The sequence below is a fragment of the Aegilops tauschii genome, chromosome 4 (assembly GCF_002575655.3).
Source record: "Aegilops tauschii subsp. strangulata cultivar AL8/78 chromosome 4, Aet v6.0, whole genome shotgun sequence".
In the NCBI taxonomy this organism is placed as follows: Eukaryota; Viridiplantae; Streptophyta; class Magnoliopsida; order Poales; family Poaceae; genus Aegilops; species Aegilops tauschii.
Genome location: NC_053038.3, coordinates 426,661,292 through 426,733,078, shown reverse-complemented (window position 1 = coordinate 426,733,078; position 71,787 = coordinate 426,661,292). Strand labels below are relative to the sequence as shown.

The following is a 71,787-nucleotide window of genomic DNA, read 5'->3' as shown; positions in this document are numbered from 1 at the left end:
TTTATGTTTGGGTCAAGTCCAAATAGTACAAAAAAAGAATATAATTTGTAAACCAAACAACCAACATTCTTCAATAAAATCAACAATGTAAAACCCCACTTTTGTTCGAATATAATAAAATTTATAGAAACAATTCCACTTCGATCTACAACTACTCTTTGATTCCGATGATAGTGCGAAGCTGAATGAGACTTCGTTGAAGGACGTGAATGCATGCAAAGGTTTAAGTGAAACTTTTTTCAAAACACAATATAGATGTCGAGCACACAAACACGTACATACACTCTGCCCTATGTACGTACACATATATCATACCCTTATAAGTACCGAGAGACTACACCGACGGGTTTTGAAATTGAAGTCATCACAAGCGCCTCACTATCGACGAGAACGTCATTTTCAACTGAAAATATTGTTCCTTAATGAGACACCAAAGTGTCAGACGTCGGGTTTAATCCCTGTTTGCATTGGGGTACCACTGCCCTATTAATCATCCAATCAGATGTTGGTTGTCATGATTAAGGCGAAACTACCGATTGAAGTAACCTTCCTTATTTATTCAGTAGCCACGCATCCATGCCCTGTAGTAATGGACAATAAAGGATGATTTGTGTTTCTTCTATTCCTCAGCATGCGCTTCCCTACCCCATCGTGCTGCACTGATGGATGTTTTGGCAGACATCTCAATTTTTTCTTCTGTTGCAACGCACGGCCATATGTGCTATCTATCCCTAATAATAAAGCACGGATTGACTCTATGGGTTCACCGTCACAATACGCTTCTTCCCGTGAATTTACGCTTTCAGGTTGAATTTAAAACTTATATGCTGGGTGGTACTAAAAAACCGTTTCGTTCGCTGGTGACAATTGTTTCCGAGCGTAGTCGATGTTGGGCTGAAGCCAGGCGAGTCTGCTCGGTCAGACGGGCCAACTCTGGCCCATAGCTCGTCCGCCCCACACAAGCCATTTGGGCACGAACGGCAAAACTTCACGTAGAGTCGCTACCAAATTACATAATCCCACCTCGCTTTTTTATAGCAAAATCTACCAGTTTTTATATGTCCACGAGTTGCCTCATAGCAGTAGAGAGGGACACAGATCTCAGCCAGAGAGACGCGAGAGAGGGAGATGACCATCACGCCGAGTGGCCAGCGAGGGAGCTCTCCGGAGCAGAGGTGGATGAGCTGGTCATTGACGAGTGGAGGAAGGCAATGGAGGCGTCAGAGTTGGACGCGCTGCGAGCTGGTCAGAGATGAAGGAAATATGCCCTAAAGGCAATAATAAAGTTATTCCTTATTTCCTTATTTCATGATAAATGTTTATTATTCATGCTATAATTGTATTAACCGGAAACATAATACATGTGTGAATACATAGACAAACATAGTGTCACTAGTCTCTCCCTAATAATAAAGCACGGATTGACTTTGTCGGGTTCACCGTCACAATAGGCTTCTTCCCATGAATTTACGTTTTCAGTTTTTTTTCGCCTATATTATTTTCTACATCCGAGGTGATACTATTGCTTCTTACCATCGAAATTCCGTCCGCTCAGATCGAACACAAGCGACCTACAGCATATTGGGCTTCAACGTGTTCGGCCCAACAAACAAATCGAACGAAGAGAACGATTAGAAGACGAATCAGAGGCCCAAAACAAGACAGATCCGAACACGTCCTCCGCTCCTAAGTCGGTCAACACGCACGTTCTTCTCTCATCTCCCACCCCACAGAAAAATCCAACCTCCACGGATCCATCGCCGCCACCATACCAAGATCCGGCGAGAGAGCGATCGTCCCGGACGTGGGCGACCATCTGGAACATGGAGCTGCCATGAAAACGCTCGGTGTCATGGAGGGCGAGGTCAAGGTCCGCTACCTCGGCCACGAGCCCACGATCTCAACTTGAGCTTGTCGAGGCGGATGTTTTGCGAGTTGCTGGCGCGCCGTGTGCAGCCCCAGCGCCAACAATAGCCCGATTATCCCAGCAGCCGAGGTAGCCAACCGGCTTAGCCTTTGCCCTCGCTGCGCCGCCGTCGAAGTGCGCGGCCGCGGTGGAGTAGCTCTACAGGGCGGCTGCACGGAGGCCGGCAGAAGCTTGTGAAGAGCCATGACTGTGATCGATAGCAGCAATCGCGATTTTGAATTCTTCTTTTGTTTCCCTTTGAGTTGATGGGGCCTAGATGTACTTCAGACAAGGCTTCAACAAGGAAGAGCGGAAGACCACTAATACTTTTTAGTATTGGATGATGTAGTGTACTATCTATCTATCCATTCAAGAAAATTGATGGCGATGGAATCCGCGTGTGTGCGTGTGTGGCTGTGCCTCTGGTCGCTCGATGGTTTTTCGGGTTTCGTAAAGTAAGAAACTGTTGGTCCTATTCTGAATTCTAATAATGTTAATCACCAGGGAGAGGGAGATCAGAGGACAGATGGAAGGGATGGCGACAATGTTATATTCGAAAGGGAATAACGCTGGAATACCTTGCTATTGCTACCTGTCAGAGTGCATAATTATGAAGTAAATTACTCGGCACTGCTTAGTTGCCAAACTTGACAGTTGCTAAGACCTTCTGTCGACAAGATACACAAACATACAATTCCATGGTAAGTTAACGTCTTCTGATGGATTTTGTTTGCCTTTCTTGACAAGAAAACTATAACTATTTGCTTATAGTTTATCAAAGGTAATCTGCCAGCGACACGAGAAGTAGGTTCATTGATTTCATGTGGACTAACTTACTGGATGATTTTATTCATTTCTTATAGCTTCACTCAAATAATTCTCCCTATATTTTTGGGTAATTCATTTCATCCAATAGTTGATAGTTGCTTCATTATTAGAAAAATTGATCAAACCAGGAAAAGAGATCTTATGATAGTTTTTTCGTTATTACAAAACAATTATCGGAGAGAAAAATAAATCTTATCTGATAGTTTGATCTTTTCCCCATTATCTGAGAAAAGTTCTCCCTAGATTGCGAATGCAATCGTGGCATGAGATTGTTAAGAGTGAAGACATGCATATGGGTACTTTCCACTGTCACATCACTCTGTAATGAAAAGAATAGCATCATATTTTATTTACCCAACTATTGTTCTCCAAAACTAATCATATTATTTGCTTTCTACAGGTACTATGTAGAGTATTCAAAGAGGTCATCTTCATGAAGCTAGTAGAGGATAGACATTAATTAGGAAAAATGAGAGATGAGGTGAGTTTTTGTTGTTCACCATCCAATTCAAGCATCACACAAATTAAGCATTACTATTCAAAGGATGCAGAGTTAACCCGTTCATCCTTTCTAGAGGAATTAATAAGTTAAAATTTGTGTCCCATTGCAACGCACGGGCTCTTTTGCTAGTCTCTCCCTAATATATATATATATATATATATATATATATATATATATATATATAATAATTATATTATATTATAATAATAATAATAATAATAATAAAGCACGGATTGACTTTGTCGGGTTCACCGTCACAATACGCTTTCTTCTCATGTCGTAATACGCTTTTACAATTCGTGTAGACAAAATCAAAATCCAAGGTGGTACTATTCCCCGAGAGCTCTAACAGTCGAGCTTTGGATGAAACCTCGTGTAGGTAATCGGGCCGACCCAGTCGAGCTTTGGCTGAAACCTCGCGTACGTAATCGGGCCGGCCCATAACCAGGAAACAAGAACGTAAAAATAGCACGAAAAACAAAACCACACATGATGGGTTCGATCTCGCGACCTCACGCTAGGTAGCAGGGACGCCAACCACATGAGCTAGCTGTTGATTATGCTCAAATTGTAGCGCCCCAGTTAAAGTAGTTTAGCGACAGGTCTATTTATTTTTCTTAAATATTTTCAACAATTCTTGGAAACAAGTGTGGACGATTTTCCTTAAAATATTTGAATATGAATACGTTTTTAAAATCGTCAATAAATATCGAAAATTCGAACAAAATTTCGAAACCTGAACAAATAGAGTTCTGGTTTGATGGCCGGAGGGGGTGGGTGTAGGTGCTCTGGTGGTGCCTGTTATATACGGATTGACTTTGTCGGGTTCACCGTCGCGTCCTTTTTGCAGAAAAGTCCCTGTAGTTTTTAGGAATCAACCCACACTCAAATAAATAACGTTTGTGTGTTGTGTCCAGTTTTTTTTTGTTCCGTCTATTCATCTTGGTCTTTCTCGGTATGTTAAACTCCCCTCTCAACGTGGACTCTTAGTTGTAGTCCAACTCTTCATCCCACGTCTCCTCTAATTTCTCTCATAAATATCGGTTTAATACACATCTCCAAGGCACGGATCGCCGGCTGCAATAGCGACCGGCTCCCCATCTACGAGACCGGCCTTGACGACGTCGCCAAGCAGTGCCGCGGCCGCGGCCGCAACCTCTTCTTCAGCACTGACGTCGGCGAGGCGGACTTCGTCTCCGTCTCCGTCAACACCCCCCACCAAGAGTCGCGGCCTCGGCACCGGCAAGGCCGCGCGCCGATCCTGACCTACTAGGTGAGCGCACGCATGATCGTCGACATATCCCACTCCAACAAGATCATGGTCGAGAAGTTCACCGTGCCCGTCACCGTCAAGACCGCCAAAGCCATCGAGAAGATCCTCACCCACAACGGCCATGGCGTCCTGAACCAAATCCTGTCCAATCGGGAGGTTCCTCGCTGAGGGCACCGCCGTGAAGGTCCTCAAGGATGTCTACGTGAAGGTCCTCAAGGACGTCCATGGAGGCAGGCCGCAGGTCATCGGCATCAACGACTGCAAGAGCCGCTTCATCTACCGCGTCGTCTCCTCCATGTTCAACACCGTCGCCGTGAAGAAGGTGGCCATGCTAGGTTCGCCTTCAAGAAGGATACCGGTGACACCCGCGAGACACCGGTCATCGACATGTGCCTAGGTCTGCTTGGCGACAAGGCCGTCGTTAGCATCTACGACCCGCAGGTGAGGCGTGACCTCGCCATGAACAAGTTTGACTGGGACCACGCGCACCCTCGCCACCTGCAGCCGGTGGGCCGTGGGCGAGCCCGCCGGGCAGCCCGTCACCGTCACGTCGGACGCGTACGAGGCCGTCTGCGATGCGCACGCCGTCTGCATCCTGACCGAGTGGGATGAGTTCAGGAGCCTCGACTGCTGGCGCATGTACAACGTGATGCAGAAGCCGGCTTTCGTCTTCGCCGTCGCATGATTCATCATCTATGCAATTGGCAAGCCGCTTGACCAAGCCCAGTGGCTCAAGGTCATGCCAGCCGTCGCCTGAGGCGATGCACACTGATAGCCGCGCGTCGACGAGCGTTCTTCTTACTAATTAATAACAACAAAAAGCATCGATGAATTTTAAGAGAAGTCTTATGTTATAAAAACCGAAAATCTCATAGATAGGAGGACTTATCTGTAGAACTTTTCTGTTTCCCCCGTCAAGCAGACAAGACAGAAGCATCCAAAGGAGTTATTAGTACGGAGGAGAGGGCCTAAGCAAAAGCAGGGGGCAGATCAACGAGGTAGTACTTGCACTAATATGTTTCATGCGAGCTTAGTGCATTCTTATTCTATTAGTTAAATTTTAGATTTGTACAGCTATGTTTCATGAGAGAGGACATACTTTTACTTCCTATTCTCTGCTGGATTAGTTCCAAATTACAAGGATACAAGTGTTCAAAAGTTAACTAAGTGAAACACTGAACATGTTAGTTGATGACCTCCGACTAGCAGTTATGTTCTTCTCTCTTCGGGTTGTGTGACATGGATTACTGAATTTTAAAGAATATATATGTTTTAGCATTTTTTATGATGTTTTGTTCAAGCAAAGAAGAAACGTAACTAGGCTAGAATTTTTGGAAGACAATATCCGTATAATATGTCTTGCTGTAAATTAATTACTGTATTTATGGCTTTTCATTGTGAGAGTTAGATGACCTGAAACTGTTAAATGAGATGCGTTTAATTTCACCCCACAAAAAAAGATGCGTTTAATTTCAGTTATCAATCTCTAAAGTTGGATCCCTTGACCAGTCTGCGATTTTGTATATGTTGTGCCACATATCTTATTAAAGATTTACCGTCTTCAGTTCATTAAATCAGTTTTTCTTCTCTCCCACGGATGCTTCATGTCATAAGTTTTGCGAGTCATTTTAGTATTCTTGCATATCTCTGCAATAATGTAGCTGCAACTGGTCGAACATATACTCCTACTAATTTGTTAGCTGCTCTCAAGTAAGGCACTTCTTGAGTTAATCGTTGACGGTCAATATTAAGCATTCAACATTCTCATTATCATTTCGGCAGCTCTATGCACTTCCTAAATTAGTGGTCGGCGATCAATATTAAGCAATCTACATTCTAATTGAGGCATATAATGTACTATATTTCTTTATCCTGATGCCACCAAGTAATCTGCTATGCAGCTTCTCTATCATGGTTTCTTTGAAAATGACTAGCCATAAAAAATAATACAATGTTCATGTTTTCATTTTTCATATAGGACGTCAATCTCTTTGGAGATCACATGACCTATTTGGAGCACAGTTTCATGTCCCTTCAACGCATTCTTGCATCTAAATTATTGGGTTGGCATGAAGTGCGTACATACTAAAAGAATAAGTTACTTTCTTTTAATGTCAGATTTTCTCGAGCTTTATTAATCCTAACTATGATAAATATAAATTCACTCAGTACAAAAATAATAGTCATGAAAAATTCTAGCTCATGTAGTTGCGTGGATTGATGACTAGCTCAACTGCTCTATTGCCACCGCTTGTAACCATGCCATTGGTCTCCCCCGGCTCCTCCTTATCAACTGTGATCTCTGATTTTCAGGTAAAGTCCTCCCATGGTAGCCTCCCATAAAAGCACTTAACCCTATCACGTAGCCGGTTATGCATCCCATCGATTTCTTCCGTTGCAACGCACGGGCAATTTTCCTATCTCTCCCTAATTTTTTAATAATAAAGCACGGATCGACTTTGTCGGGTTCACCGTCACAATACGCTTCTTTCCATGATTTTACGCTTTCAGTTTAAATTTAAAACATATTCGAGATGGTACTAAAGCATTACTAATAAAGAGGTTATTGGTTTTCGTCTGTATAAGTCGCTAAGTTTCTTCCGTCCGGCCCGCTCGACTGGGCCGTGTTGATCGTTCCCTGTCAACCGCCAACACTTCCCCTACTACGCCAGAGAGCTTTTCCCCGCGGGCCGTGCAGGCAACTCCTCCTCCTCTCCCTCCGCCTCCCTTGCGTCGCTCGCCGGGCCCGAGGACGACGACGAGCCCTTCTGGGAGGAGGAGGAGGAAGAGGGCACCGTCGAGCTCGTGCAGCTCGGCGCCAACCACGGCAAGAACATCCTCAGCTTGCAAGGGTTGTGTTTGACTGGGTAGAGCAAGGACCACGCCGGCGGGCCGCTCAACAACATGGGGGGCTCCTACAAGTTCATGGTGAAGCACGTACAACTCTGGAAGGTGCCCTTCCACGGCACATCGCCAAGATGGTCTGATTCCGATTATACAGCACTGCGATACTACCTCTACTGAACACACGTGTAACTACAGTTGAAGGATCACAAATATATGGTCCAGCAATGCACGGTAAATCTGTATCCAGGCGGATTCAGTCCATCTCTTCACCATCGTGATCCACACCTACGACCTGGCTTGGTTGTGGTGCTAATTCAGCAATGCAAGTCCGATCCCTTCGACTCTCAGGTGTCTTATTCCACTACTTCATGATGATGCGTGGGTGCGTACTTGGATGGTTATACTATGTGATTAAATTGATTTTTCAGGATCCCCGACTCCCCATGCATACATTGTTCACCATACAAAGCTAAAATACAACACTTTCAGATGTTGTGCAGACTGTACAACACAAGCATGGCAACAAGTGTATTAAGAACAGAGAAATCATTGCAAATTACCTGCTTGATTTTTTTGGATTCCAGCGTGACGGTGTGGCCGTCTGACTGGAGTTGAAAATGTTGGTGTTGTTCTGAATTCTGATAATGTTGATTAGCAGGGAGAGGGTTCAGAGTAGGGATGGCGGGGGCGTTTGAGTTGTACTGGCAGTCCGCCATCGGCAGGGCCGTCATGGAGACGCTGGACGAGATGGTTCTTAGCCCCGATCATGCCATCAGCGTCCAAGTATAGTTCGATGAGGTCTGACTGGCGTTTTGCTTGTCTGCGAATCAATCGGCAGGGCCTATAATATCAGCAAATTGTGTGTCGTTGGTTGTTTATCCATCCTGGTCTTCTTGTTTCTTTCAGCTCATGAGCACTGGACAACCAGCTCAAGAGCAAGGCATTCTTCAAGGTACCAACCATAATGCCACGTCTCTTTTTTGTTCCACACATTCATCACTACACTGTACATATTCCAAGGGAATAATGCTGAAATAACGTGTTGTTGCGACATGTAGTGTAACGGTACTAATGCAGATGAATTTTTTTAGGGAAAGATGCAGATGACTTGTATGCTTGATTATGGTTGGCTTGTGTGCTTAATTATGAAGTTAATTACTCGGCAGCGCATTTATTTTCCAAGCCGCCACAGGGAATTATTCTTTTGGGATCATATTTGTTCTCTGCAAAACGTAATCTCAACTTGCTTAAAGGCCACATTTGGCAGTTGCTTAAACCTTCTGGACAAGACACACAGACATACAACTATGTGACAACTTGACGCCTTTGGGAATTTTGATTGCTTTTCCTAACAAGAAAATATAACAATAGCTGCGAGTGTTAATTACTTAGTTTATCAAAGGTAAAATGTCTGCTACATGACAAGTATGTGGATTGATTTTATGTGAACCAACTAATTGGATGGTTTGGTTCCTTGTGCTATGTTTTGAAAAAGAACGCACTTATATCTTTGTCGGGACCCTGATTTCAAGTCACACCGATCTAGCCTGTAACACCTCATATCACTTTGCGGCCTCACGCACGGTACTCCCACGGGTGTCGCCTTACCATGGCCCGGGACCGTTTGCGCCTTTTGGCTCACGTATATGACAATGTCGCTAGCATCCATATGACAGAGAACCCGGGCCGACATGGCTAGTCGTGAACCCAAAGCGGCACTAACGTATGGGGACAGGCATACATGAATCAATATCGAACGTGTCGGTCAGCAGCGTGCGAATCCGGGCTGTAGCACTGGGCTAACAGGACTCCGGGAACCCGGGCTGTAGCAGGCTAGGCAGGACTCCGGATGTCACCGCGTGACATTTCCCCGAAGGGACAGACACAGGAACGATATGAAACACATGCCGGCCAGTCAAGTGTCCAGAGCAGTAGTGCTGGGCTAGCAGGACTCCGGTGAACCGGGCTGTAGCGGACTACTATAGCTCAAGGAGGCACTAGACTACATTTCCCCATAAGAGAGGCTGCTAAGGATAGACAACTAGATTGTCGGATCCCATAGATACCAAGCATTTCAATCATACACACAATATGCTCGATATGTGCAAATACAACATGGCATCACAACAAGACTCTACGACTCAGAGTATTTATTCATTAGGCTCCGAAGAGCCAGAAATTACAAACATGGGTCTCATGACCCAACATTCAGAGCATACAAATCAAGCACATGCGGAAGCTTAACATGTCTGAGTACAGACAACTACAAATGAAAAAGGCTGCGAAGCCTGACTATGTACCAGATCCTGCCGAGGGCACAAGATCGTAGCTGAGGTAACAAGCTAAACGTCGAAGTCCACACGGAACTACTAGCGAGACTGGCGTCTCTCTGCAAAACATAAAATAAGCAAACGTGAGTACAAATGTACCCAGCAAGACATACATCAGTACTATCTACATATGCATCAGTATCAAAGGGGGTGGTGGAGTTTAACTGCAGCAAGCCAGCTTTGACTCGGTGGCTATCCTGAACTACGACTGCAAGTAACTCTTTTGAGGTGGCGCACACGAGTCCACAAATTCACCATATCAATACTCCACTATGGATCCGCTCCCGTCTCCCTACGAGAACGCCATCCATAGCACTCACGCTTATCTTGCGCATTTTAGAGTATCCACTTTCACTTGTCTATGAACTGTTATAGGCAACCCAGAAGTCCTTTACCGCGGACACGGCTATTCGAATAGATCATATTAACCCTGCAGGGGTGTACTTCGTCACACACGCTCTCGCCACTTACCACCATGTACACGTCGTGTACGGCAACCTTCAAGCGGAAGCCTGGCGAGGGAGTCGGCCACGACCTGACTAACCACACAAGTCTCTAGTCCAGGTTTATCGCCTATTCGGGTTCCATCCGCAAGGAGATCCGGCCGAGGTGTCGCTCACGGCCCCAAACGATGTGTGCAGGGTTCCCGAGCCCACCATCCGGGTGCCACTCGGTACACCAGGCCACGTGTGCCTAGTCTGTCCCAAGCCCACCTGTACCGGGTGCCACTTGGTAGACTACTAACACTACCTACAAACACCAGAAACTAGTTGCAACTCCTGGACAGAGATCAGGTTGATTAATAAGTCGAGAGGGGCACTTAAGCATTCCAATGCGTGGTATTAACTGTTCATGGATCACAAACACAGAACTCAGTTCCTGAGGACGGTTTCAATGAGACAACCCACCATGTACTCCTACATGGCCTCTCACCGCTACCTTTACCAAATCGTGTTCACACACTTAGCTCTCACACAGTAGGACATGTTCACCACTTTCCAATTCATCCCCGATGAATCAGACCTGACACAACTCTAAGCAATAGCAGGCATGACAAACAAGCCAGAATGAGTAGGCACATCAGGGCTCAAACAACTCCTACTCATGCTAGTGGGTTTCATCTATTTACTGTGGCAATGACAGGTCATGCAGAGGATAAAGGGGTTCAGCTACCGCATCAAGTAACAGTTGAAGCGTTGTTGTCCTAATGCAGTAAAAGAGAGCAGGAGCGAGAGAGTGGGACTGTATCGGAATGAACAAGGGGGTTTTGCTTGCCTGGCACTTCTAAAGATAGCATTGAGTCTTTATTAGTGTCAACGATCACAACGCCGGAACATCGTCTACCGAGAGGGGACAAATACCGGCAACAGAGAAGAAATACAATCAGTGCAATGCACAATATGATGCATGATCATGACATGGCAATATGAATGTGTTTTGAGCTAATGCAACTAGCAACATATTAAATGGAGTTGGTTTGAATCCAAGATTCAAATTCAAACTCCATATGTGGAAATTCAAATGCCATTTACATGATTTGTCCTAAACAGCAAGGTTAAGTTGCTCTAACATGCATGAAACCAGTGCAGATGGATAAATTGGATTTTTCTGATCATTTTTCATATATAATTTGTTTCATTTGGAGCTACGGTTGAATCTCCATGAATTTTAGAAGTTTAGGGCATTTTCTGGAATTCCTGAATTATTTTAAATCCAGAAAAGGATTAATTGCGTCAGCATGACGTCGTGGTGATGTCAGCAGGTCAAAGGCGCCAGCCCAGGTCAAACCTGACGGCTGGGACCCGCATGTCATTGAGACAGTGTTAAACTAAGTTAATTAGGGCCTGGGCCCACATGTCAGTGAGTGTGGGTTCAATTAGTGGCGCCATTAGCTGCTAATGACGCTGCCACGTCGGCATGCCGGAGTTGGGTCGCCGGCGACCATCCAGTGCGGCGGCGACTCGCTGGGGTGGCACTAGGGGCAGCGGCTGGTTGCGCTGAGGGCACCAGGAGGGAGCCCGTGCTCGACCGCATCCAACCGAAGAAGTTGGAGGGCGCGGGGTGTCCGGAAAATGGCCGGCGACGAGCTTTAGCGGCGGCGGGGCTCGGTGAGGTGCGGCGTTGCGGCTAGAGCAAGCGGGCAAGCAAAACGAGCAGCGGGGCAACAACTACGTGCGTGTGCGAGTGTGTTGGGTCGGTCATTGTGATTGAAAGGCCACCGGAGCATCACCGGCGATGAGCTCGGGTGGCGGCGGGTTTCTGTATCCGATGAATCGATGACTACGACGAGCAATCGAGGTGGAGGAGAGGGGGGTTCGGTCCGTGAGCTCACAGCGAAGACGTAGGGAAGGTCAGCGTGCTCGGGGAAGGCCTGGGGCGACGAGACGGCGGCGGCGATCTCGGCCGGCCGTGGTTGGAGATGTTGTTGCGGGCGTCGCTTCGGGGCTCTCCTCGTCGCGTGGCTCAGCAAGGAGGAACGAGGATGAAGTAGCGGAGCTTCCTAGCACAGCGAGAGGCGAGGGAGGTACGGTGGTCAGGCGGGCGGCAGCGGCGAGCTCGGTGGCGCTCGGGCGGCTGCTGGAGAAAGGGCAGAGGGGAGGGAGAGAGCGCAGCGAGTGAGGGAGAGGAGACAGGGGCTTCGGGGCGTCGTCGTGGCGTCGCCAGGAGGGGCCGGGGAAGCAGGAGGTGGCCGGATACGCACGTGCGCGCGCCACGCTTCCCCTCTGCCTACTGGCAGGAGGAAGAAGACGGCTCTGCCCTCGGTGGGCTGGGCCGCTACAATGCCAGAACAGGTAGGCCGGCCCAGGTAACTCTCTCTCTCTGTTTTCTAGTTTAATTTGTTTCTGTTTTCTATTTATTCTGTTTTGTTTTGATTTAGTAAAATACTAAACCATTTTAAAAACTCCTGAGAAAATTTGTGGGCACTTTTAAAATGTTTACTAACAGCCCTCAAATGTTTTCAGAATTATTGAAGCATTTAACATATTTATAGCCATTAAATGCTCCAATTCAAATACTTATGATTTAATCCAAAAATCCAAAAATGATCTAAGAATATATTCATCATTTTTGGCAGAGGTTTCCACCTTAACCAAAAATCATGAACTTTTTTTAGGGACATTTTGGGTTTATTGAAAAGATTTTAATCCATCCTAGTTGAGTTGATTTAATGCTAGGGTTTGAACATCCCCATTTCTAGTTTCTTTCAAATATTAAACATGATGCACACATGACTAGCTAGCCTAGAGCAAACCAGAACTAGGGATGTGACAATCTTCCACTGTATTGATATCATATGGCGAATTACATATTTGTTACTAGCTAACGCTGAAGAAATCTTTACGCAAAGAACATTCATTTTCACATTGCTTGCCATGCATCTAGGTCATTCTATTTATTACCATTGCTGAAAGTTGTACTTCTGCATGCCGATAGTTTCAATTGAATAGCTCTCCCTAGATTTTTCTATAGTTCACTCCATCCAGTAGTTTGATAGCTTTCTGATTATTTCAAGAAAAATGATCTGTCTTGCAGACTGAAAACAATCTCATCCAGTAGTTTGATATTTTGGTCATTATTCCAAACTAATTGATCCATGTACCAGACCGAAAACAATTGGATGCTGACGCAATCATGGCCTGAGATTATTAACGAGTGAGGACATGCATAGGGTTGCTTCCTGTACATCACTATTTTCTTTCTACAGGTACTATGTTGATTCTTCAGAGATCTCGTCTTCATGAGACTAGCGAAGGGGGTATACGTTAGGAAGAAAGGGAGATGAGGTGAGTTTCTGAAGTTCACCATCCAATCCAAATATCACAAAAGGTGAGCATTACTATTCAAAGGGATGACTAATTATTTAACCTCTTAATCTATTTTTACAGGAATTAACCAGATAGTATATGAGCTGAATAATTTTGAACTAGCTACTATTTCTAAATGGAGTGCCATGTTCAAATATAGGAAGTGAAGTTGTGGTGGGTTCTGAGCCATGCTTCAGGATCGGGGTGTACCGTATTATTTTTCTCCCGTTGCAACGCACGGGCTTTTTTGCTATAATCTCTCCCTAATAATAAAGCACGGATTGACTTTGTCGGGTTCACCGTCACAATGCGCTTTCTTCTCATGTTATAATACGCTTTTACGATTTGTATGGACAAAATTGTAATATAAACGAGGTGGTACTAATGTTGCCATCGGTATAGAAAACGACTCGAATCGCTACTTTGTGCTACATTGTCCCTCCTACTTCGTACGCCAGCCATACTGGGCCGATATGGTGATGGGCTTCTCCCAGGCTTCATTGGATTATGATCCAAAAAAAATAGCAGCTCCGTTAGAGGAAAAACAGAGGAGGGGGAGGGGCGGCGCTCATAGCGAGCTGCAGCTGGGGTCCATGGGAGGAGCTCGGGCTCCTCGGTGGCTGCCTGCTGCGTGGATTGGTTTGGGCGCACCGGGTCAAGGCCGGCTTCGGTGGGGCGCAGTGCGAGCTCTCTGCTCGGGCAGGAGGCGGCTGAGATGGGGCGCGGCGCTCCCCTCCTGCTGCGGTGCACGAGGGAAGGAGGAGGGGGTCGACAGAAAGGAGACGGGGAAGTGGAGGAAAGGGGGAAACCGAGGCGTCGGAGTTGGAGGCGGGGCAGAGAGCCAGCGGGCGGCAGAGGCACAATGGTCCGCCGGCTGCAGGCAAGACGGGATGCCCGCTGGAGGACGCGTGCGATTGTGTGTGAGGCGGCCTGCTACAGGGGCGTGCATGCGGCGCACGGGCAGGGTGGTTCGGCGAGGCATCGAGCAACATGATGGGCGTGGGCGGGGCACGCTGCCCGGGCGAGAGGAGGGGCAATAGGGAGGCGTGGAGGAGGCGGTCGTCGCTAGCGGCGGGGCCGCCCGCCGTCAACGCAGACGCAGCGGCCGTCCATGGCGGCTTAAGTAGATGTAGGAGGACGAAGAGGAGCTTGCGAGGGCCAGCGGCGCCAGCAGGTTCAAGCTCTCTGTAGCGGCGCCATGGCGGCATTTTTGCTAGTAATAATAAAGCACGGATTGACTCCGTGGGTTCACCGTCACAATACGCTTTTTTCCGTGATTTTACGCTTTCGGTTTGTATTTAAAACATATTCGAGGTGGTACTAAAACGTGCATCCGTCCGCCAGAAAATACGTTTCCTCCCTATGCTTGTACGTCCGGTTGGGCCTTGTGCTTCTGGCTGGGCCTTGGCGGAAAGAAGCACACGCAATATTTTGTCCATCCTGATTCCTTGCTAAAATATCTGCCTGTACATGAGTCACATCAATGGCTTCACATATTTAAAAGTGCCACCTCGGTCTTTCACATTCACCTACACCAGTTAATATACCTCTAGAAATCTAGCAATCACGTGGCACCTGCGACGTGGGAAAACAGCAAGAGAGCCGAGTATCTTGTTGTTAGAGTAGTAGATTCCGTCCTCGAGAAGCAGGCATTCATGAGGCGATGTGGGAAAACGAAGGGAACAAAAAGCACACATGCATGTACGGCCAAACAAAGATCGACGCATGGTCTCCTTGCGCACGACCATCAGCCACCCGGCCGGCACCACCACGAGCACGAGCCACGAGGTACTTCAGATGTCATATTGGCCGGCAGCAGCAGGCTCGGCGCAACCACCATGCTCGCTGTGGCGAAGGCCGCAACGCCGTACTCCCGGCCGGTGCCGCCTCGCATGGAGAGGCAGGGGATGCTCTCGATGGCCGGGAGCGTGCCAATCGCCGGTGGCCGGGCAGGACGAGGCACGGCGCCTCCGGCCTTAAACGTCGCGCAAGGTGCGGAAGGTCGCGGCCAAGGCCAGGCGGTGCTCAGGCGGCCGTGGACGGGCTAGCAATATCCATGGGGAGGCTAGCTAATAATTGCTTTAATTAAGCCGGTGGAAAGGGACGCGGCTTCAGTGGGGGAGAGAGAGAATCGATCAAGTGGCTAGATAATAATTAAATAAAAGAGGAGGACACCCATATACTTTGAGACATGTACGTGCATGATGATGCTATCCATACTTAAAATCCCCTTTATATTGATATTTTACTTTTTTGTGAGAAGGACCCCAGATAATATTGATATTAAAAATAAGCAGTGATACAACACAACCCAAGAAAAATATGAAATTACAAAGTGCACCATGGGGAACCAATCTAGCCACACCTCCAACGAGGGATGAGGGCGCGCCGCTGTCGCCATCTCCGCCGCTCCCTACCAGAGCCGGGGAAACCCTTAGTTGTGCGCACGGAATAAAGATGTCAGGAAATCACATCCTTGGTCCTGGAGGACCAGCACGCCTGGGATAAGCCAGATCGGAACTACGCCGCCACTTGCGTCGGTTTGTTGAACGATGATGATGAAGCGTCGCCACCCAGGAGAACCTGCAAATTCGGAGTCACCACGCTCCTACTAGAGCTCCATGCCCCCATGTTGAGGCCGGAGAAGCTCCATGCCCCCATGTTGAGGCCGGAGCACACGTCACCATGACGGCGGGGCCAAAGCAAAAAAAAAGTTCCACCTCGAGATTGGCACCGGCGCCGCACCAGCCTCGATTGGTTAGCTTACTACCAAATTCGCCGCCGACCGCCTCACAGCAACCCATCGGAATCGAATCCGAAGCAGATTTTCCACGCCGCCACCACCATAACCGTCAATGCAGAAACTGGTGAAAGAAGAAAACCTAGCCCTAACCTAACTACACGCCATCGACAAGACGGTGAGGTTCCCCCTTCTCCCGCCGCCGTCGGAGCGGCTGCCAGAGAGAGGAGGAACCCCTCGAGTCGCTGGCGGAGGACGGTGGTAGTCGGGTCACCTTCGGTCCCGCCTCTCTCGCAGGGGAGGGGAAACAAAACGAAAGAATATGAGTTTTATTATTATTTCTAATTCAACACTGCCCTTAGGGCGATTGACCTCTTTAGGTTGATATGTTTACTATTTTTTTTAAGTTTAAAACATTTTCTTGCTCTGGCATGGTTCATCCAACTCGACGACATTATTTTAGATTCTAAACATTCTCTTGCGCTAGCGCGGTTAAGCGACACATGTGCCGTGTGTTGGACGTGCTCACCGCCTTGAGATGATTGACCATGTTCGGTGACCACTACAACCATCATTGACGAGGACGGATAGGAGGATAAACAACAACACGAATAAGATGGGTCTTATAGGATACCGTGTTAAAATATAAGACATGGATCCGGGAGAGAGAGATTTGATCGATACATGTTTATTGGTTATGGGTATATGATGTTTTATTCTCCCGTTGCATCGCACATGCATTTTTGCTAGTCTTTCCTTAATAATAATAATAATTAATTAATTTAATATTAATAAAGCAATTATCGCTTCTGCCCGCCTGCTCACCGTCGTCGCGCTTTTGCTAAAAACCCCCCTGTGTTTTACAGTAATTGAACCCGCCGTCCTCCTAATAAGTCAATCGAACCGGTACAGGCGAGAGAAAAGGAAAAAAATAAATTCCTACGAGACCTTGCCTTCCATCTCCACCTCCAGTGTATCTCCACCTGCCGCGCCGCCACCCCTGCCACGCCGCCGCGCGCCGCCGCGCGGCGCCAACGCCCCTCCGACGTGCGCCTTCCCCACCCCTGCGGCTTTCCACCACTGGCAACACTCGATGCCGGTGCCGCACCTTACCCCAACCCCTCTCTCTCGCCACGACCCGACGCCGTCGTCCTCCACCATCAGCCCAGCCCCCGCGTTTCCTCTTCCAGCGATGCTACCCACGCTCCCTCCTCTCTAGGCCGACGTACAGTGCTCCGGCGACGGCAAAAGACAGTTCCAAACCGTCTGCTTCGCCTCTCAATCACAGGTGAGCCGATGGGAGCCGGTTCCTCTCCTCCCCGACACTCTTCTTCACCTGGCCAGAGCACCTGCTCCTCCTAGGCTGCAGTTTGATGGTCGTTGCCCAGGCTGCGTGCAGTTCAGTGCTGCTCTGCCCCAATCTACTTCAACCACCAGCTCGCGAGGTGCACGCCATGTGTTTGCTAAAAAGACTCAGTGCACTGCAGCACCATTTTTTCTTTGTTTCATGGTCATTTGTAGGTAGCTCATTCTTGCTAATTGTTATATCTTAGATTACTTTAGAACATTTATCCTGTGTGCTCTGCACTTCAGGTTGTTTGTACGATCAGTACACTAGAAGGAATTTTGTCCGTTCGATGTGTGTTGAGAAAAAAGTTTGAAGTGTGTCGAAAAACAGTTGGTTTATATTGTTGTAATGCGATTCACTAGAAGGAATTATGACAGTAGTTCAGCGAAAAAGGTTTACCAGGTTTGCTGCAGGGAAGAGATAGAAAGAGCGAAATAGAGAAGGCAGGGGCGTGATCTGTTGTAGGTATGAAGTGAAGTAATCCTTCCATTATTGTTGTTTGTTTTCGCAAGTCTGTTTTGCACAACTCGGTTTGCAGTGCGTGCAGTAACTGATCGATTACGTTTTGAGGGTTTTAGGTGTTGAATATGACCGGACCATTAAAATAAAAGTTGTATATCTTTTCAAGACATTTCGAACGAATATTTATTTGCAATTTTTTGTCAGATATTCTAGGAGATATTCCTATCTGAAGTTACTGTCTGTCTTTGTCAGACTGCAGTTTCAGGCATGAGTAACTATTTTGCGCGGCGTTTTAAAGTAACTTCAAGGCTGAATCTGTCCATGGGTCTATGGATGTATTTTAAGTATTTGGTTTGAAATTTCCAAGGATAATTTATTCTGAAATTTTCGCTGAGTATAGTGAAAGATACAACCTTCTGAATGCTGTTGTCCATTGCGAGTTCTGTTCTGAACTTCTGACCGTTACTGTTTTCTGTATTGAGAGGTTATTTTCTGTATAGAGGAATTTTGCTATGGGACTGCACTTACTTGCCCCCTTGATTTTTCAGTGTACTAGGCAAAAAATATTGTACTGAATGATCTGCACTAATGTGCATCCCTGAAAGTAGATTGCAGTTAGAATTAGAAACCATTTTTTGGTTTGTTTCCTGAAATTAATAGCTGTTGCAAATTGTACAGGGTTCGTTGATCCCATTTCTTATAGTTTGTAATTGTATTCCTACAGTCTAACAAGACCGTCGCATGGATTGATTGGTTGGGAGGAGAACCGCAACAAGATATGCTGCTGAAAAATCAACATGGAGTTTGAGTCAGGTCGATGTAGTGCATTAACCTCGGCTGATCTATCTTGGGCCTCTCATTTTCCTTTGGTTCTGAATTCCACTGGTGGTAACTTCACTCGTAAATTTTTGCTGCTCAGGTCTTTGACTTTTTTTTTGCTGCTCAGGTCTTTGACTTTTTTTGCTGCAGAGATATTGGACTTGCTCGGGCTGAAAAAGATATCACCCAAGCTTATATTGAAGTGATGTATGAGGCTGATTTAGTTGATACTGCAGTTTGAAGATTGTACAAATAAATTGTATCTGAATAAACAATTTTTCCTGTACACTGGAATGTACTGAATTTTTCATGTAATAGCACACAATGCCGTAGTGAGCTGCCTGAATAAAACTTCAGGAGTTTGTGTACTGGGAGGGGAAGCGGGAACTCATTCAGATTATGTTTGATTTTCAAGGCTGTTTGGGAGGGAAACCAGGGGTGCCTGTACAGGATGGGTGGGGATTGGCGTTGGAAGAACCTGCTGAAGTATTGAGTGGGCTACCTGTAGTGGAAAACGCAGCGAGCGATTGAACCCCCACACTCGCAGCGTTGGACCGATCAATGAGTAATTATGTAGATTCTTGGTACACTTGCTGCACCTACTGTAGCGTGCAATGGATAACGACGATCCATTTGCAGGGAGGGGTGCACATTGTCGGTGGTCGCATGGACAACTCCGGCGATTGCCGCGGTGGTACCATGCAGAGAGGTGTGATGAAGATCGTAGACTGTATGAAGGAGGCGTACATAACTCGCTGACTCCTTTTTCTGGTGGCTGTTCAGGTTCGATCGGATCAGGGCCAGCAGATCGGCGGTGGCATCCCGCAGGATAACTTGACGGGTGTGGCCGTCATAACGACATCACGGTATCGTTGGCCAACCTGTTACATTATTAAAATCGGATATTATGTCCCACAATCTTTTGCTGTGTCCGATCTGCATGATGACAAACGGTGAATGATACCGTGACCAGGTGAGGACGAGCGCGTCAATGAATTTTCCTACCCAGGACTTTGTACTGTACTAATATTCAGAAAAATGTTTGTCTGTATCTCTTTCAGGTCCGTGCTAGCTATTTCTTTGAACGACATTCTGACAATATGTGCAAAAGGATTATGCCCATATGGACTAAATTTCTCTCTTTTGTAGGTTAAAAAAATGGTCTTCTGTGGGTTACAAACCAATGCTTGCTTGCTTGCGTACACTCTGGAGCTCCAGTTAAAGATGGAAAGCCATAATGTACTGTGATGAGTAACCATCAGTTGGTGAATCCATTATCTTATGAATACTACTGTATCTCTCTCATCTCTTATATTGAGTGAGCGAACAAAGTGTACAAATGAAGTCACGATGAGCTGAGCTGAGCAGCTGGCGATCAGATGATTTCTAGTCCTGCTTGCTATTTCTGATTTTGAAGCTATTCCTTCAAGACACATGATTACACTACATTACATGTTGAAGAACTGTGCAAATTGGAAGTTAGTACTAAAGCGAATTGCTCTTTTTGATCTGCAAAGAAATTTCAGTCATAATATGTGACATTGAAGTGGAAACACAAACTAGGACGTGTAAGATTTGTTTCTCCCGTTGCAACGCACGGGCCTTTTGCTAGTCTTTCCCTAATAATAAAGTACGGATTGACTCCTTGGGTTCACCGTCACAATACGCTTTCTTCTCATGTCATAATACGCTTTTACGATTTGTATCTACTGTTGTGCCCGATCACGCGACGGTTTTACAAAAAAGTCCCTTTGCTTTTCGGAAATAGAACCCGCAGTCCCTTCTTTAGTGAATCTGGGAAAACGCTTCGGTTTTACAAAAAAAACCTATGTTTGTTCGATATTCAGTTCGCGGTCCCTGATTCATCTTATCCAAAACTCCTCCCTTTCCAGCGACGGCAGCGATGGCTGAGCACGAGCAGGTGAGGTGCGGCGCCTTCGTCGGACGGCTACTGTCGGATATCGGGTTCCGGCAAAACCCTTGAGGTTCGAACACTGGGGTGCGCACGAAGATTTCCCCCTACCAAAACATGCCCTCAGCCTCGTCCGCGATCTCTAAGCTAGCTCGATGAACTCACAACATAAGAGACATAAGATTTATACAGGTTCAGACCACCGTTTTGGTGTAATACCCTACTCCTGTATGGTGGTGGTGGATTGCCTCTTGGGCTGATGATGAACAGTACAAGGGAAGAACAGCCTCCTGAGGAGAGGTGTTCTTGTGGTTGGTGGTTTGCTCGGGGGGGGGGGGGGGGGGGAGGGGGGGGATTCATCCGTCTCTGGATGAGATGAGATGAGATGAGATGCCCTCCTACTGTGGTGGCTAGCCCTATTTATAGAGGCCCTGGTCCTTTCCCCAAATATTGAGCGGGAAGGGATCCAACAACGGCCATTTTGAAAGGGACAGCTAGTACAAGCTATCCTGACTAAAGGTGGTCTTCGCCTGTCAAAGGCGCTGGTGGTGACGCCGTCTTGGGCTCCACGGTGACCTCCGTCCTGCCGTTCTGCTGGTCTTGGTCTTGTTGCACCGATATGGAAACCTTTGCCTGATGTCTCGGTACTCCGCGCCTGCGCTTGCCCCCTTAGAACCAAAGGGGAAACGAGGACACTGCGCGCGCTGGCGCCTGCCTGGCGCCCGCCTGCCTTGATCGTCATGGCTTGCGTCACGGGAACCTCGCGAGGTACCCCTCGCCTTGATCTCTCCGCCTCCCTCGCGAGCCTGCCTGGTGAGGCCGCTCCTGAGGAGGCCTTGTGTCGTCCGCCCCGCGAGGCTTGGCCCCTCGCGAGGGTCTTGAGTGTTGGTTGACGAAGACGGGTCGTACTGGGCCACTGGTGGAGCCACGCCACGGGCCGCAGGCAGGCAAGTCTGGGGACCCCCGTTCCCAGAACGCCGATAGTAGCCCCCGGGCCCAAGGCGCGCTCGGACTTGGCTTAGCGGCAAAGCCAAAGGGCAAGTGCGGAGTGCCGCGGGCCCCAACAGCCTGCGGCCTTGGTCGACACGTGGCGACTGATTGGACATGGGCGTCTCCGCTTTCCCACGCTGTCTCGACAACTGCCCGACTTGACGAGTCCCTGCTGCATGCAAAAAGGGGGTTATCATTACCTGCGATCGTGGAGGCCGACGGTTGGCCTCCCTTGGGCTATAAATGAGGGGGCGAGAGCCCCCGTCGCCCATCTCTCCTTGCTCCGCTTGCTTCTTCTTCCCTGCTCCACCTCCAGCCTTGGCATCAATGGTGCCGATCCGTAGGTTCTCCGCCGTAGAGAAGGGGAAGGCTGCCCCGGAGGGGGCAGTCAAGAGATCGACGCGGCAGGGCCGGGCCTGCCGTCCGCTCGCCCAACGGCTCCTCCGGTAGCAGCAGCGACGCTTGGGAGTCCAGCGGTTCTCCTGAACTCTTCGAGACTCCGGAGACGAGCGACGACAGCTACGCGCCCCCGAGCTCTCGCCGCGCTAGGGGCAAGGCGGCAGCATCGGGCCGTCGCCACCGCTGATCTGGATGGGGTTGGCGCCGACCTCCCATGGCCCACTGTTGATGATGGCATCAGCCACGAAGGCGCGTGTAGCTAGGGCTCCTCGAAGTTCTTTTCCTTTTGTTCCCTGCGAGGAATCAAGAAACACCCCGCGGGGGCGTGTAAAGGGTGTGCGATGTCTTTTATTGATGTTATCCTTATCATGAAATCGTGCGAGTGCTTGTCCTGTCCCGGCTTGGTTCCCCCTTTCTAACCTCGCGATGACTTGGTGCTCTACGCTGACAGGTCCCGGTCGCCAGGCAGGCTGCAGCCGTCGCTGGTATGCCAGGTCACGATGCCATGGTCAAGGCCAGGAGGTGAGCGGCCCGAGGTCCAGTAAGAGCCCCTGAGGCGCGATGCTCAGGAGGTCCCCTTTAGCGCGCAAGCAGCCGCCGAGAGGTGAGAAAGGAAGGCAACGTTGCCGTCACAGGGCCGCATCAAGTGAGAGATTCCGCGTTGCAACGATTAGCTGTTCCAGGCGTGAAACTTATCTCGGCAATCTGGAGTCATTCCCTTGCGTTGCGCCAGACTTGTGCGTCGGCAGCCGTGATGCAGCTAGATTAGGCCCTCGCGAGCCTCCCCCTTCTTCCCCGCATTCTCCTTCGTGCTCTACGTCCTAAGGTCCCGGCCCTCGAGCGAGCTCAGCCGCCGCTGGTATGCCAGGTCGCGATGCCGTGGTCAAGGCCAGGGGGTGAGGGCTGGAGAGCCAGTAAGAGCTCCTGAGTCACGATGCTCAGGAGCCCCCCTTTTAACGTGCAAGCGGATCGTATGAAAAAGAGAGGGAGCTCATGGTGCCGCCCGCCGAAGTCCTTAGGAGGTTCCTGTAAATCTGCACGAGAAAAGCACGGGTTGCCATTATGATTGTCAGCCGGCCATCGGTTGCTCCGAGAGAGGGGTGAGGGCACTGAGGGCCTGGTGAGGTGAAGCGCGCGGGGCTGCCGTGGGCCAGAGCTCGACCGCTCAGATTTGTCGGCGTTGCAGGGACGGACCCATGCGCAAGCACCGTGCCAGTGCGAGCGGCTCCCATGGTAGATGGCAAACGAGCAAGCGATAACCATAGGTAGATTAGGCATGAAAGGCGAATCAGCTTAGGTAAATGCAGAATGGATACATGCCACTGGGTCAGACCCAAGCGGCTTGGGGATGATGCAGCCCGGGGGGCGCCCCCAGCAAGGTAAGCTAAAGACATAAGAAAAAGATACATGCCGCAGGGACGGACCCACGCGGCCTGGGGATGATGCATCCCTGAGGGCGCTCCCAGCTTGAAATGAACTTGGAAGATGTCACCTGGTTCCGTTGTAGAAGGGGTGTTGAGGTAGCTGAAGATGCGCGGTGAAGGACCGACCCTCACGAGCCACCGGGGCCCTGGCCTCGGGAGGCTCTGGGGATCCTGGTGGTTCCTTGAGGACCGTCTTCATCTCCGCTAGGACCGCGTGATGCCTGGCCTCCTGAGGCGCCAGAATGCTCCGCAGGTGACGCTGGTAGGTGACAGCTGCGTTCGGCAGGCCGAAAGGCATGCGAACGTAGCTGTGCGGCGGACCCTCGCAGCGTTCCACGCGCGAAGGCCAGAAGCGCTCCTGAGATGCGGCTCGGTTGAGCCCTGGGATGTCGACGCAGACGCGCAGCCCAGCATCCTCGCCTGGATGGGGAGCCACGCCAGGCAAGCGGCGGTCACCGCGCATGGCCCTCGCTTCCTGAAGCTCCTGAGTGGTCTTGGTGATGAACTCCTAAACGTTGGGCTTTCCCTGCCCCGTGCCTTCCTGAGGGAAACGTGTCGCGAAGCACCCCTCCAAGTGGTGCCCGAGCGCCTCCCTCGTGATGTTGGCGAGGTCTGAGGCCCTCCAGAAGAGAGCCCCCGAGCCCTGCCCGAGGAGGGCGCCGGGCGCGCGTTCCTATGCGATGGAAGAAGGCGCGCCAGGCACGGGCGCTGATCCTGACGCGGCACCACCCGGGATGCCAACCTCCTGAGGCCTTGTGCGGAGCGGTTGCTTCTTCTTTTTGGGGACGGCCTCAGGAGGGTTCTCACCCTTGCTGTCCGGGTCCTCGATTGCTGCAGCTTGGAAGGCACGCTCGAGGGAGCACACCGCATCTCTCTCTTCGCAGGGGACCGTGATGATTCCGCCGCTTCCTGGCATCTTGAGGACGTTGTAGCCGTGGTGGGTCACTGCCATGAACTTGGCCAGGGCTGGATACCCGAGGATGGCATTGTACGGCAGGTGGATGTGGGCGACGTCGAAGTCGATGATCTCGGTGCGGTAGTTGTCACGCTTTCCGAAGATGACAGGGAGGCAGACCTGCCCTATCGGGGTGGTGGAACCGTCAGTAACTCCTGAGAAAGGCTTGGTAGGCTGAAGTTGATCATATGGCACTTGAAGGTTGTCGAACATCTCTACGGACAGGACGTTAAGCCCTGCGCCGCCATCGATGAGGGTCCTGGTGACTTGCACGTTGCTAATGACTGGTGAGCAGAGCATCGGGAGAGCGCCAGCAGTAGCCGCACACTTGAGTTGATCTGCCGAGCTGAAGGTGATGGCGCACTTGGACCACCTGAGCGGGCGTGTAGCCTCTGAAAGATCGTGGATGTCGCCTAGAGGGGGGGTGAATAGGTGCTTTAAAATAATTACGGTTTAGGCTTGAACAAATGCGGAATAAACCTAGCGGTTAATTTGACAAGCACAAAACCTACAACAACTAGGCTCACCTATGTGCACCAACAACTTATGCTAAGCAAGATAAACAACTAAGTGATAGCAAGATATATGACAAGAAACAATATGGCTATCACAAAGTAAAATGCATAAGTAAAGGGTTCGGGTAAGAGATAACCGAGGCACGCGGAGACGACGATGTATCCCAAGTTCACACCCTTGCGGATGCTAATCTCCGTTTGGAGCGGTGTGGGGGCACAATGCTTCCAAGAAGCCACTAGGGCCACCGTAATCTCCTCACGCCCTCGCACAATGCAAGATGCCGTGATTCCACTAAGGGACCCTTGAGGGCGGTCACCGAACCCGTACAAATGGCAACCCTTGGGGCGGTCACCGAACCCGTACACTTTGGCAACCCTTGGGGGCGGTCACCGGTACCTGTCAAATTGCTCGGGGCGATCTCCACAACCTAATTGGAGACCCCGACGCTTGCCCGGAGCTTTACACCACAATGATTGAGCTCCGAACACCACCAACCGTCTAGGGCGCCCAAGCACCCAAGAGGAACAAGCTCAAGGGCACCAAGCACCCAAGAGTAATAAGCTTCTCAACTTGTAACTTCCACGTATCACCGTGGAGAACTCAAACCGATGCACCAAATGCAATGGCAAGGGCACACGGAGTGCCCAAGTCCTTCTCTCTCAAATCCCACCGAAGCAACTAATGCTAGGGAGGAAAAAGAGAGGAAGAACAAGAGGAGAACACCAAGAACTCCAAGATCTAGATCCAAGGGGTTCCCCTCACAAAGAGGAGAAAGTGATTGGTGAAAATGTGGATTTAGACCTCCTCTCTCTTTTCCCTCAAAAACTAGTAAGAATCCATGGAGGGATTGAGAGTTAGCAAGCTCGAAGAAGGTCAACAATGGGGGAAGAACACAAGCTCAAAAGATAAGGTTCATTGGGGAAGAAGACCTCCTTATATAGTACTACCCCCACTTCAGCCCTGCAGAGAGCGGTACTACCGCTTGCCCCTATAAGCGGTACTACCGCTCCCCCTCGCGGTACTGCCGCTGGGCCCAAAGCGGTACTACCGCGGTGGTCAGGGCGGTACTACAGCATACGAGCGGTACTACGGCCCCACTGCCGCGGCTAGTACCGTAAAACCCGACACGAAAAAAAACCATCGAATCGAGGCGGTACTAGCACGAGACCGCAGCGGTACTACGGCTGGGGGCTACCAGCGGTACTACCGCTCTGGAGCGGTACTACCGCTCTTGAGCGGTACTACCGCTTGTAGCACCCAAGCGGTACTACCGCTCCAGCCCGCGGTACTACCGCTGGGACCAAAACAGCCATAACTTCTGCATATGAGCTCCGAATTGAGCAAACTCAAGCTTGTTGGATAGAGGAAGACGAGTAGCATCAAAACAGCAGATGTGAAACCTCTAACCGAGAAGAACCGGCATAACCTCCAACATCGAAAACATCATAGAAGATGTGAGTGAACTCCGTTTTCGATGAACTCGAGCTTGTCATCAAGATGACCATAAGCTCCAAAACTCACAAAGAGAAGAACCAAACAAGAACCAAGAAAGATGATGCAAGGATGCAATGGTTTGAGCTCTCTACAAATGATACGATCAAGCTACTCATCGAGAGCCCCCCCTTGATAGTACGGCAATCGATCCTATAACCCGGTCTCCCAACTACCATCATGAGACCGGTAAAATAGAAAACCTATCAAGGGCAAACCTTTGCCTTGCACATGGTCCACTTGAGCTAGATGATGACGATCTTGACTCCCTCAAGTTGGACCACCTTTCTTGGTTGCGTTGGCTCGATGAAGACTAGTTGATTGCTCCCCCATACTCCACTATGGGTGAGCCACTCTTCCGCACATCTTCACAAGTCCATTGTCACCACAATGGACGGCAAGCTTCAAGCATTTGATCTCTTCATGATGCTTCACTTGAACTTGCACACCGCAACATCTTCACAAGTCCATTGTCACCACAATGGACGGCAAGCATCAAGCATTTGATCTCTTCATGATGCTTCACTTGAACTTGTACACCGCAACCTAACCCCACAAAGAACTCTCACGAAGATCATGGGTTAGTACACAAAGCGTAATTTACAATGCTTACCACACCGTGGGATCGCTTGATCCCTCTCGGTACATCTTCTACGCTTTGTGAGTTGATCAAGTTGATTCACTCTCGACTTAGTCTTGATCAACCATGAATCTTTTCAACCCTCTTCATTTGGATGATGTCTTGAAGATATACATGAATGATCACACAATCTTCTTCTCCAAGACATGCTTGCAATAAGCTCAACTCTCACATGACCAATCTTTGGATAATTCCTTAATAACACCTTGGTCACCACATAAACTCCTTTAAACCAACACATGAACTTCAAGAAATGCCTATGGACAAATCCTTCAAATATAACTCAAGGCAACTATTAGTCCATAGAGATTGTCATCAATTACCAAAACCAAACATGGGGGCACCGCTTGTTCTTTCAACTCGAGCCTGGGGAAGGCTGCATTCACCTCGCGAGCAAACTGCTTGAAGATACGCTGAGAAGCTGGGGCTTGAGCTCCGCCCAAGATGCAAGCGATAGCACGCGGCTCCTGGAAGCCCCCAGCCCCCTCGTCCCGATGATGGTCGTCATTCCTTCTTGGCGGCGGCGGCAGCGGAGGAGGACCTGCGTTACCTTGCGGGCGGTCCTCGTGAGGCTGATCCCTCCAGGCGCCCTCGCGAGGCTGGTCCCTCCAGGCGCCCTCGCGAGGCTGGTCCTGCCAGCGGCCCTCACGAGGTCGGTCACGCCACTCCTGACGAGGGCCACGGTCGTCACATCGTCCTCCGCCACGTCCTCCTCCTCGGCCGTAGCCCCGGTCGTTGCGCTCGGGGCGTCGACCGAAGCGTCCCTCTCGAACGGCCCTGAGCTCCTGGCATTCGTTGGTGTTGTGGGTGTGGAGGTTGTGGTAGGCGCAGAACGGCCGACTGCCCTTGGACGACTCCGGCTGGTCCCTGCTGCGCTTCATGTCTGGCTCCGCCGCGAGCACGGCCGCTCCCTTGCGCTTCACGTCCTTGGACTTGGTCTTCTTTTCTTCCGGGTCAGCAGCCGGAAGCTCGAGGAGGGAGAGGCGTCCTTCCTCAGCCCTTGCGTACTTGGTCGCTAGGTTGAACAGCTCCAGGGAAGTGCACAACTCCTCGTGGATGGCGAGCTCCTCCTTCATCTTGATGTCACGGACGCCATCAGAGAACACTGAGATGATGGCCTCGTCCGTCACCTTGGGGATCTTGAGGCGGACACTGTTGAAGCGCTGGATGTATTTCTGCAGGGTCTCCCCAAGCTGTTGCTTGATGCGGCGCAGGTCACCCGCGTCCAGGGGGCGGTCGTGAGTGCCCTGGAAGTTGGCGATGAAGCGGCTGCGCATCTCGTCTCAGGAGGAGATCGAGCCGGGAGGCATGTTCAGGAGCCACGAGCGGGCACCGTCCTTGAGCGTCATGGGAAACCAATCCGCCATGACTTTCTCGTCGCCGTTGGCCGCCTCGATGCTCAGCTCGTAGAGCTGCAAGAACTCCGCGGGGTCGGGGTGCCGTCATAGCGTGGAGGCAGGTTCGGCTTGAACTTGCCGGGCCAAGCGACGCTACGCAGCTCGGGGGTGAAGGCGCGGCAGCCTGCTATGGTCACCGGGGCCCTTTGTTGACGCGAAGCTTGCTCTTGGCGGTACCCGTGCACCGCCGCCATAGGCAGCACGCGGTCTTGTCGCGCCGGTGCAGGGAGCACGGGGGCGCCTTCTTGAGGCCGAGGGACTTCTTGACAGCTTCCTCCTTCTTGTCGCGCGGGCGCTGGACGCGGTGGGTCACGCCCAGGGGCCGCGCGCCTTGGCTCCAGGGCGCCGTCTTGGGGCAGAGGTGGTGGAGGCGCTCCTTGAGCCACGTCGCCCGTACCTGGCGGAGGGCGAGGCAACGAAAGGGACGACACGAGAGAGCCCCCTGCAGCGCTGACGAGCTCGGCGATGCGGTCCAGCCAATCCTCGTAGAGGTCGTCGACGGGGCGGTAACGCAGGAGCTCGCGTGCCATGAGCAGCGCGGCCTGCGCGTCCGCGGGCGCGCGACGAGCATGGGACGACGAGCCAGCTGGGGTCAGCGACAGAGTGGCGATACGGCCGTCCCGCCGCACCAAGGGGTGCAGCGAGGATGCTTGCTGCTCGTTCCCGGCCGGGCCAGTGGCGGCGTTGGCGGCAGGCGACGGAGAACGACGGGGAGGTCCGCCGACAGGAGCCGTCTGGGCGTCGCGTGCGGCGAGAGTGGCCCGGCGCTCAACGCGGGCTCGGCGAGCGTCCGACATGGATGCGACGAAACGACGGGACGCGGATCAGCGGAAGGAAGATTCCGGCGCACCCCTACCTGGCGCGCCAAATGTCGCATATCGGGTTCCGGCAAAACCCTTGAGGTTCGAACACTGGGATGCGCACAAAGATTTCCACCTACCAAAACACGCCCTCAGCCTCACCGCGATCTCTAAGCTAGCTCGATGAACTCACAACACAAGAGAGACATGATTTATACAGGTTTGGACCACCGTTGTGGTGTAATACCCTACTCCTGTGTGGTGGTGGTGGATTGCCTTTTGGGCTGATGACGAACAATACAAGGGAAGAACAGCCTCCTGAGGAGAGGTGTTCTTGTGGTTGGTGGTTTGCTCGGGGGGGGGGGGGGGGATTCATCCGTCTCTGGATGAGATGAGATGAGATCAGATGAGATGCCCTCCTACTGTGGTGGCTAGCCCTATTTATAGAGGCCCTGGTCCTCTCCCCAAATATTTAGCGGGAAGGGATTCAACAACGGCCATTTTGAAAGGAGACAGCTAGTACAAGCTATCCTGACTAAAGGTGGTCTTCGCCTGTCAAAGGCGCTGGTGGTGACGCCGTCTTGGGCTCCACGGTGACCTCCATCCTGCCGTCCTGCTGGTCTTGGTCTTATTGCACCGATATGGAAACCTTTGTTTGATGCCTCGGTACTCCGCGTTTGCGCTTGCCCCTTAGCACCAAAGGGGAAACGAGGACACTGCTCGCGCGGGCGCCCGCCTGGCGCCCGTCTGCCTTGATCGTCATGGCTTGCGTCACGGGAACCTCGCGAGGTACCCCTCGCCTTGATCTCTCCGTCTCCCTCGCGAGCCTGCCTGGTGAGGCCGCTTCTGAGGAGGCCTTGTGTCGTCCGCCCCGCGAGGCTTGACCCCTCGCGAGGGTCTTGAGTGTTGGTTGACGAAGACGGGCCGTACTGGGCCACTGGTAGAGCCACGCTGCGGGCTACAGGCAGGCAAGTCTGAGGACCCCGTTCCCGGAACGCCGACAGCTACAGCCGCGGCGGAGGAGAAGGCGGACGCCATAGGCGCGGCTACAAAGGAGGCGAAGGAGAAGGCGGACGCCGTGGGCTTGCTGCGCCGCTACAGCCGAGGCAGAGGAGAAGGCGGACGTCGTGGGCTTTGCTGTGCTCGTGGGCGTTCATGGAGGATGGTACGCCGGCCGCCACCGTCGGCTGTGCTGCCGCCAGTACTCTCTGGCCTCCTCCATGGTATCCTTCTCAACCTCCACTGCTCATGTCGTGATTTGGATGGAAAATTGGAGGTCAGCCGTGTCCTTCTCCAACACAAATTGATGTAGTGCCCGCCCCGGATTTGATTGGCTGCTATAAGAAGCAAGGGTCCTTGGCCGGAATCTCCATAAGGTTTTGCCCTTCGACCATAATCTGCATCATCCCGTTGAAATTGCAATTTTTGACCAAACATTCAATGTCGTCGCCAAGTTCTCCGGAGAAAGAAGTGCCGAGTTCGCCGGAGGAACAAGAACGCCCGTCGATCCGTGCAGTGTCTCCTATGGCAGCTACGCGAGAGGTATGTATCCCCTCGAAGCTACGCCACGGCGCCGTGCAGCCTGAAGTTCGTCAGGCCTTGACCTGACCGTCACTGACGCCATCTTGCTGCCGCTGTTGCTGGAGGTGAGCTGAATAGCAAGCTTTGGTTGCCTCTTTGCTTCCGCTTCACTGCTCTTCGACTCTCCATAATTGTAAAACACCTAATACGATACTTCAGCACTTGATACTGGTGTCATGGTCTTCTTCCCTTACTGTTGCGAGACTTGGTTTTAGTTAGTAATCTTGAGATCAACGTGTACTCATGGATTGCTTAGATGGAGGACCACTGTTGGTTTTGTACTTAGATGCGATTGTGAATCATGCACGGTTCAATTCAGATTCATGTGGTATTTTTCCTAAATTTGTGCGTGCCTGAACATTATTACTCTTAAACTATGAATAATGGTTTTTGCAACTGTAGGAGAATTTCTTTGCCGCATCACAAGAAAAACAGTTTGAAACAGAGAACTGTACTAAACCTTCTAATTATTGTACGAACTTGCTTCACTTAATTTGAACTGCATACATAGGCTACTTTGCTCATGCATGCATCGATACTATTGTGTATAAATCATGCTTATGTATCTCAGTATTTGTGTGTCTAAGATGACGATCTCAAAGACCATATTTTTTCATGCTTTTATGATGTTAAAATGTTTTCGACTCCCCTGCTGTAGTTATTATTTCTGTCCCCTTGCTCGATTATGTTTTTTCTTTAGTTAACAATTAGCTTTGAAGAATATAGATATGCTAGCTGCACCTAGGTTATGATTTTTCTTCAGTTAAGAATTAGCTTTGCAGAATAGATATGCTAACTGCACCTAGCAAAACAGGATTAGGATGTGTAAACAGGATTAGAAATATCTAGAATTGAAGGACTTCAGTTGGTGTTTGTTAGCTAGATGGAATTAGATTTGTGGAGATATCAGTTTATGGGTGGCTATTTGATTGGTGAATTCACCTGCTATATGAGCACTATTTTTAATAAATAGTGTGTAGCTAGAGAAGTATATGCACATGTTTGATGATAAATGATTCATAGAAAGAATTGTGTAAAAAAATTGCTATTCTTAATTTCTTGAGAACTAGCGTATATTTTTTTCCACTACATTGGCCTTCATATTTTTCTTGAATTTGCTTTCTGCACCAATGTTTTCAGTGCCGTCCTTCTTACGCGATGCTGCTGCATGCCAGGATTCGCAGTGGCATGGCCGCAACTAGCGAGGACACGAGCTCACGGGGATTGTTGCCGCTTCGGAGGACATGGGAGCTGCCATAGCCAGCGAGTACGTGAGCGCACATAGTCAGCATTGCTTTAGAGGATGCGAGAGCCATCTCAGCTTGAGAGGATGCGCATACCATCTACAGGTATATAGCAGTAACATCTCTCCCTAACTCCACTCCGATATGTAGCATTTTTTTCTCTCCTATTGTGAGACTGCAGTGTGTGCAACAAGTGTTCTTCTAAATGTCTGAGCATAAAGACTGCTCATGGGTGATGCTTCTGTGACCAAACCTCTATGTATGTCCTTTGCGGCCTTTCCTATAAATAAGTATATGTCCTTGCCATAGTAATTGTGTACTTCTCTATTAGAAAATCAGAAGATAGTTTCAGTGTTGTTGTTCTCAATCATGTTACCCTTAAGTGCAAGACATCAATGTGCTCTTAAGAGAAAGGGAATTTTTGGCAGGAAAGGTACGCAATTCGAAGCAAGCTCATGCAGGTACATTTTCTTTTGGTTTAGTTAATGAATGCTTTGGTATAGGTCTAATCTCTCCTTCCTGGAGATGATTCTGTCTTATTTCTTTTGTGGGGACTTACTTTGGTTTCTTTAATTAGGATACCTTCACCTGGTATTTTTTGTTTTTATTATTGAATATAGATTAGTTGCGTTGTTTTGACTCACCTAAGCTAGCCGTATAGTTAGAAATTCAGCGTGCACACAAGGCGATCTGGTTGAGTTTTACTAGGTAACTGTATCATTGTTGTCTGCATGCTAAAAAGGTTATGGGTATGTACGGAAACTAAATGATGCTCTTTTCATCTGCTGTCGTTGTTTCCACTAGCTGATGCTTTGTTCATCTGTTGTCGTTGTTTCCTCCCTGTGAAGCCCTCCCAAACGTCATCTCCTTCCCTTCCCTTGCTGCTCGCTGAAATTGCTCCTGCTGCTACGTTTGCATGGTAAGGTGTCTCCATCTCTACATATAATAAATTCAGTATCGGACTACATGTTGTTTATGTTGTTTGTACAAGGTCCAAGACCTGGCCGATGTACAGTTTTGACATATATCGATCTGAATATGTATGTCTTTATTTGGGATATATGTATGTCAGTAACTCAGTATACAAATATTGTTTGACACCATCTTTTAACTGATTCAGGTGTTCATTCAATCTGAATTGTGTTGTTTTATTTAGCCTATGCCAGCCTATGATTTCCTGTGCTGCAAACTGTAAATAATTATCCTTAACTGATGTCTTTGATCCTGCAGTTCGGTAATGCACTTGGGATCAATTTTTTTCTAATAATTATTGAAATTATGTCTAACTTGGATATGCTTCTTACAGCTGGGTAATAAATTAATGCAACTGAATTCATTTATAGATTAACATTGTTATAGCTTACCTATTTAGTGCGTACTCCGACAACTGAGATCGGGATCCCTTTTTTGTAACTGATAATCACTTTGGAAAATAAGTGGGGATATTGTCACTTAAAAAATACCAAATTTGTGGAGCTTGACCGATCAGGACCAATTCTTTCATTGTACTAAGCCTACCAAATTTATGGGAAACAGCTTGCTTCGCTACAGAGCAATACTTCGTGTACATGATCTCTAGATGCTTGAGTTTCTCCCTTTCAGTTTCACTGGATGTTGCACTGTATGGTTTAGAACTTCATATGTAGGTTTGGTCTGCATCATGCCGAGAATTGGTATAATTTTTTGTTAATTTGCTAGGCTCTTTGCAGCAGTAGATTCTAGCTGATATACATATGTCATGCTTGCTTGCTGTTTAACATGAATACTTTTTGGTGTGCTTCTTAGATCATAGTACTTTGTGTCTAATTATATAAACTAGTAGAACGCCCGTGCGTTGCTACAGGTTGTAACGCAAATAAATAAATCAAACAAATGATAAAGATCGTCTTTAAGGTCGAAGTTTATTTCTCCCCCACATGTCTGGGTGTCTTCGGATTTCAAACGAGCGCCCAACACCCTCTCCGAAATCCAATTGTATGGACAGTCCGGGCTCCACCAAATTGAGCAAATATGTGAGGGAGAAATATAGTTTTCCGGATTATCCATCATTTATCTTGCTCGGTCCTACAAAAACACCCCACGTCGCATTCCTCCCTTTTTTCTGTCAGAACCTCTCTCCTTCCTGTTCGATTTCCCGTCGTGGCTGGAAATTTCGTACTGGATCTTTATCCATTAAAATCGGATGATGTCCACTTTTTAATCTCACTCTTTGTATGTCTACACCACCGTGCGAACGAACGGTGCATGCAAAAGATATGCTAAATGACTGATGTGTTGTGTTACCCGGAATCAGCTGAGGCCTTGTTCGGTTGATGGAGATTCAATCCCCTAGTGGATTCAATCCACGCAGGGGTTTGGTGACAGCCACCCCGTCACCCAATCCTCATTATTTCCTTTCCTTCTAATCCCCGTCACTTTAGATTCATTCGGTTAATCCCCAAAATCCCTAATCCTACAAATTCATAGTGTGAGAGGGGAAGGAAGATGAGGGGATGGTAGGGGCGTTGGATCTTACCGGCGAGATGGTCGCCATACGGAGAGGTGAGGGCCGCCGCCGCCGCCTCGAGGTTACCGCCGCGCCACCACTGCTGCCATCGAATCGCGGGAGAGACAGGGGTCGATTGAAGGACTCCGTTTTTTGTCTGTCGTTCGTCGGGCAGGGTTTGGTTTCCACGGGATGGGAGGAGAGGGTTTTTTCCCGGTGAAAACCCAGTGGTTTCGGAGGGAATAGGCCGGGGTTCGACCTCCGCCGGGTTTAACCGAACACACCTATATGACTGACCGGGATCCAACCCCCGCAGGGGTGAAACCCACGTGGATCGGCGGGGGGGGGGGGGGGGGGGGGGGGTGTGAAGCAAAGCTGACCAGCTACTGGAGACTCTGCAGGAACAGACCACGGATTATGAATGTTAGTCCAGTTCATAACATCAGGGAGCGAGGAAAAGATTGAAGTCACGCAGAAAAAAAAAGAACAGGTCTAAGCATTAGCGTGCACGCAGATCGTTGTTCGTCCTCCTCTTGTGTTACGGAAGAGCAACAGTTCTTATTGGGATCATTACGCCTTGTCAATATTCTGAACCAGAGATAAGACAAATGTACATCTTTGATGGAGGAGGAGGAGGTCAGTATTACCTCTAGTACCAAAAAAAAATGGCAGGGCCCGTCTCTAGAAAGGCAAGCAGGGGCTGCCACCACGGTTGAGGCCAGGAGGCGGAGGTGTTTATGGTCCAAAAGTGAGAGCAAGGCTGGGCTGAGAACCACATGAACCAGCTAGTCCGTAGCAACAACCTTGCTCCAGTTTGAAGTAATGATTTCTACTTTGAAAGGTATTTGCAGGATACGAGATAGCATAAGACTATAAGAGTATATTGTCCTGCACAAAAACAAGGAACAGGGAACAAACGCTGACATAAAAGAGAACAAACTCAGAAGTTCAACAGTGATACTGCAGTGCAATTCCGTTTCAAAAGTACTGCGGTGTAATGCAAGTGAGTGGACCTGTAATAAACATTAGCTCACATTCAGAAGAGCTGGACTGAATCTGAATAAGACAGGGCACCACATAGTGAACATAATTTTAGTAAGTGTTCGAGGCTAAGCAAGAACAAGAAAGGGCCAACTGAATTCAGGCTTAAAAACCTTAACGAGACCCTACAGAAAAAGGCTACGATTTTAATCATGTGTAACCAAAATGTTGATGCGGTAGGTTTACTTGGGAAGAAGACAGTCTATACGGTCTATGCAAGTGGAAAATAATCACCAGTTGTCATGAATTGCCTGAAGACTGGCACTACTCTTACAATGCTTAATTCACTAGATTACAAATAAAGTATCCAAATATAAATTGAAGATGCTAACTGCTCTGCTTGAACGGTTGGTGAGATTCACCTGGTCACAGATAAATCAATCAGGATTCAGGAAATTCAATTTCTAAAATGCGTAGGCGACCAAAATTTCTTAAGTAGTTGATAAATCGCAAGGCTTTTTAGTAATCACATGCAGTTATAAGGCTCCAGTAAAATAAGTAACTCCCTATGAGCTATTATCAGTTTATCACATGTTTGTATGTGGATTCCCATATAAATAAGTAACTCCAGTGAAAAGTATATTTTTCGTCCCTTAACTCTTTACGAAAATTTACAAATGGTCCCTAAACTCCAAAACCAGCAAACTGCAGTCCCTCAACTTTTAAAACCGGATAAGTTTAGACCCTGATGCTGCTTTAGGTGGCTTCTTTGCTCACCGGTGTCATTTTTTACTCAAACTGGGCGGGACACACCTGCCAGTGACAGGAGATGCACAAAATATATAGTGGGACCCGTCTGTCAATGGTGGAAACGTGAAATAAATCAACGCGGCAAAAAATGCCGTGTAATAGTCGAACTGGGCACCTCCCACAGCGTCACACTGGAGCTAGCCACCTATCCAAAAATAACCTGATGTTGTATTGAGTGATACATGTTATATATTACTCCCTCTGTAAACTTGCATAAGATCATTAAGATCACTACTTCAGTGATCTAAACGATCTTATAAAAGTTTACAGAGGAAGTACTCAATATTTAGTTAGGGTGCACACACGAAGTCCACATGACCACACCTCACGCAGGGTGCACACACTCGAAATCAGCACCACACGCAGAGTGCACACACAACGGATATAAGTAGAAATGCAGAACAAATGGTACGTCTAAGTCAACTAGTTAGTTAGCTACTTATTAAATTTAAAAAGACTAATAACTACTTACATTATTTTTACCAATTTTGACATTTATATCTCTGTTGTATGAATTCGTACACATCAATATAGCTACTCCATCATGCACATGAGTCCAGAAAAAAAAAGCGCAGAGTTGAATCAGCAAACACCTAATACAAATGCAAAAGCACGAGTCAAACTACTAATTAATTGAGAAAAACAAGGAAAATAAATACACAGCATGGCATAACTACTTATTCTTCAGTTTTAATTAGGAATAAAGAAAAAGAAATCGCTTTTAAATTAGTTAATTTTGAACACGTTTAATACCCCCGTATATAATATAAATCAATATATACCTCTATGTTAAGCACAAAACATCTCCTGGTGAGTGGCTAGCTTGTGCACTCTTTATGCTGGAGGTCTCAGGTTCGAACTATGCATTGTGCATTTTGTGTAAAGCTATTATTTTCGTTCTCCTGACGCTGACAAGTGGGACCCGCACATGATGTGTCCAGTTTTAGTCAAAAACTACTCCAGGTCAGCAAAGAAACCACACGAAGCAGCACCAGGGACTAAACTTATCCAGTTTTGAAAGTTGAGGGATTATAGTTTGCTGGTTTTGGAGTTTAGGGATCATTTGTAAACTTTCGAAAGAGTTGAGGGACTAACAATGTACTTCTCCCGCATTATGCACGCAACGCCCGGTAACTTCATATGCCTAGAGCCCCTTTTAAGCATCTATGCGGCAAGAAGCGTGTCCATTAGTCCAATGCCCATAAACACTGCCTCCATCTGCAGCTTCATCGCATGCCCATGCTAAGAAAGTAACAACTAATGTTAAGATAATTATCCTTTTGCAGTTGCTTGTATATGAGCTCTTATCTGAGTAGAAATCTTGCCTCCAAAAAAAAAAGCCTTTTGGGGAATAGTATAATACAATGATTTATCATTTAATAAACTAATTGCATAAATGTATATCAAAATCTTCAGGTGCGAACACAGCGGTGACAGTATTCGCAGAAGTTCTCTATGTCTCAATGCAAATACCGGGTGTATATTTCCCTTGGAAAAAAAGCATGTTTATGGAGAAGGTTGCATTTGCATGGATATGCACAAAAAATATCATATTAAGATAGTGCACTAAAGAATTGCACATGTGCATAAAATTGATGCAGGTATTCTAGTTGCTATAATTTGCTTCCCTCTCTGCAGATATCTAGAGTTATTGTGATAGCTTTGACAAACTCGGGGGTCTCTCTTCCGCGAACAATAGCAGATCGTGCAATCTACTCACACGAATGTAAAAACAACAGGTCCTCCGATGAATGGTAGTTTTTTCCCTGCACTGTTCTTGTTCTTCAAACCATCTTCTACAAGAATTGAGCACAGAACCACACAATGCTCACAGCGACATCACTTCAGGCGATCTGCTCAATCCTAATACATGTGATGCTAGCTCCTCATCACCATGTTGCTTCAGTAACTCCACCAAACAATCAGCGCAGGAAGCGTCAATGTGTATTCCCCTATCCATGACCTTCCTCGCCAACGCCGAGGCCTCAAGGACATGCCCCTCCTGACACAGCCCCAACAACACGTCAGCATAGACATCAGAATCACAGAGCACCCCATTCTCATCCATCAGTCTCAACCAACAGCAAGCATGCAACCACATTTTCCTCTGACACAGCTCCCTCGCCATTGCACTTCCTGCGAGCGGGCTCAGCTGCACCCCTGTCTTCATCATCCTCTGCGCGAGGCCTTCAGCTTCCCTTGTCATCCCAGCCACAGACAAGCCTACCAGAAGAACATTATAGCACTGCCCGCTTGACAAAGTTCCGTCAACGACCAAACGCTCCACCACATCATATGCCTTGGAAATCAAGCCAGCCCCCCTGGCCGCGCAAAACCCATCGATCAGCGTCCGCACAAAAACGCGATTCGGCATCACCCCTCTAGCTACCATCCTATCCAGCACGCTCAGAGCTTCCACCATTCTCCCTTTTCGGCACAGGCATTTCGCCAAACACGTGTACGACACCACATTGGGCACACACCCAGCACCGAGTCTGCCACCCTCCATCTCCTCCAGCAGCCCCACTGCGGCATCCACATGACCAAAAGCGAGCATCCCGTCGAGCATCGCGGTGTAAACCACCACATTGGCCGCGCATCCAAACTCAGGCATTTTGTCAATCAGACAGCGGGCACCTTCGAAGTCGCCCCTGTACGCCAGCCTATGCACCGCGGTCACGATCAGGGGGACGGTCGGGTTGACGCCGGACCTGGACATGATGTCCAGAACGGCGGAGACATCACAATGCGAGCGTGCGGCGCGGAGGGCGGAGTGGAAGCAGGCCACGTCGGGCGCGAGGCCGGAGGATCGCATGTGGCGGAGGACGGCGAGTGAGACCGGGAAAAGGCCGGCATGAGTGGAGATGCCGAGGAGGAGGGCGTAGTGCGGGAGGGGCAGCGGGTGCGGGGAGGAGGAGAGGAGGAGGGGCACGGCGGAGGGGAGGTCCGGGAGCGAGGCGGCGAGCGAGGAGAGGGTGTGCGGGGAGGGGAGCGGCGGGGAGGGGGGCAGGCGCCAGAGCAGGAACCGGAGGGAGAGGAGCGGGGAGGGGAGGCGCGGCAGGAGGTCGGGGAGCGTGTGGAGGGGGAACGCGTCCGACCGAGACGGGAAGGCGCGGGAGCGGCGTGGACGAGGCCTCCGGCGAGCGGAGGACGGCGAGGAGGGTGGCGAGGTTGGGGTCGCTGTGGGTGGAGAGGCGGCGGAGGAGGGTTAAGCGCGGGGGCATCTGGTTTGGACGACGGAGCCAGGTTGGTCCGGCGCGGCGGCGCAGAAGGCAAGGCGAACCGGAACTGGAAGCGTCCGAACGAGACGCCTGAAGTGAGCGTAAAATGGGCAGGCCCAATCTGGCGAGCTCACTTGAGATTTTTCTTTTCTTCTCCATAAACTGCCTGTTGGATGATTTTTCTTTTCGAAAACGATCCAAATCTATTATCAAAGTTCGCCAGAAGTACAAAGCATCTCAAACATAATAAAAATTACATCGAGATTCTGAGACCACCGAACGACCACTACCGCCGTCAGAACGAGCCGGCGATGCGCCGTTGTCGCCGCTCCCGTACCGGAGCCGGCTTGACCTTGTCGATGACAGCCGGGAAGTCTTCGTGCACGTGCCTCTAAGGACCAGCACCATGTAGGCGCAGTCGTCGTCGTTGAACCCCTGAATAGATCTGAAACACCTGACACCAAATCCCGCCATATGACGAGAAACCCTAACCTCACCGTCCCAAGGAGTTTTCAAGTTCATATTTAAAAAAAAGTTTATGTATATTAAAAAAGTTCAACATATACTGAAAATAGCTCATCGTGTATATTTTCAAAAAGTTCAGCTCTATAAAAAAAGTCAGCATATGCTAAATAATTCATCGTACATTAATTTTTTTGTCGCTGCTATATCTCACTTATAGTGAGAATATCTCTCATCTTTCTGGAGGTTTTTCCTCCTCTATAGTTTTCCGGGGCATACGATGACGTCACATGTGCCGCGTACCCTCTTGGAGGCATCATTTTGGAGATGGTCTTGGCTGGAGGGAGCCGTAGTGTCGCAGTTGTCGCTTCTTTGTCTCTTTGTTGCCCTGATTTGGGTGGTTGAGGCATGGAGACCGTGTGTAGTGGTGGGCAGCGCAGATTCTCTACTGTGGTGTGGTTTTGCAGAGATGGCGCACGGTGTCAACGCCGGTGACAATGGCAAATGGTGTGAATATCCCTGCCATGGTTGCTTGATGAAGTTTTTGGCGGCGGACCGCGGACCGATGCCACTGCCATTGCCATCATCGCTGGATCAGGTGGTGGAAAACGACCTGGAATGTCCATTAGTCAAACTGGGCATTTTCTTTGTGTCGGCGATCTTCAGGACAAGCACATCTCCTTATCAATCTTAAGACATACACATCTGCTTGAGGGCATCATCCCGTTCATCCCAAAATCTGAAATCCGAGACCTTCAGTTCTCAAGAGTCATAATGACAACCATAACGGGCCAAAAAAGTACTCCCTCAGTCTTGTCCCAAGCTTATCTCTTAAATGGATGCACTTGATGCTAGATACATCCATGTGAGGGACAAGCTTTTATCAGACGGAGGGTATCATATGTACACTGCCATTAAACAAGACCATTTTTCACTGAGCCGTAGATCCATTTTAAACAATATACCACTGATCCAAAAAAAAAGGCAGTCGAGGAATACAACAACATCCAACCTTATAATTGACCACAAAGAGCTAACTGACGAGCAAAAGACACATGACCACAACAGCTCTCCCTATAGGCTATAGTTACCACCTCAGTACGAAATTCTGCAGTTACGATCTCCCCCACACATCGATAAACATGTTACCGTGTCCTCATATATTTTATCCCGCTGTGCAAACTAATGGCATGCACACTCTCCGGTTGTTGCTAAATGGCTGTGCTACGCTGTACTGTTGATCAGCAGAAGACTAGATAGAATGTTCAACCTGGGAGCCCTGGGTGCTACGAAGCATAGTTTATCAGCCACTCCAGACTCTGCGCGAAAAGATTGCACAGCAGAAGGAATGTTAGTCGTCGTGGCAGCCCAAAAATTCAGTTACATAAGTTTCTGCACGCTGTCAGTTCAGATGGTTCCAAGAACAAGGATGCGAGGGAGGGATCGAACCATTAAACATTCAGGCAGATCGTCATCCTTCGTCCTCGAGTGAGTCTGCATTACGCGAAGAGCAAAGTGGTCAGGCGTTTCTAGTCTTCGTTAGCATCGGTAGGTCTTACGGAAGTTCTGAACGTGAACGATAGAAGACATAAGAGAAATGCATAGCTTTGATGGTGGAGTGAGTTCAGATCATTTACCTCCATTACCCGATGGCACGAGGACTCCTTGTCGGTGGCAAGGCAGGCAAGGGCCACCACCGAGGCTGCCACGGTCGAGGGCCAGTAGGAGAGGTGCTTATGGTCCAGAAGTGTGAGCAGGGCCAGGTGCTTGGCCAGATCCTCCACTTTGTCGTCTGCTTTTGCTGCCTTCAGATAGAACCTGCAGAATTAGAAAACGAAAAGTGAGCTGTTAGTGTTGGCTTCTCGTTCAGTTTTGCTCGGCCTGGCACAGACGAGAATGCAGGAAACATGTAGTACCAGAGAAAATTGTGGACTGTCGTGACGAAGCATTGGAAGTCGAGGACCTCCTGAACCAGCCACTCCATGGCGACGACCTCGCTCCGGCTGTAAAGGTTGATCCCTACCATGAAAGACTTCTGCATGATGCTGAAAGAGATTACACACACAGTGAGATTACATTGTGCTGAATGGAGGCAAAGATGAGGCAGCAAATGGTGATCCCAGAGATAATTAATTCAGAAGTTCGACAATGATACTGCAGTGCAACGTAAATAGGTGGACTAGTAAAGAAGAATATGTCATGCTGTTCTGAAGCACTCTATCTTTCTGCATAGTAATGTACTGTGTGCCACTTCTTTTTTTCTTCAGACGTGGTCAAGAATAAGAAAATATCACCAGAATTAAGGCTCAAAAACTTCAACAAAACCACAAAAAGGGCTCTGTTTTCTCTTGCAAGTTATGTAATCACGTGCAACCAGAAAGTTGATGCATAATAGGTTTACTTGGGAAAAGAATAGATAAAACTCTGCCAAGGACTGTCTAACCAAGTCAAAATGGGCACTAAATAATGGTAACTGCCTGAAGTACAAACTAAAATTAGGATCTTATGGTAGCATCACTTTTATGTTCCAAATCGAAGATGAGAACTACTATGCTCAAGTGGTTGGCGAGAGCGACCTGATTGCAGGCGAATGAATTAGGAAAGTCAATTATGCTCAACATCAACATTTCCTAATGTAAGTACTCCCAAGTAATAGCATGCAGAGATAAGCCTTTAATGAGAAAATTAGACATTCTATATGAGCTATTATCACTTGTTTGTATGGTTTTGCCACGGGATTAACCAATGACAGCTTTCAACAAAATCAAGGTATCCCCTGCGCACTTGCTAAGGTCTATCAAATGCCCAATTAAGTTATATTGAAATGAACTCTGGCAAATAGAGAAGAAAATGCATCATAGAAGAGCTTAGTAAGGATTTAACAGTATTGTACTACAACCATCTGAGGAAAGAATAGGAAACTACGCTGAAACTTGGACCTGAATTAAAAGGATGCGTTTATTTGAAGCTTCTTTTGTTGCAGGGATGCTTGAAGCTGTATTTCAGTAAGCAATGCATAACATGGTATAAACCTTAACCCTACCATACGTCAACAACATGGAGTAGTACTCGTACTGAAAGAGGGGAATAAGAAAATATACCATGCACACATTTTACCGAATCAGAATGAACATGTAGCACAAAGGGAGCTCAATACCTATTGTATGGCTGGTTCTCTTCGATGCGGGTGGCTAGGGTGATGCAGGCAATGCCCAGCAACTGCACATTCCTAGAGCCCTGTAGGTATCCACGTGTCAAGAAGTGGTCCATCAGTCCAATTCCCAGGAACAATGTCTCTGGCTGCAGCTCTGTCACATGCCCATGCTACAAAATTCATGGGAAACAGCTATTATTTGCAAGTTGCAGATACATTTTTATCTGAGAACAGTCAAATCCTCATAGTATATGTACAAGGATCTCATCATTTTAATATCTAGTTGCGTATCAAAATCTTCAGGTCAAAACACGGTGCCGACAGTATTCTCAGAAGTTCTCTCAAGTCTTAACGCAAAAATCAAGTGCATACAGAAGCTTAGATTTGAATGGAATGGTATAGCCCCGCAAAAAAAAGAATGGAATGGTATAGAAGGGGCATATACGGACAATGCACTCAGGAGTTGCATATCTACATAGAAATGATGCTGGTATCCTGATTGCTACAATGTGCCTCCTATCCTAGGCATGAAGAGTTGAAGACCATAAGCTAATCAAATAGCAAATGGTTTACTGAATAACTTTGCAGCATAACTGAAGATATTTCCCTTTCCAAACACTGAATGTCAAAATGTTAAAACAAACACCTCCTCAAAATTAATGTCGTGAGCAATCTACTAATCAGAATGTTGTACAATAACATTTTGTTACAACAGTTTCGAAAAAACAACAACACAGGATCAGTCTGCACAACAAACAATGTCTGTGAGCAATCTACTAATCAGAATGTTGCACAATAATATCTTCGACAGTAGACAACTATCCCCTGCAAAATTTAAGAAGGTGCATAGCTGGATCTGCTGCCTCAGCACGCCGAACACACACACACACACACACACACACGAGATCAACCACACAACCACAGTGCCTTTAGAACAGATATCATTCAGAGAACTAAACCAACACTGAATCTGCAGTACAATGTGACTTCATAGTAAATTACCAGCACAATACCAACTCATGACTGTAAATCTGTAAGGCGAGCTTGTACCATAAATTGGAATTGAGCTAAAGTGGAGTCGCGGTATACATGTAGAATGCAGAGTACAGCGCTGGTGTACACTGACCTCGATAATCCAGTTCACCATGACAGAACGCTGCTCCACGACGTGACGGCCAGAGTTGCCTGACATGGAGGCGTACACCTCTGTGTAGTCGCACGCCACCACTCCCCGCCGTTCGCGCCGCCGGAACTGCTCGTAGCTCTCCTCGTCCTCCAAGTCATCGAACTGCTTCCACTGACACAAACATTCCAACGAAGCCACCAAATCAGATCAAACACCGCACTGATCTCGCAGAGAGACCCAATTTCAAACAGATTTTAAGGGGAACTGCGTGGAACCGGCTCACCTCTGGGATGGGGACGGCGTCGGCGACGGCGTGCGCCTTGTGTTGCACACAGGGGACGAACTGCTTGGCGTAGTCGAGGAAGAGGGAGAAGGTGTAGGAAGGGGGGGCGCCGTCGTCGTCGTCGTCGTCCTCGGAGGAGGAGGAAGAGGAGGTGTCGAGCAGGGGGGTGAGGGAGTAGTCAGTGCAGGGGCTGGGAGCACTGAGCACCTCCTCCTCCGCGTCGGACTGCGTGAGCTCGTCGCAGGCCGAAGAGTACTCCGTCGCCTCGGCGTCGTCGGCGAGCAGCTCGGGGCAGGCGAGGTCGGGGTGGAGGACGGAGCGGAGGCACGACGACTCGGAGGCCTCGACCTCCGCGGGGCGCGCCGTGGCGCCGCCGATGACCTCCGAGCACTCGGAGGCGGCGGGCCGCGCGTCGCCCGAGTCCTGGCGCCTCGGCCTCTTCTCCGGGCGCTGCGCCGCGGCGAGGGCGGCGGAGGAGATGGCGGTGGTGGTGGAGACGACCTCGCTGCGGAAGGAGGAGGAGGCCGATGTGGAGGACTCCGCGGGCCGCTTCCCCGCCATCGCCGCCGCGATCTGGGCTGGGAGCGGAGCAGCCGCGTCCCTCCGGCGGCGGAAGGGGTGGGAGCGCGGCCTCGTGGGCACCGGCGCGAGCATGGTGGGAGGCATGGCGTGCGCGTGGGTGCGTGTGTGCGTGTGGCCACGGCTAGGTGCTCTCTGATTTGGCTTGGTTATATAGCCGTGAGGCCGTCGACAGCGGGGAGGAAGGGGAGGGGAATGGGGGTGCCGTGCCGCAGGAGGATGAGCGCACCTCACAGACCGATCGCTTCATTTGAATTTGAACTTCCGAAGCTTTGCTGAGGAAGCCAAGGGCACGGAGCTACGGCTACGCCCGGTGCACATGCACCGCCCGATATGGCCCCACCTCCTGTCAGCACAGATCCGTGGACCCCTCGCAGCAGAGGACCCACGTTCTTTTTTTTCTTTTGATGGGAGAAGACCCACGTTCTAGAACTGTACTACGAACGATCCCGTTTCCGATCGAAACAGAAGGCGGCTGCTTCCGCCGGTGCGTCCGTGGGAATGTCGTGTTTTTTTTTTGACAAAAGAGAGCATTCTCTCCGATTTTCATTAAAAAAAATCACCATGTCTTACGATAAAGCGAGAAGAAGCTAAAGATGCAACATAAAACTCCGCCCCCTATGCAACTGTCACTACCCTATTAAGGAGGGAAGGAAAGCCATCCCTTCCCTCCCAAACCACCTCAAGGTAACAACCTGCGGGAGTGGTCTGAGGCCTGGATTCAAAACAAGAACCCAGCCCCAAAACAGAAACATGTTTGTTTTTTCAGACAGAGACATACATCATGATTAGAGTCTTTTATCATCATCAGAAGAACATAGGCTAACTGAGGAAACGAAGGAAGCAAGCTAAAAAGTAGTGGAAGCAGTTTATTTCATCGCAGCAACGGACTCGTCCTGAAGTAGATTAGCGTCACCCCAGGATTCTCCCAGTCTTCAGGCGCCACCCATGGGCTGCTTTGAACACTTCTTCCGCCACCTCGCTTACTTGCTTCACTCCAGCCTTCATCATCTTACTTCTTGCGGGGTTTGTCTGCAAAATATTCCAATCATTTAGATTTTTGAGAAACAAGTTGACAGGTACACAAGGATCATTCACCCTGTTGTTATCAAAGATAATGTTGTTCCTAAGCTTCCAAATAGTCCAGCATATCGCTGAAACGCTTATCATGACCAAACCCTTTTCATCTTTTTCAAAGGTCTTTACCCAGGTTTTCATTGTCGCATCCAGAGTTTCTGGAATGTTTCTCAAATTGAAAGCACATTTCAAAATGTTCCACAACAATCTAGCAACTGAACAAGATAGAAAAAGGTGATTGATATTTTCTTTACGTCCACAGAAAGGACATCTATCATCCCCTTTCCACCCCCTACGGAGTAGATTGTCTTTGGTAAGTATACTGTTCCTAAGAGCCAACCACATAAACACCTTAATTCTGGGTGGCATTTTAATCTTCCACATGTAAAGGTGTGGATATTTGACACCATTTTCAATCAAATGTTTGTAAAAGGATTTTACAGTGTATACTCCTTTTTTGGTCAAAGACCACTTTACCTCATCTTTATCCTCATTTAGAGTCACCGAACTACAAACTTCTTTAATATGTTCCCATAATTCTCTAGCATCTCCTATCAGAGTTCTCCTAAAATGCACATTATCTAAGCTGTTTTCAAACACCTCTTTAACTGTTTTATTTTTATCAAAACAAAGCTCGTAGAGTCTAGGGAAGTTTTTACTTAGTGGGGCAGAGCCAATCCACCAGTCTTCCCAAAAGCGTGTTTTATCTCCATTTCCAATTCTAAACTTGCACAGAGAGGTAAAATGATCTCTATGTTTCAGTACCTCCCTCCAAAACTGGGAATCTCCCTGTTTGGCCAGTACAGTACCTAGATTTTTATTTTTAACATATTTTTTCCAAATAACATCTTGCCACAACCCCTCAGTTGTGTATAATTTCCACCACCATTTACATAGCAATGCTTTGTTCATATATGTAAGATTTTGAATTCCCAACCCCCCATATCTTTTGGTCTGCATACCTCAGACCATTTTACTAAATGGTATTTTCTTTTTTGATCATTCTCCTGCCATAGAAGTCTGGCTCTAAAGAAATCCATGCGTTTTTCTACCCCAACGGGGAGCCCATAAAAGGACATCATAAAGTAAGGTATGCTCGTCAGAGATGACTGAATCAGGATTAGCGAGCATATACACATGCCAAGTTGTCTCCTACCCAGATCCTCAACACACACACAAAAAAGTTGTCTCGTACACTGCACGCGATAGTTTTGGGTATTAGATCATCTTCAACAGGCGCGCAATGAGCGGCACGCTAAAACAGTTTTTTGGGCGTGAAAATAACGGTTTTTTGCGCGCGACAGGGCGCTGGCTCCAGCAGCGGCTGCAAAAAATTGCGCGCGCGATCCGCTCCAATAGACGCTGCAAAAAAAGGCGCGCGCGAGCAACCAGAACACAAACCAGTTCAACCAAATAGATAATTCAACGATACAAATAGCAAAGTTCAACCAAACACAAACTAGTCCAATACAAATAGCAAAGTTCTACCAAACAGCACAAACTAGAAACTACGGGGACTACTCCGAGTCGTCCTCCTCCTCCTCCTCGCTTGTGTCGTCCGACGTATCAAGAAACGCGTCTTCCCAACGATCATCGTTGTCGGAGAAGAATGATGCCTGTCGCAGATCACACTGTGATATCGCCAGTGCCTTCCTACAACGCATGTCCGCCCATTCCGCGCGCCGCCTTGCCCTCCTCTCCGCCTAGAAGGCGTTCTCGTTGGCGCCGTCCTCCGGGTGGCGCTGGCGCCACTCCACCATGGCTCGCTCGTCCGCCTCGGCGATGAGGAGGCGGCGCTGCTGTCGACGGTGTTCCTGACGGTCGGCGTCAGTTACTAGCCCGGCGGAGGGGCGAGGTTCTGCGCTTGCTCGCGCGTCCAGGCATCCTGTAAGTTCATCTGTGCGCGAGGCCTCGAGAGGCACCACGCCGCCGCGTCGTACGCGCGGGCGGCCTCGTGGGCGGTGTCGAAGGTGCCAAGGCCGAGGCACACGTCACCGGACCGAATCTCGACGTAGAAGGTGCCGGAGGGGCGCGCGTGTACGTCGCGGTAGCCCGAAGCTCCCCGGCGGCGCGGCGGCATGGTGGCACGGTGGTGGTGTTGGGGAACGTACTAATTTCAAAAAAATTCCTACGCACACGCAAGATCATGGTGATGCATAGCAACGAGAGGGGAGAGTGTTGTCTACGTACCCTCGTAGACCATAAGCGGAAGCGTTGTGAAAACGTGGTTGATGCAGTCATACATCTTCACGATCGACCGATCCTAGCACCGAAGGTACGGCACCTCCGCGGACTGCACACATTCAGCACGATGGCGTGATGACGGTGATGATGACGTTACCGACGCAGGGCTTCGCCTAAGCACCGCTACGATATGACCGAGGTGGATTATGGTGGAGGGGGCACCGCACTGGGCTTGAAACAATCAACTTGTATGTTCTAGGGTGCCCCTGCCCCCGTATATAAAGGAGCAAGGGGGGAGGCCGGCCGGCCCTTGGGGCGCGCCAGGAGAGGAGTCCTCCTCCTCCTAGTACAAGTAGGACTCCCCTTTCCTACTCCTACTAGGAGGGGGAAAGGAAGGAGGAGAGGGAGAAGGAAAGGGGGGCGCCGCCCCCCCTTCCCTAGTCCAATTCGGACCAGAGGGGGAGGGGGCATGCGGCCTGCCCTGGCCGGCCCTCTCTCTCCACTAAGGCCCATGTGGCCCATTAGTTCTCCCGGGGGGTTCCGGTAACCCTCCGGCACTCCGGTTTTCTCCGAAACCACCCAGAACACTTCCAGTGTCCGAATATAGCCGTCCAATATATCAATCTTTATGTCTCGACCATTTCGAGACTCCTCGTCATGTCCGTGATCATATCCGGGACTCCAAACTACCTTCAGTACATCAAAACACATAAACTCATAATACCTATCGTCACCGAACGTTAAGCGTGCGGACCCTACGGGTTCGAGAACTATGTAGACATGACCGAGACACGTCTCCGGTCAATAACCAATAGCGTAACCTGGATGCTCATATTGGTTCCTACATATTCTACGAAGATCTTTATCGGTCAAACCGCATAACAACATACGTTGTTCCCTTTGTCATCGGTATGTTACTTGCCCGAGATTCGATCGTCGGTATCTCAATACCTAGCTCAATCTCGTTACCGACAAGTCTCTTTACTCGTTCCGTAATGCATCATCCCGCAACTAACTCATTAGTCACATTGCTTGCAAGGCTTATAGTGATGTGCATTACCGAGAGGGCCCAGAGATACCTCTCCGACAATCAGAGTGACAAATCCTGATCTCGATCTATGCCAACTCAACAAGTACCATCAGAGACACCTGTAGAGCACCTTTATAATCACCCAGTTATGTTGTGACGTTTGGTAGCACACAAAGTGTTCCTCCGGTGTTCGGGAGTTGCATAATATCATAGTCATAGGAACATGTATAAGTCATGAAGAAAGCAATAGCAATATACTAAACGATCAAATGCTAAGCTAACGGAATGGGTCAAGTCAATCACATCATTCTCTAATGATGTGATCCCGTTAATCAAATGACAACTCATGTCTATGGCTAGGAAACTTAACCATCTTTGATTCAACGAGCTAGTCAAGTAGAGGCATACTAGTGACACTCTGTTTGTCTATGTATCCACACATGTACTAAGTTTCCGGTTAATACAATTATACCATGAATAATAAACATTTATCATGATATATGGAAATATAAATAACAACTTTATTATTGCCTCTAGGGCATATTTCCTTCAGTCTCCCACTTGCACTAGAGTCAATAAACTAGTTCACATCGCCATGTGATTTAACACGAATAGTTCACATCACCATGTGATTAACACCCATAGTTCACATCGCCATGTGACCAACACTCAAAGGGTTTACTAGAGTCAGTAATCTAGTTCACATCGCCATGTGATTAACACTCAAAGAGTACTAAGGTGTGGTCATGTTTTGCTTGTGAGAGAAGTTTAGTCAACGGGTCTGTCAAATTCAGATCCGTATGTTTTTTGCAAATTTCTATGTCTACAATGCTCTGCACAGAGCTACTTTAGCTAATTGCTCCCACTTTCAATATGTATCTGGATTGTGACTTAGAGTCATCTAGATCGGTGTCAAAGCTTGCATTGACGTAACTCTTTACGACGAACTCCTTATCACCTCCATAACCGAGAAATATTTCCTTAGTCCTCTAAGGATAATTTTTGACCGTTGTCCAGTGATCTACTCCTAGATCAAAATTGTACTTCCTTGCCAAACTAAGGGCAGGGTATACAATAGGTATGGTACAAAACATGGCATACTTTATAGAACCTATGGCTGAGGCATAGGGAATGACTTTCATTCTCTTTTTATTTTCTCCGGTGGTAGGGCTTTGAGTCTTACTCAACTTCACACCTTGCAACACAGGCAAGAACTCTTTCTTTGACTGTTCCATTTTGAACTACTTCAAAAAACTTGTCAAGGTATGTACTCATTGAAAAACTTATCAAGCATCTTGATCTATCTCTATAGATCTTGATGCTCAATATGTAAGCAGCTTCACCGAGGTCTTTCTTTGAAAAACTCCTTTCAAAACACTCCTTTATGCTTTCCAGAAAATTCTACATCATTTCCGATCAACAATATGTCATTCACATATACTTATCAGAAAGGCTGTTGTGCTCCCACTCGCTTTCTTGTAAATACAGGCTTCACCGCAAGTCTGTATAAAACTATATGCTTTGATCAACTCATCAAAGCGTATATTCCAACTCCGAGATGCTTGCACCAGTCCATAGATGGATCGCATGAGCTTGCACATTTTGTTAGCACCTTTAGGATCGACAAAACCTTCTGGTTGCATCACATACAACTCTTCTTTAAGAAATCCATTAAGGAATGTAGTTTTGACATCCATTTGCCAGATTTCATAAAATGTGGCAATTTGCTAACATGATTCAGACATACTTAAGCATCGCTACGAGTGAGAAAATCTCATCGTAGTCAACACCTTGAACTTTGTCAAAACCTTTTTTCGACAAGTCTAGCTTTGTAGATAGTAACACTACTATCAGCGTCTGTCTTCCTCTTGAAGATCCATTTATTTTCTATGGCTTACCGATCCTCGAGCAAGTCAGCCAAAGTCCACACTTTGTTCTCATACATGGATCCCATCTCAGATTTCATGGCCTCAAGCCATTTCGCGGAATCTGGGCTCATCATCGCCTCCTCATAGTTCGTAGGTTCGTCATGGTTAAGTAACATGACCTCCAGAACATGATTACCGTACCACACTGCTGCGGATCTCACTCTGGTTGACCTATGAGGTTCGGTAGTAACTTAATCTGAAGTTACATGATCATCATCATTAGCTTCCTCACTAATTGGTGTAGGAGTCACAGGAACAGATTTCTGTGATGAACTACTTTCCAATAAGGGAGCAGGTACAGTTACCTCATCAAGTTCTACTTTCCTCCCACTCACTTCTTTCGAGAGAAACTCCTTCTCTAGAAAGGATCCATTCTTAGCAACGAATGTCTTGCCTTCGGATCTGTGATAGAAGGTGTACCCAACTCTCTCCTTTGGGTATCCTATGAAGACTCATTTCTCCGATTTGGGTTTGAGCTTATCAGGATGAAACTTTTCACATAAGCATCGCAACCCCAAACTTTAAGAAACGACAACTTTGGTTTCTTGCCAAACCACAGTTCATATGGTGTCGTCTCAACGGATTTAGATGGTGCCCTATTTAATGTGAATGCAGCTGTCTCTAATGCATAACCCCAAAACGATAGTGGTAAATCAGTAAGAAACATCATAGATTGCACCATATCTAATGAAGTACGGTTACGATGTTCGGACACACCATTACGCTGTGGTGTTCCAGGTGGCGTGAGTTGCCAAATTATTCCGCATTGTTTCAAATGAAGACCAAACTCGTAACTCAAATATTCTCCTCCACGATCAGATCGTAGAAACTTTATTTTCTTGTTACGATGATTTTCCACTTCACTATGAAGTTATATGAACTTTTCAAATGTTTTCAGACTTATATTTCATCAAGTAGATATACCCATATCTGCTCAAATCATCTGTGAAGGTCAGAAAATAACGATACCCGCTGCAAGCCTCAACACTCATTGGATCGCATACATCAGTATGTATTATTTCCAATAAGTCAGTTGCTTGCTCCATTGTTCCGAAGAACGGAGTCTTAGTCATCTTGCCCATAAGGCATGGTTCGCAAGCATCAAGTGATTCCAAAATCCCATCAGCATGGAGTTTCTTCATGTGCTTTACACCAATATGACCTAAACGGCAGTGCCACAAATAAGTTGCACCATCATTATTAACTTTGCATCTTTTGGCTTTAATGCTATGAATATGTGTATCACTATGATCGAGATCCAACAAACCATTTTCATTGGGTGTATGACCATAGAAGGTTTTATTCATGTAAACAGAACAACAATTATTCTCTAACTTAAATGAATAACCGTATTGCAATAAACATGATCAAATCATATTCATGCTCAACACAAACACCAAATAACACTTATTTAGGTTCAACACTAATCCCGAAAGTATAGGGAGTGTGCGATGATGATCATATCAATCTTGGAACTACTTCCAACACACATCGTCACCTCGCCCTTAACTAGTTTCTGTTCATTCCGCAACTCCCGTTTCGAGTTACTACTCTTAGCAACTGAACCAGTATCAAATGCCGAGGGGTTGCTATAAACACTAGTAAAGTACACATCAATAACATGTATATCCAATATACCTTTGTTCACTTTGCCATCCTTCTTATCCGCCAAGTATCTAGGGCAGTTCCACTTCCAGTGACCATTTCCTTTGCAGTAGAAGCACTCAGTCTTAGGCTTAGAATCCAGACTTGGGCTTCTTCACTTGAGCAGCAACTTGCTTGCCGTTCTTCTTGAAGTTCCCCTTCTTCCCTTTGCCCTTTTTCTTCAAACTAGTGGTCTTGTCAACCATCAACACTTGATGTTTTTCTTGATTTCTACCTTCGCCGATTTCAGCATCATGAAGAGCTTGGGAATCGTTTCCGTTATCCCTTGCATATTATAGTTCATCACAAAGTTCTAGTAACTTGGTGATAGTGACTAGAGAATTTTGTCAATCACTATCTTATCTGGAAGATTAACTCCCACTTGATTCAAGTGATTGTAGTACTCAGACATTCTGAGCACATGCTCACTAGCTGAGCTATTCTCCTCCATCTTGTAGGCAAAGTACTTGTTAAAGGTCTCATACCTTTCGACATGGGCATGAGTCTGAAATACTAATTTCAACTCTTGGAACATATCATATGCTCCGTGGCGTTTCAAAAACGTCTTTGAAGCCCCGATTCTAAGCCGTAAAGCATGGTGCACTAAACTGTCAAGTAGTCATCATATTGAGCTTGCCAAACGTTCATAACGTCTGCATTTGCTCCTGCAATTGGTCTGTCACCTAGCGGTGCATCAAGGACATAATTCTTCTATGCAGCAATGAGGATAATCCTCAGATCACGGATCCAATCCGCATCATTGCTACTAACATCTTTCAACTTAGTTTTCTCTAGGAACATATAAAAATAAACGGGGAGCTACATCGTGAGCTATTGATCTACAACATAGATATGCTAATACTACCAGGACTAAGTTCATGATAAATTAAAGTTCAATTAATCATATTACTTAAGAACTACCACTTAGATAGACATCCCTCTAATCATCTAAGCGATCACGTGATCCATATCAACTAAACCATGTCCGATCATCACGTGAGATGGAGTAGTTTTCAATGGTGAACATCACTATGTTGATCATATCTTCTATATGATTCACGCTCGACCTTTCGGTCTCCAGTGTTCCGAGGCCATATCTGCATATGCTAGGCTCGTCAAGTTTAACCCGAGTATTCCTGCGTGTGCAAAACTGGCTTGCACCCATTGTATGTGAACGTAGAGCTTATCACACCCGATCATCACGTGGTGTCTCGGCACGACGAACTTTGGCAACGGTGCATACTCAGGGAGAACACTTGTACCTTGAAATTTAGTGAGAGATCATCTTATAATGCTACCGTCAATCAAAGCAGAATAAGATGCATAAAAGATAAACTTCACATGCAATCAATATAAGTGATATGATATGTCCATCATCATCTTGTGCCTTTGATCTCCACCTCCAAAGCACCGTCATGATCACCATCGTCACCGGCTTGACACCTTGATCTCCATCGAAGCATCGTTGTCGTCTCGTCAACTATTGCTACTACGACTATCGCTACCGCTTAGTGATAAAGTAAAGCAATTACAGGGCGATTGCATTGCATACAATAAAGCGACAACCATATGGCTCCTGCCAGTTGCCAATAGCTTCGTTACAAAACATGATCATCTCATACAATAAAATTTAGCATCATGTCTTGACCATATCACATCACAGCATGCCCTGCAAAAACAAGTTAGACGTCCTCTACTTTGTTGTTGCAAGTTTTACGTGGCTGCTACGGGCTGAGCAAGAACTGTTCTTACCTACGCATCAAAACCACAACGACATTTTTTCAAGTTAGTGTTGTTTTAACCTTCACAAGGACCGGGCGTAGCCACACTCGATTCAACTAAAGTTGGAGAAACTGACACCCGCCAGCCACCTGTGTGCGAAGCATGTCGGTAGAACTAGTCTCGCGTAAGCGTACGCGTAATGTCAGTCCGGGCCGCTTCTTCCAACAATACCGCCGAATCAAAGTATGACATGCTGGTAAGCAATATGACTTGTATCGCCCACAACTCACTTGTATTCTACTCGTGCATATAACATCTACGCATAAACCTGGCTCGGATGCCACTGTTGGGGAACGTAGTAATTTCAAAAAAATTCCTACGCACACGCAAGATCATGGTGATGCATAGCAACGAGAGGGGAGAGTGTTGTCTACGTACCCTCGTAGACCGTAAGCGGAAGCGTTATGACAACGCGGTTGATGTAGTCGCATGTCTTCACGATCGACCGATCCTAGCACCGAAGGTACGGCACCTCCGCGGACTGCACACGTTCAGCTCGGCGACGTCCCACGAACTCACGATCCAGTAGAGCTTCGAGGGAGAGCTTCGTCAGCACGACGGCGTGATGACGGTGATGATGAAGTTACCGACACAGGGCTTCGCCTAAGAATCGCTACGATATGACCGAGGTGGATTATGGTGGAGGGGGCACCGCACACGGCTTGAAACAATCAACTTGTATGTTCTAGGGTGCCCCTGCCCCCGTATATAAAGGAGCAAGGGGGGAGGCCGGCCGGCCCTTGGGGCGCACCAGGAGAGGAGGAGTCCTCCTCCTAGTAGGAGTAGGACTCCCCTTTCCTACTCCTACTAGGAGGGGGAAAGGAAGGAGGAGAGGGAGAAGGAAAGGGGGGCGCCGCCCCCCCTTCCCTAGTCCAATTCGGACCAGAGGGGGAGGGGCGTGCGGCCTGCCCTGGCCGGCCCTCTCTCTCTCCACTAAGGACCATGTGGCCCATTACTTCTCCCGGGGGGGGGGGGGGGGTTCCAGTAATCCTCCGGCACTCCAGTTTTCTCCGAAACCACCCGGAACACTTCAGGTGTCTGAATATAGCCGTCCAATATATCAATCTTTATGTCTCGACCATTGCGAGACTCCTCGTCATGTCCGTGATCATATCTGGGACTCCAAACTACCTTCGGTACATCAAAACACATAAACTCATAATACATATCGTCACCGAACGTTAAGCGTGCGGACCCTACGGGTTCGAGAACTATGTAGACATGAACGAGACACATCTCCGGTCAATAACCAATAGCGGAACCTGGATGCTCATATTGGTTCCTACATATTCTACGAAGATCTTTATCGGTCAAACCGCATAACAACATACGTTGTTCCCTTTGTCATCGGTATGTTACTTGCCCGAGATTCGATCGTCGGTATCTCAATACCTAGCTCAATCTCGTTACCGGCAAGTATCTTTACTCGTTCCGTAATGCATCATCCCGCAACTAACTCATTAGTCACATTGCTTACAAGGCTTATAGTGATGTGCACTACCGAGAGGGCCCATAGATACCTCTCCGACAATCGGAGTGACAAATCCTAATCTCGATCTATGCCAACTCAACAAGTACCATCGGAGACACCTGTAAAGCACCTTTATAATCACCCAGTTACGTTGTGACGTTTGGTAGCACACAAAGTGTTCCTCCGGTATTCGGGAGTTGCATAATCTCATAGTCATAGGAACATGTATAAGTCATGAAGAAAGTAATAGCAATATACTAAACGATCAAATGCTAAGCTAACGGAATGGGTCAAGTCAATCACATCATTCTCTAATGATGTGATCCCGTTAATCAAATGACAACTCATGTCTATGGCTAGGAAACTTAACCATCTTTGATTCAACGAGCTAGTCAAGTAGAGGCATACTAGTGACACTCTGTTTGTCTATGTATCCACACATGTACTAAGTTTCCGGTTAATACAATTCTACCATGAATAATAAACATTTATCATGATATAAGGAAATATAAATAACAACTTTATTATTGCCTCTAGGGCATATTTCCTTCAGGTGGCGCATCGGCGGCGAGGCGAGGAAGCGGCAGAGGAAGCGGGGAGGGAGCGGGGGAGGGCTCGTGGCGAGGTGGAGAGCGATGGGAGGGCGCGTGGCGGGCGCTGCATTTTATAGGCGTGCCGGATGCCACGCGCCAAATCTAGTGCGCGCCCGGCGGCTTTTTCCCCGCGCGCGCAATCGTTTCCCGCGCGCCTGAGTTTCCCGCCTCCGCTGGAGCGCACGAAACCGTCCCCCGCGCGCTAAAGTCATATTTTACCGTGCGCGCACGTTTTTTGCAGTCACTCTTGGAGATGCTCTTAGAGCAACTTCAGGACCCAAACGTACGGCGATTTAGAAATGTGCACTGCTATGTTCATGTACATTGGTACATATGCCTCAAGTTGCTTGTGTAATAACCATAACAATGCAGATACACACTTGCAGTTACGCTTTCCTCAATTGCGGACGACCTCTTGGCTCTGTGGACTCGGGCCTCGCAGCACTGATCTTATCGCACCGCAACCTCGCTATACCAACCTCGTCGCTACGTCGACTTCAAACAAAGTCAACCGACTCTGGCTGCGACACGACCGATATCGACATCGCCATCACCACAGGGGCGGAGCTACATGTACTACTGGGGTGCCGCTGCCCCCTCAGCCATAGCTTAATTAGTGAAGGAAATTTTTTGTGAAGGCTTAAATATAGTAGAGTGCACTCACTTGCCCCCCACACCCCCAAAGTTACATATTTCCTCTTTGCCCCCCGGTGAGATCCTTCGCTAGCTCCGCCACTGCATCACCAACTTTGTGTTCTCAAGGTCAACTCCTTCGAGGACTCCACTTCTTTGTATAGTCGCTTCAACAACTCAGACCACATCACCAAGCTATGGGGCATGAAACAACTAAGTCACTTTTGTGATTAAATAGAATATTTCACTCCTTGGAGAGTTTGTTTTTTGCGTCTTCCGAGCGTCACTCGGGAGTTGCTCCTCACCCACACCCGATTCCAACTTGATGAAATAAAATTTATTAGTTCCTCAACTGTATTATTAAGTTTCTGACCAGTCTACCTTTGAGGGTTGCAGTACACTCGGGGGCATCACCCTCGAGAGTTGCGGCTCATTCGAAAGTGCATGTACTTTTTTGTTGTGTGGCTTTTTCTTAATTTCCACCCACTGGGTGCATCATCAATCGACATGTTTGTCACTCGGTTTTCTTTCTTTTTCGTGAGACGTCTAACTAAATGTGCTCAGTATCTAACACTCACTCTTTGTCTCCAATCCGGTCGCAACCTGCTTGGTTGGCAAGAGCAAAAGCTAATGGTCCGCCGACTCATGAAAAGGTTAATCACAAGGATCAAAGAAAATCAAGTCAAAATAACGATAATGTTAAATACAACCAAAGAGCTTAAGTTTTTATTTGCATTTACACTTGGCTAATCTTATATGCTTGTTTTAGTACCATGTGCATAGTTTTTTAGTCCAACTTTCATTTTAGTAACCATTGTGAAGTTATGACACGCAATGTGCACCGACGCGCTAATTGATCTCTCTGAGGCTAGTCCCGGGGTTGCATCATCCCTGATCTCCCTGAGACATCACCTGAGGGCTGCATTGAAACAATTTAAAATCAATTAATCATGCATATAAATGTTTACTCGGCATCACAATCACTTGGTGAGATGTAGCAGCAAATTTTACTATGTTTACTTGGCCTAAAGGTATTGTCCAACGCAAGTCCCAACAATATAAAGGAGACCCTCCATGAGACTCACCCAGTCTGATAGAGGCTCAGGGGCTACACCCACTAGGTGCGCTGATCATGCTCCCAGTGGACAAAAAGAAGAAAAACTTAAACCTATGCCAGAATTATCCAGTCCGATAGAGGCTCAGGGGAGACACCCTATGGGGGCGCTGATCGTGCCCCCATAGGAAAAGGAAATGCAAAAGCAAGGACTACTGTGTCGAATCAGATTCGCTAGGATGTCATGCATAGGTATGACAAAATTTTTGAGTGACTTCACTCGAGCAGATGTTCCATGACCAGGCACGATGAAATTTCGAGTGAACTCACTTGAGCAGATGTTCCGTGTCCAGACATGAAGAAATTCTGAGTGACTTCACTCGAGTAGATGTTCCATGTCTAGGCATGATGAAATTCCGAGTGAATTCACTCGAGAAGATGTTTCGTGTCCAGGCACGATGAAATTCTTTAGTGACTTCACTCGAGTAGATGTTTCGTGTCCAGGCACGACGAAATTCCAAGTGACTTCACTCGAGTGGATGTTCCATGCTCACATATGACGAAATTCTGAGTGACTTCACTCGAGCAGATCTTCCGTGTTCAGGCACGATGAAATTTTGAGTGACTTCACTCGAGCTTATACTCCATGTTCAGGCAAGATGAAAATTCGAGTGACTTCACTCAAACATATATTCCGTTTTCAGGCACGACGAAATTCCAAGTGAATTCACTCGAGTAGATATCCTGTGTCCAGGCACGCTGAAATTCTGAGTGGATTCAGTCGAGAAGATGTTCCGTCTTTTGGCACGATGAAATTCCGAGTGACTTACTCAAGCAGATATTCCGTGTTCAGGCATGATGAAATTCCGAGTGACTTCACTCGAGCAGATGTTCCGGATTCAGGCACGATGAAATTTTGAGTGACTTGACTTGAGCAGATGTTCTGTGCTAAGGCACGATGAAATTCCGAGTGACTTCACTCGAGCAGATGTTCCGTGTTAAGGCATGACGAAATTCCAAGTGACTTCACTCAAGCAGATATTCCGTGTTCAGGCACGACGACATTCCATGTGACTTTACTCGAGTAGATGTTCTGTGTCCATGCACGATTTTTTTGCATAGCTTCACTCTAGTAGATGTTCCGTGCCCAGGCACGACCCAAATCTAAGTGACCACTCAGTCGGTACAGACCAGCTCTGCACTTCGTGTTGGAGATATAACTACTGGGTATGAACCGCCCGGGAGGGGCCGGGTTATACCACTGGCAACTTATCAATGAAGATGGCGGGTCATAGCAAGCCCGTTGACGGCCCAAGACCCAGAGGCGGCTTGAGGCCCAAGGGGATGAACCGCCATATGAATAACTTGTATTGTAAGGCAAGCTTAGTTAGTCACCGGGCCGGACACGATGTGTATGAGCCGGCCGGGACTTTGTAAGCCACCGAGCATCAACCTGTGTATATAAAGGGGTGACCCGGCGACGAGTTAAGGGCAAGAAACAAGAGATCGAGAACTAGGTCAAGCGTATTCGCTCCCTGGTAATCGAAACCCTAGCAATACCACCTCAAACTGGATTAGGTTTTTACCTTCACCGCAAGGGGCCGAACCAGTATAAACTCTCTGTGTCCTTTGTCCCGATTAACCCCTTTAAGCTAACCTAGTTGCGATGGCTCCACGACTAAGTCCTTCCGCTAGGACATCTGCCGTGTCAACTCCATGACAGTTGGCGCCCACCATGGGGCCAGCGCACGCTGGTTTCGAGTTCTTGAAGGCCAGCTTTAAAGGGATCAAGGGATACACTGTGGGCCGGATGGCCAGGAGTCGTCGCGGCAAGCTCTACATCGACGATGCAGGCTGGGGCCCTGAGGTTGACTCAATCGCGTATGGATACCGGGTCCCCTTCGGCGGAATCCACGTCTTCATCGGCAAGATCGGCGAACCGGGCCCTGAGCCAGACACCTGCACTGACGTCATCGAGACGGCTCAGCGTGCACGATCCGCCCAGGTTCAACCCGCCGTGAAGCATGCCTTTGTTGGTTTTATCCATGGGGCGGAGTTCGAGGAAGGATCTGTGTCTGATGGTGATACGACCATTTACTCTGATGGTGAGTCGTCAACCGGCGAGACCAATTCGATGTATCAACTGCAAGACGGCCGGCTTGGGGGCTGTTCCGATGGCGATAGTATTCTGGACCCCTATGAGCCGCCGAACAGAGTGGCAATCTTCCTGGCCGGTACACAGCCAACGCTTGGTTCAATAACTGCCGCGGCTATGACCTCCAGCTCAACGGCTGCGGCGGCGGCTGGTGCTAGTGGCACTGCACGCCCGCCGGCTCAAGTTCTGACAGAATTATTGGAGGCTTTGGCATCTTTCATGGGGGTGGAGGTGACCCCGGACAACCAGGAACAACACAAGGTGGATGTTGCGAAGTTACGGGATGAGATAGCTCAAGCTAAGGAGGAACTGGCGGCTGAGAGTTCTAGGAGGCCACGGAGCGAGCTGCTTTGGACGCTCAGGCACAGTGGATTCAGGCAGACTCTTTCCAGCTCACCTTGGATCAAAACGCTTCAAATGAGATCATGAGAAGGAGGCACCAGAGTCGTTTACCCCCGGTTTATGATGCAAGAAACCTATTCAACACGCCTGGAGCAGGGACTAGTGACCCGCCGGTGGTGAACCGAGCGGCTGAGGCACCCAAGACTGGAGCGTCGGTTCAGCCACGTGTGATGGATCCGCCTCGTTTGAATAATACTCCGCCTCAGCATGTTCCAACACCGCCGGGTCATTATTCTAACCCTTTGGACAATATGATTGCTGCGGCAACACGATTGGTGGCTCTCCCAGTTGAGGGCGAGTCTCCAGCTGCGATAGAGACACGAAGGGCTAGAGAGCTTCTTCAAACAGCGCTGGATCAACAAGCGGCTTATTCGTACTGCCGTGAAAGGATTCACTCAACCCCTTGACCAAGCCGGAGTTACAGCCGACACATTGATTCACCAGCAGTTTCAAGCAGTGAACAATGTCGTAACCAACCTCGTGGGTATGACCTGGCGCGTGGTGGTGTCGATGCTCAGACCTTGGTGGATCAGGGCAGAGCGCGTTGGGAGGCTGAGCTGGCGGCTCGGCTAGCGGCTCAACAACAATCTCCGGTTTATCCGTCAGCATCAGTGGAAGCAGGAGTGACTTCTAGAACCTTGGGTGTGCCATGTTTAGTGCCGGCTCTGCGTAATGAGCGTTTACCTAAGGATTTCAAGGGTCCACGTAAGGTGCCTAATTACATGGTGGATCATCCCCCTGAGGCTTGGATTGAGAGCTATGAGATGGCCATGGAGATGCTGGATGTTAGTGATGCTGCATGTGCCAAGTATTTCACCATGGTGTTGGATGGCCCGACTCGTACTTGGTTGAAAGGGCTGCCCGCTAACTCCATTAGGTCATGGGCAGAGTTGAAAGCCCGGTTTATCCAAAACTTTAAAGACACGTGCAAGCAGCCTATGTCGATTCTGGATTTGGATTCTTGCGTCCAAGGTGAGGGCAAGTCAACAACCAATTGGGTGCGCCGAATTTCAGCAGTCCTGATGTTGGAGAAGAATTGTCGTTCCCCCCCTTAAGCAGAAACTGGGGCGGCTTAAACACTACTGCAATGACATGGGGGAGCTCATGGCGGCTCTCGTCGAATATGCCGATTCTGATAGTACCAAAGATCCTGACTCTGATGAGGAGATGGCGGGAAAAGGGAATAAGAGTGGCAGTACGAAGGGACAACAACATAATACGGCGGGTCATGGTGGCAATGGTAAGCTCAAGGCCGAGGGCGGTTTAGACTTTGTGGCCAACACTAATACGCAGAGTAATAATCAGCGTAAGAAGGGAAATCCGCCCCGGCTTGGTGGGCCGAAGTTCAACCTGGAGGCGATGATGAATCAGCCTTGCCCAAAGCATGGTACACATGAGAAGCCAACCAATCATCTATGAAAGGATTGCTTCATCATGAGGGAGTACAGAAATTCCAATTTTTTCCAGAATAATCATGGCCCGAATGGCGGTTCAGGATCCGGCTCTCATGGGCATGGCTTTGGTGGCGGCGGTTCAAGTTCTGGTTTCCAGGGCCAAGGCAATCAAGGTGGTTTCAGTCAACAGTCTGGTCAAGGGAATCAGCAGCAGCAATCTGGTTATCAAAGTAACCCAAAGCAGCTGAATAGTGGACAATATCATGTGTTCACTACAAGTTTGTGTAAATGTGATCAGAAGATTCATAAAAGGGCGGTGAACGCAGTTGAGCCGGCGGTTCCCCGTTTCTTGAGATGGTCTGAACATCCTATTCTTTGGAGCCTTGAGGATCACCCGCCCCGGGTTGACAATCCGGGTCAGTTGGCTTTGGTGGTTGCACCTCAGGTTGGAGGGTACAGGCTCACTAAGGTGCTCAAGGATGGAGGCAGCACCATCAATATCCTTTACTACGAAACTTTTCATCGTATGAGTTTGACTGACAAAGATCTTAAGCCGTCTAACACTGTTTTTCATGGTGTGGTACCTGGTAAGTCGGTGTATCCAGTGGGAAAGATAGCTTTGGAAGTGGCCTTTGGTGATGATCATGATTCCAGAGTTGAGACTTTGACCTTTGAGGTGGTTAAGATTAAGAGCCCTTATCATGCTTTGTTTGGGCGGCCGACTTATGCCAAGTTTATGGCAAGGCCTTGTTATGTCCATCACTGTGCATGGTAACAGGAAGATAACCTTGGAATGTGAAGAATGTGATGCCGCTTATGCGGAGTCTGTTTGTGCAACAGAAGAATTGAAATTTTATAAAGATAATGTTAACCCGGCGGATATGACACCTTTGAAGAAGCCAACCACAGAGCATGACCCCCTGCTGAAATTTAAGTCGGCAAATGATACTAAGCTAGTTGATTTTGTTCCTGGCAATTCATCTAAACAGTTTAGTATCAGTGCTAACCTGGATCCGAAATAGGAAAGCACGCTCATCGAGTTGATCCGTGAGAACCCGGACATCTTTGCATGGAAGCCTTTAGACATGCCAGGTGTACCGAGGGAACTCGCTGAGCACACTCTCAATATTGATCCGAAGTTTAAACCGGTCAAGCAATTCCTTCGTCGCTTCAATGAAGAGAGGCGTAAGGCCATTGGTGAAGAGGTGGCCCGGCTCTTGGCAGCTGGGTTCATAGTTGAAGTTTTTCATCCTGAATGGGTGGCTAACCCGGTGCTGGTGCTTAAGAAAAATGGTGTTGGGGAACGCAACAATTTCAAAAAAATCCTACGATCATGCAAGATATATCTAGGAGAAGCATAGCAATGAGCGGGGAGAGTGTGTCCACGTACCCTTGTAGACCGAAAGCGGAAGCGTTTTATCAACACGGTTGATGTAGTCGTACGTCTTCACGATCCGATCGATCCTAGCACCGAACGTACGGCACCTCCGTGTTCAGCACACGTTCAGCTCGATGACGTCCCTCATACTCTTGATCTAGTTGAGGCCGAGGGAGAGTCTCGTCAGCAAGACGGCGTGGGAACGGTGATGATGAAGTTACCGGCGCAGGGCTTCGCCTAAGCACTACGACGATATGACCTAGATGTTAACTGTGGAGGGGGGCCCCGCACACGGCTAGGAACAATTGATGTGTGTTCTAGGGGTGCCCTCCCCACGTATATAAAGGAGGGAGAGGGAGGGAGGCAGCCTAGGGCGCGCCCAAGTAGATGGAATCCTACTTGGGCCCCTAGTCCAATTCGGCCCCCCTTACCATATTTGGACAAGGGGGAAAGGAAGGAGGGGGGAGGGGAAGGAAGTAGTAGTCCTACTTCATACTTCCCTTTTCCTTCTCTCCTGTCCCTTTCTCCCCACGTGGCTGGCCCTATAGGGGGCGCACCAGCCCCTTGTGGGCTGGTGTGTTCCCTTACTTGGCCCATTAAGCCCATATCTTTGTCGGGGGTTGCCCGGAACCCCTTCCGGTGACCCGGTATCACCCGGAACACTTCCGGTGTTCAAATACCATCGTCCTATATATGAATCTTTACCTCTTGACCATTTCGAGACTCCTCGTCATGTCTGTGATCTCTTCTGAGACTCCAAACAAACTTCGGTCATCAAATCACATAACTCATAATACAAATCGTCATCGAACAATAAGCGTGCGGACCCTACGGGTTCGAGAACTATGTAGACATGACCGCGACACATCTCCGGACAATAACCAATAGAGGAACCTGGGTGCTCATATTGGCTCCTACATATTCTACGAAGATCTTTATCGGTCAAACCGCATAACAACATACGTCATTCCCTTTGTCATCGGTATGTTACTTGCCCGAGATTCGATCGTCGGTATCATCATACCTAGTTTAATCTCATTAGCAGCAAGTATCTTTACTCATTTCGTAATGCATCATCCCGCAACTAACTCATTAGTCACATTTCTTGCAAGGCTTATAGTGATGAGCATTACCGAGAGGGCCCAGAGATACCCCACCAATACACGGAGGGACAAATCCTAATCTTGATCTATGCCAACTCAACAAACACCATCGGAGACACCTATAGAGCATCTTTATAATCACCCAGTTACATTGTGATGTTTGATAGCACACAAAGTGTTCCTCCGGTATTCGGGAGTTGCATAATCTCATAGTCAGAGGAATATGTATAAGTCATGAAGAAAGCAATAGCAATAAAACTATACGATCATTATGCTAAGCTAATGGATGGGTATTGTCCATCACATCATTCTCCTAATGATGTGATCCCGTTCATCAAATGACAACACATGTCTATGGTCAGGAAACTTAACCATCTTTGATTAACGAGCTAGTCTAGTAGAGGCATACTAGGGACACTTTGTTTTGTCTATGTATTCACACATGTATCAAGTTTCCGATTAATACAATTCTAGCATGAATAATAAACATTTATCATGATATAAGGAAATATAAATAACAACTTTATTATTGCCTCTAGGGCATATTTCCTTCAGTCTCCCACTTGCACTAGAGTCAATAATTTAGTTCACATCGCCATGTGATTTAACACCAATAGTTCACATCACCATGTGATTAGTTCACATCGCCATGTGACTAATCCCCAAAGGGTTTTACTAGGGTCAATAATCTAGTTCACATCGCTATGTGATTAACTCCCAAAGAGTACTAAGGTGTGATCATGTTTTGCTTGTGAGAGAAGCTTGGTCAATGGGTCTGTCACATTCAGAGCCGTATGTATTTTGCAAATTTTCTATGTCTACAGTGCTCTGCATGGAGCTACTCTAGCTAATTGCTCCCACTTTCAATATGTATCCAGATTGAGATTCAGAGTCATCCGGATCAGTGTAAAAGCTTGCATCGACGTAACTCTTTACGACGAACTCTTTATCACCTCCATAACCGAGAAATATCTCCTTAGTCTTCTAAAGATAATTTTGACCGCTGTCAAGTGATCCACTCCTAGATCAATATCGTACCCCCTTGCCAAACTCATGGCAAGGTACACAATAGGTTTGGTACACATCATAGCATACTTTATAGAACCTATGGCTGAGGCATAGGGAATGACTTTCATTCTCTTTCTATTTTCTGCCGTGGTCGTGTTTTGAGTCTTACTCAACTTTACACCTTGCAACTCAGGCAAGAACTCCTTCTTTCACTGATCCATTTTGAACTCCTTCAAAATCTTATCAAGGTATGTACTCATTGAAAAAACTTATCAAGCGTCTTGACCTATCTCTATAGATCTTGATGCCCAATATGTAAGCAGCTTCACCGAGGTCTTTCTTTGAAAAACTCCTTTCAAACACTCCTTTATGCTTTCTAGAAAATTCTACATCATTTCCGATCAACAATATGTCATTCACATATACTTATAAGAAAGGCTGTTGTGCTCCCACTCACTTTCTTGTAAATACAGGCTTCACCGCAAGTCTGTATAAAACTATATGCTCTGATCAACTCATCAAAGCATATATTCCAACTCCGAGATGCTTGCACCAGTCCATAGATGGATCGCTGAAGCTTGCATATTTTGTTAGCACCTTTAGGATTGACAAAACCTTCTGGTTGTATCATATACAACTCTTCTTTAATAAATCCATTAAGGAATGCAGTTTTGACATTCATTTGCCAGATTTCATAAAATGGGGCAATTGCTAACATGATTTGGACAGACTTTAAGCGTCGATACGAGTGAGAAAATCTCATTGTAGTCAACACCTTGAACTTGTCAAAAACCCTGTTCGACAAGTCGAGCTTTGTAGATAGTAACACTACTATCAGCGTCCGTCTTCCTCTTGAAGATCCATTTATTCTCAATGGCTTGCCGATCATCGGGTAAGTCCACCAAAGTCCACACTTTGTTCTCATACATGGATTCTATCTCAAATTTCATGGCCTCAAGCCATCTGTCAGAATCTGGGCTCATCATCGCTTCCTCATAGTTCGTAGGTTCATCATGGTTTAGTAACATGACTTCCAGAACAGGATTACCGTACCATTTTGGTGCGGATCGTACTCTGGTTGACCTACGAGGTTTAGTAGTAACTTGATCTGAAGTTTCATGATCATCATCATTAACTTCCTCACTAATTAGTGTAGGCATCATTGGAACTTATTTCTGTGATGAACCATTTTCCAATTCGAGAGAAGGTACAACTACCTCATCAAGTTCTACTTTCCTCCTACTCACTTCTTTCGAGAGAAACTGTTGGAAATATGCCCTAGAGGCAATAATAAATTGGTTATTATTATATTTCCTTGTTCACGATAATCGTTTATTATCCATGCTAGAATTGTATTGATAGGAAACTCAGATACATGTGTGGATACATAGACAACACCATGTCCCTAGTAAGCCTCTAGTTGACTAGCTCGTTGATCAATAGATGGTTACGGTTTCCTGACCATGGACATTGGATGTCGTTGATAACGGGATCACATCATTAGGAGAATGATGTGATGGACGAGACCCAATCCTAAGCCTAGCACAAGATCGTGTAGTTCGTTTGCTCAGAGCTTTTCTAATGTCAAGTATCAGTTCCTTAGACCATGAGATTGTGCAACTCCCGGATACCGTAGGAATGCTTTGGGTGTACCAAACGTCACAACGTAACTGGGTGGCTATAAAGGTGCACTACAGGTATCTCCGAAAGTGTCTGTTGGGTTGGCACGAATCCAGACTGGGATTTGTCACTCCGTGTAAACGGAGAGGTATCTCTGGGCCCACTTGGTAGGACATCATCATAATGTGCACAGTGTGACCAAGGAGTTGATCACGGGATGATGTGAGTTACGGAACGAGTAAAGAGACTTGCCGGTAACGAGATTGAACATGGTATAGGGATACCGACGATCGAATCTCGGGCAAGTAACATATCGATAGACAAAGGGAATTGCATACGGGATTGATTGAATCCCCGACATCGTGGTTCATCCGATGAGATCATCGTGGAACATGTGGGAGCCAACATGGGTATCCAGATCCCGCTGTTGGTTATTGACCGCAAAACGTCTCGGTCATGTCTGCATGGTTCCCGAACCCGTAGGGTCTACACACTTAAGGTTCGATGACGCTAGGGATATAGGGAATAGATATACGTGGTTACCGAATGTTGTTCGGAGCCCCGGATGAGATCCTGGACGTCACGAGGAGTTCCGGAATGGCCCGGAGGTAAAGATTTATATATGGGAAGTCCTGTTTTGGTCACCGGAAAAGTTTCGGGTGATATCGGTAATGTACCGAGACCACAGGGAGGGTCCCGGAGGTCCACCAAGTGGGGCCACCAGCCCCAGAAGGCTGCGTGGGCCAAGTGTGGGAGGGGACCAGCCCCAGGTGGGCTGGTGCGCCCCCCACCAAGTCCCAAGGCGCATGGGAGTGTGGGAGGGGGCAAACCCTAGGTCCAGATGGGCCTTAAGGCCCACCCTAGTGGCGCCCCCCCTCTCCTCCCGTTGGCCGCACCCTAGATGGGTTTGGGGGCTGCCGCCACCCCTGGGGAGGGAACCCTAGGTGGGGGCGCAGCCCTCCCTCTCCCCCTATATATAGTGGAGGCAAAGGGGCAGCCCAACGCACGAAGTTCTTCTTCTCTTGGCGCAGCCCTTCCCCTCTTCCTCCTCTCCCGCGGTGCTTGGCGAAGCCCTGCGGGATTGCCACGCTCCTCCATCACCACCACGCCGTCGTGCTGCTGCTGGACGGAGTCTTCCCCAACCTCTCCCTCTCTCCTTGCTGGATCAAGGCATGGGAGACGTCACCGGGCTGCACGTGTGTTGAACGCGGAGGCACCGTTCTTCGGTGCTTAGATCGGAATCAACCGCGATCTGAATCGCTACGAGTACGACTCCTTCATCCGCGTTCTTGCAACGCTTCCGCATCGCGATCTACAATGGTATGTAGATGCACTCCCCTTCCCCTCGTTGCTAGATTACTCCATAGATTGATCTTGGTGATGCGTAGAAAATTTTGAATTTCTGCTACGTTCCCCAACAGTGGCATCATGAGCTAGGTCTATGCGTAGTTTCTATACACGAGTAGAACACAAAGTAGTTGCGGGCGTCGATGTTGTCAATTTACTTGCCGTTACTAGTCTTATCTTGATTCGGCGGCATCGTGGGATGAAGCGGCCCGGACCGACCTTACACGTACTCTTACGTGAGACAGGTTCCACCGACTGACATGCACTAGTTGCATAAGGTGGCTAGCGGGTGTCTGTCTCTCCCACTTTAGTCGGATCGGATTCGATGAAAAGGGTCCTTATGAAGGGTAAATAGAAATTGGCATATCACGTTGTGGCTTTTGCGTAGGTAAGAAACGTTCTTGCTAGAATCCCATAGCAGCCACGTAAAACATGCAACAACAATTAGAGGACGTCTTACTTGTTTTTGCAGGGTATGCTATGTGATGTGATATGGCCAAAAGGATACGATGAATGATATATGTGATGTATCAGATTGATCATATTCTTGTAATAGGAATCACGACTTGCATGTCGATGAGTATGACAACCGGCAGGAGCCATAGGAGTTGTCTTTATTTTTTGTATGACCTGCGTGTCATTGAATAACGCCATGTAAATTACTTATTGCTAAGCGCGTTGGCCATAGAAGTAGAAGTAATCGTTGGCGTGACAACTTCATGAAGACACAATGATGGAGATCATGATGATGGAGATCATGGTGTCATGCCGGTGACAAAGATGATCATGGTGCCCCGAAGATGGAGATCAAAGGAGCAAAATGATATTGGCCATATCATGTCACTATTTGATTGCATGTGATGTTTATCATGTTATGCATCTTATTTGCTTAGAACGACGGTAGTAAGTAAGATGATCCCTCACTAAAAATTTCAAGAGACGTGTTCCCCCTAACTGTGCACCGTTGCGAAGGTTCGTTGTTTCGAAGCACCACGTGATGATCGGGTGTGATAGATTCTAACGTTCGAATACAACGGGTGTTGACGAGCCTAGCATGTACAGACATGGCCTCGGAACACATGCGAAACACTTAGGTTGACTTGACGAGCCTAGCATGTACAGACATGACCTCGGAACACAAGAGACCGAAAGGTCGAACATGAGTCGTATAGTAGATACGATCAACATGGAGATGTTCACCGATGATGACTAGTCCGTCTCACGTGATGATCGGACACGGCCTAGTTTGACTCGGATCATGTATCACTTAGATGACTAGAGGGATGTCTATCTGAGTGGGAGTTCATTAATCAGATGAACTTAATTATCATGAACATAGTCAAAAGGTCTTTGCAAATTATGTCATACGCTTTAGTTCTACTGTTTAAGATATGTTCCTAGAGAAAATTTAGTTGAAAGTTGGTAGTAGCAATTATGCGGACTGGGTCCATAAACTGAGGATTGTCCTCATTGCTGCACAGAAGGCTTATGTCCTTAATGCACCGCTCAGTGTGCTGAACCTCAGCGTCGTCTGTAGATGTTGCGGAACATCTGACATGCACGTTTTGATGACTACATGATAGTTCAGTGAGTAATGCTAACGGTTTAGAATTGTGGCACCAAAGACGGTTTTTGAAACGTCGCATAACATATGAGATGTTCCGAAGACTGAAATTGGGATTTCGGACTAGTGCCCACGTCAAGAGGTATGAGACCTCTGACAAGTTTCTTAGGCCTGCAAACTAAGGGAGAAAAGCTCAATCGTTGAGCATGTGCTCAGATTGTCTGAGTACTACAATCACTTGAATCGAGTGGGAGTTAATCTTCTAGATGAGATAGTGATGGTTCTCCTTAGTCACTGCCACCAAGCTATTAGAGCTTCGTGATGAACTATAACATATCAGGGATAGACATGATGATCCTTGAGCAACTCGCGATGTTTGACACCGCGAAAGTAGAAATCAAGAAGGAGCATCAATTGTTGATGGTTAGTAAAACCACTAGTTTCTAGAAGGGCAAGGGCAAAAGGGATACTTCATGAAACAGCAAATCGTTTGCTGCTCTAGTGAAGAATCCCAAGGTTGAACCCAAACCCGAGACTAAGTGCTTCTGTAATGAGGGGAACGGTCACTGAAGCTGTACTACCCTAGATACTTGGTAGATGAGAAGGCAGGCAAGGTCAACAGAAGTATATTGGATATACGTTATATGAATGTGTACTTTACTAGTACTCCTAGCAGCACCAGGGTATTAGATACCGGTTCGGTTGCTAAGTGTTAGTAACTCGAAATAAAAGCTGCGCAATAAACGGAGACTAGCTAAAGGTGAGATGACGATATGTGTTGGAAGTGTTTTCAAGGTTGATGTGATCAAGCATCGCATGCTCCCTCTACCATCGAGATTTGGTGTTTGCATTGAGCATGATTGGATTATGTTTATCGCAATACGGTTATTCATTTAAGGAGAATAATGGTTACTCTGTTTATTTGAATAATACCTTCAATGGTCTTGCACCTAAAATGAATCTCGATCGTAGTGATACACATGTTCATGCCAAAAGATATAAAATAGTAATGATAGTTCCGCATACTTGTGGCACTGCCATTTGAGTCATATTGGTATAGAACGCATGAAGAAGCTCCATGTAGATGGATCTTTGGACTCAATCGTTTT

The 71,787-nt window shown here is 47.9% G+C and overlaps 2 protein-coding genes, 1 long non-coding RNA gene and 2 pseudogenes across 5 annotated transcripts; 2 read left to right on the top strand and 3 right to left on the bottom strand.

The window, feature by feature from the left end:
* The first annotated feature begins 4,804 nt into the window (after positions 1-4,804).
* Positions 4,805-5,266, top strand: LOC109771392 (UDP-glucose 6-dehydrogenase 2-like; annotated as a pseudogene).
* Positions 5,267-14,716: 9,450 nt separating this feature from the next.
* Positions 14,717-21,087, top strand: LOC109771391 (uncharacterized). Of its 2 annotated transcripts, none has more exons than XR_006662950.2 (3): positions 14,717-17,677; positions 18,767-19,922; positions 20,011-21,086. It is a non-coding gene; the product is annotated as an uncharacterized lncRNA (long non-coding RNA). The 2 variants fall into 2 exon arrangements; XR_012182348.1 differs by having other exon boundaries at positions 14,722-17,677; positions 18,767-19,570; positions 19,645-21,087.
* On the bottom strand, positions 18,780-35,006 carry LOC123493785 (uncharacterized). Of its 2 annotated transcripts, none has more exons than XR_012182347.1 (2): positions 34,726-35,006; positions 18,780-19,031 (listed from the first exon to the last, which is right to left on the bottom strand). XR_012182347.1 is itself a non-coding variant. In XM_073496863.1 (2 exons), the coding sequence occupies exon 2, from the start codon at positions 28,463-28,465 to the stop codon at positions 27,461-27,463; it is 1,005 nt and encodes a 334-aa protein (XP_073352964.1). In that variant the 5' UTR covers positions 28,466-34,662; positions 34,726-35,006; the 3' UTR covers positions 24,363-27,460. The 2 variants fall into 2 exon arrangements, 1 of the variants encoding a protein (XP_073352964.1); XM_073496863.1 differs by lacking the exon at positions 18,780-19,031 and adding an exon at positions 24,363-34,662.
* Positions 35,007-37,942: 2,936 nt separating this feature from the next.
* LOC109771395 (uncharacterized) lies at positions 37,943-39,827 on the bottom strand (annotated as a pseudogene).
* Positions 39,828-41,083: 1,256 nt separating this feature from the next.
* LOC109771394 (cyclin-SDS-like) lies at positions 41,084-45,539 on the bottom strand. Its single transcript, XM_020330083.4, has 7 exons — positions 44,733-45,539; positions 44,450-44,620; positions 43,327-43,493; positions 42,086-42,214; positions 41,807-41,987; positions 41,619-41,663; positions 41,084-41,488 (listed from the first exon to the last, which is right to left on the bottom strand). The coding sequence occupies exons 1-7, from the start codon at positions 45,396-45,398 to the stop codon at positions 41,456-41,458; spliced, it is 1,392 nt and encodes a 463-aa protein (XP_020185672.1). The 5' UTR covers positions 45,399-45,539; the 3' UTR covers positions 41,084-41,455.
* Positions 45,540-71,787: the final 26,248 nt, after the last annotated feature.

Excerpts from the sequence above, each read along its gene's own strand:
- LOC123493785 (XM_073496863.1), bottom strand. The coding sequence starts at position 28,465 with ATGCGCAGCCGCTTCATCGCCAACTTCCAGGGCACTCACGACCGCCCC.
- LOC109771394 (XM_020330083.4), bottom strand. The coding sequence starts at position 45,398 with ATGCCTCCCACCATGCTCGCGCCGGTGCCCACGAGGCCGCGCTCCCAC. Across the intron at positions 41,664-41,806 it reads CGTGCCATCGGGTAATGGAG|ACTCACTCGAGGACGAAGGA; the intron begins GTAAATGATCTG and ends CGCGTAATGCAG. Across the intron at positions 41,489-41,618 it reads ATCTGCCTGAATGTTTAATG|AGTCTGGAGTGGCTGATAAA; the intron begins GTTCGATCCCTC and ends CTTTTCGCGCAG.